The sequence below is a fragment of the Macaca nemestrina genome, chromosome 9, assembly GCF_043159975.1.
Source record: "Macaca nemestrina isolate mMacNem1 chromosome 9, mMacNem.hap1, whole genome shotgun sequence".
Taxonomy (NCBI): Eukaryota; Metazoa; Chordata; class Mammalia; order Primates; family Cercopithecidae; genus Macaca; species Macaca nemestrina.
Window position 1 is genome coordinate 75,955,693 of NC_092133.1, and position 70,501 is coordinate 76,026,193.

Genomic DNA, 70,501 nt, shown 5'->3' on the forward strand with positions numbered 1-70,501 from the left:
AACTTGAAGCATGTTTACCTGTCATTCTGCCCATGTGCCCACCAATTCAGCTACAAGCTCCAGGGACATGGGCTAGGGGAGCTTGGGGCTCAGGGCTGAGCCAAGTCACAGGGCAGACAGGTTGGCCTGAATCAACCTGACCACGCACAGCTGGAACAGTGACTTCTTCATTGTCTGAATCTAAACCAGGAACCCAGTGGGGCTTCCTTAGTGCCTGTGTAAGGGCTCTCAGCTTTCACTGCTAAGGAGCTTGCTAGGGACAGGGTGGGTGACCTCAGCCACGGGAGGATTTCTCTTCTTACAGACCTGGAGTTCCTCTTTGGCAGGTTCTGTGCTCCCCTCAAGGGTCCTTGGAGATCCTCCAGCCTGAGTGCTCTTGGGGAAATGTGCTGTGTAAACACCATGCCCATTTCCTGCCTGGAGCACAGGTTTTGTGGTAGGGCTCTCAGGGATGGGAGGAAGCCTGGCAGCCCCCACACCTATAAACGCTGCTGTCTACCTTGCCTTCTGACTTGGAGGCAGAGACCCAAGGAGCTGGAGGCTCTGTGTGTGGGTGAGTTTAGCCCCATCCCCTGGGTGTTCTCCAGCTTGAGGATCACAGGCAGAGAGGACCAGCCAGCAGCCACAGGCCTGACCAAGGCCCAGGCTGGGAAGAAGAGTGACTCCCCATCCCCTACTGGGAGGTGTTTCACAGCACAGTCAGCATAAGTGACCTGCAAAGATCCTCATGTTTGTTATCTTCTTTGGCCAGATTCATCCCTACAGGGTTCAGCAGGGTCTACAAGAGGGGCAGTGAGAGAACAGACCCCAAAAAGAAAGGGGACTCCATCATGACCACCTTGAAGGGGGCCAGGCTGCAGGCCCCATTCATCTCTTTTCATTCTCAGGTTGCTGATTTCTTAGAGCCTGAAAAGAAGGTAACTGAGCATATGAGGGACAGATGGAGTGAGTCAGTGAGTGAGTGACCTCATCCTTGCTCCTAATAGACTGGGAGGCACAGGGCAGCTTTTCTGCAGAGCATGGAAGATTCGGCTGAAGTCAGAGAGGTGAAGCCAGTTTCCCAGGGTAACAGTGAGGCACTGACAGAAAGGAGACTACAGTGGAGCCTAGGTCCCTGGGCTCCCCAGAGCTCCTTACTCTTCCTCCTCCTCAGCAGCCTGGAGACCCCACAACCTCCAGCCAGAGGCCTGAAGCGGGAGACCGCGCCAGGTGCCAGATGATGCTGGGAATTTTCCTGGGTGCTTCGGGTCTTCCCAGCACTCTGGTCTCGCCTGCCCTGCCTCTCGGGCTCTGCCCAGCTTCCTGAGTCCTGACAGAGCACAGTGGGGGAGATGTTGGCAGAGGCAGCAGATGGGCTCACGGCCATCCCTCCTGCAGGAGCAGCAGCTGGAGCCGGAGCCATGTGGCTGTGCCCTCTGGCCCTCACTCTCACCTTGATGGCAGCCTCTGGCGCTGCATGCGAAGTGAAGGACATTTGTGTTGGAAGCCCTGGTATCCCCGGCACTCCTGGATCCCATGGCCTGCCAGGCAGGGATGGGAGAGATGGTGTCAAAGGAGACCCTGGCCCTCCAGGTACTGTGCTGGAGACCCCACCCTCTGCGGAGGGACACAGACCCCTTTTCAGAAGGCCCGTCTGTCTAGGCCCCTAGGCTGTGGGCCATAGTGAGCTGGGTGGGACCTGATGGGCTCCTGGGGCCCTTAGGATGGCACATCCTGGAGAGTCTGTCCTCATAGTGCCTATGGAGTGATAACTGGGACAGCCCCAGTGATAATGAGGGTCGAGTCTCACTAGCTCCAATCAGTTGTGGGTGACGGATCCCACACATCCATGTCCTGTTTCTCTGCAGGCCCCATGGGTCCGCCTGGAGATATGCCATGTTTTCCTGGGAACGATGGGCTACCTGGAGCCCCTGGTATCCCTGGAGAGTGTGGAGAGAAGGGAGAGCCTGGCGAGAGGGGCCCTCCAGGTGAGCAGGGTGGGGCAGGTGGGCAGTGGGAACACAGGCACAGCAACCCTGAAGTCCGTTACGCAGGGCTGATGGGGATCAGACAAACCCTGCAGGTTCCCCAAGGGCATTTGGCTCAACCTAAGTAAGAGAATGTGAACTTGAGGGAGAAAGCCAAAGTGTCTGGGGAGTGTGGTCACAATTCAGGGAAGGGCAGGTGTGGGAGGTCCTCCATGCCTCATGACCGCCGATGGGGAGACACGGAGTCAGGTGTGGGACAAGGGACAGCGCTGGGAGGTGGGGGAGGCGCGTCCTGGGACGCAGCGCTGGGGGCGGTCTGAAGGGTGAATGTGGACCAGACATCCAGGCAGATGGTGTGATCAGGAGCCCACAGGCAGATGGGAATTTGAAGCTCAGAGCGGTAAGCAAGGCCATCAGGGCAGCGCAGAGAGCATCATGCTTGCCCTTGGTGGAGGGTGCGGGAAAGGGACTTGCCCCACAGAGGCGGGCAGACAGAGCCACTCGAGGGACAGAGCAGGAAAGAGGACAAGGGGTGGGGGTCTCAGCAGGGGCAACACTTCGCTAAAGAATAGGGGACCGGGGGTGTGGAGACACACTGGAGTCTTGTGGACCCTCTGAGCCTGGGCCCGGGCGATGCCTAGCAGCAATGAAAGGGCAGAGTTCCAGGATTGCAGATGGCAAAATGCCTGCGTGGCAGCAAGTGGGGGTCTTCACTGGCCTGCCCCTCCTTCTGTGTGGGGCGCTCTCCGCAGGGCTTCCAGCTCATCTAGATGAGGAGCTCCAAGCCACACTCCATGACTTCAGACATCAAATCCTGCAGACAAGGGGAGGTAAGGGGACCCCCTGGGCCTCACAGGGTAGGAGTTTCCCACAAATTCCCCTCATTCTCGGCAGCAGCTTCTAGAACATAGAGATGACAAACAGGCTCGCACATGTCAGGTCTTGGGGAAAGGAATGATGCTCGCTTTTCTGATGTCTTTGAATGGCCCAGAGGAGACAGAACCCGACACACTTCACTCCCCATTTCATAGGAAAGCAAGTTCTCCACCCGTCTTGCTTTCCACTGAATCCCAGGAAATGGCACCATTTCTGGCAATAAGTAATTGTTAAATAGATGAGTGAATAAATGGATGAAAGCCTAGAAGAGAATTTAGAAAACTGCAATTGGAAGAGGAAGAGAAGACACAGAGAGAGGCAGAGATGGAGAGACTGGGGAGAGTCCAGTAGCAGAAAGCCCAGGTAAGGGAGGTGGCTTAGAGACAAAGCAGTCAATGGCCTGACCCAGTCTCCTCTGCTCCCAGCCCTCAGTCTACAGGAGTCCATACTGGCAGTAGGAGGGAAGGTCTTCTCCACCAATGGGCAGTCTGCCACTTTTGATGCCATTCAGGAGGCATGCGCCAGAGCAGGCGGCCACATTGCTGTCCCAAGGAGTCCAGAGGAAAACGAAGCCATTGCGAGCTTCGTGAAGAAGTACAACACGTATGCCTATGTGGGCCTGACTGAAGGACCAAGCCCTGGAGACTTCCGCTACTCAGATGGGACCCCTGTAAACTACACCAACTGGTACCCAGGGGAGCCCACGGGTCGGGGAACCGAGCAGTGTGTGGAGATGTACACAGACGGGCGGTGGAATGACAGGAACTGCCTGTACAACCGACTGACCATCTGTGAGTTCTGAGAGGCATTTATGCCACGGGACAGGGAGGATCCTGTCTGGCCTTCAGCCTCCATCCCGAGGCTCCACTTGGTCTGTGAGATGCTGGAACTCGCTTTCAATAGAATTCACTTGTGGCTATTAGAGCTGAAGGCATCCTTAACCATTTCATTCCCCTGATGGGCCCTGACTCATCCCTGGCCAGCCTTGACACTTCCCTTGCAAACCCTCCCAGCACTGCACCCCAGGCAGCCACTCCTAGCCCTGGCCTTCGGCATGAGATGGAGCCCTCCTTATTCCCCATCTGGTCCGGTTCCTTCACTTACAGATGGCAGCAGTGAGGTCTTGGGCTAGAAGGACCCTCCGATGTCACACAGAGTGCTTGCCTCCTGGTCCCCTCTGCTCTCCCTCTGCAGCCCACTTCCTGCCCAGTGCCATCAGGATGAGCAGTCCTGGCCAAGCATAATGACAGAGAGAGCAGACTTCAGGGAAGCCCTGACTGTGCAGAGCCAAGGCCGCAGTGGAGATTCTCTGGCACTCTGAGGTCTCCAGGGCGGGCCTGGTCAGGCTCTCCATGAGGTCAGAAGGCCAGGTGGTGTTCCAGAAGGGTGGTGGCCAGGCCAACCCCATGACTGATGTGTACGATTCACTCCTTTGAGTCTTTGGATGGCAACTCAGCCCCCTGACCTGAAGACAGCCTGTCTAGACCTCTAGGGTGACCTAGAGCCACCTCCAGATGTGACCAGATTAGCTTTCAACTGATGAACAAATCTGCACCCAACTTCAGACTTCAGTGGGCATTCACACCACCCCCACACCCCAGGCTCTGCTTTCTCCTTTCATTAATCCATTCACCCAGATATTTCATTAAAATTATCGTGTGCCAGGTCTTAGGATGTGTCGTGGAGTGGGCTAGTTACCCAGTGACAGTTGAAGATTTTTTTTTCCCTGAGCCTGTGTCTTCTCTGTGAAATGGGAATAAGAATCTTGTTGCCATCACAGTTATTACCATCCCCCCGGCTACCAAAGTTACTACCAGAACTGTTACTACACACAGAGGCTATTGACCGAGCAGCTATCATTTTCCAATCACCTTGACAAGCACTTCTAATACAGCTTATTATGTCCTATTCAATCTTCACACAATGTCACGGGACCAGTATTGTTTACCCATTTTCTATAAGGACACTGAAGCTTGGAGGAGTTAAATGTTTTGAGTATTATTCCAAAGAGCAAGTGGCAGAGGCTGGATCCAAACCCATCTTCCTGTACCTGAAGCTTATGCTCCCAGCCACCCCACTCCTGAGCTGAATAAAGATGATTTAAGCATAATAAATCATGAATGTGTTCACATGAGTTTCCATAGCTTTGGTTCCAAGAAACATCACATTTCTGTGTTTTTGTGAGTCAAATGAACTCTGGCTCTGAGCTCCCACTTTCCTCAAGATTGGAAAATTCAATCTCAGGATGTGCTTTGTTTGGTGGGAGGGGCGACCTTCTCTCCTCCCTGTGATGCTGCAGGGGGATGGGGAGCTACAGACACCATTCAGAAGAACACATGGGCATCATGAATCCACATGGTCCATTTGTGGGTGGGGACTCCATGTCTTCTGTCCCCTACTCAGTCACCTGAATGATTTCTGCAGCCCAGCAGTGATGGTGGCACTCAGGGCTCAGTCCCAGGCCTCACTGAGCCACCCTAGTCTCAGGTCTGCATGGAATGGGACCACTGTCCCATGACCCAGGGCTACACAGGAATGCGACAATGTCTCCAATTGCTTGAGGAGGCAGCTACATATATGTCCCACCTCTCTCTTCTCCCCCGGTAACACCTGTGAACACTCTTCCTCAGTGCATGTATTACTGTTCTTTGGTGGAAGGAAGCTCTGGATCAACTCTCAGAAAACCAATGAAAATGAGGGGAACAATTTGTCAGTCTTTCATGAGTGATAATTTTTATTCTGGTCACCATTCCACATGTGCCTAAGACCCAGCACACAAATTGTTGAGGCTTCTTCAAAATTAAGAAAAAAAAACAAGTAGAAGCATGTACAGATGTATCTCGACTTACGATGGGGTGACATCCCAATAAACACTTTGCAGGATGAAAATATATTAAGTGGAAAATGCATTTAATGCACCTTACCTACCAAACATCATAGCTGAGCCTGGAGTAACTAAAACATGCCCAGAAAACTTATGTTAGCATGCTATGGGGCAAAATCATCTAACACAATGCCTATTTTATAATGAGGTGTTGACTGTCTCATGAAATTTATGGAATGCTGGACTGAAACTGAATGAATAATTCAGTTATATGTGTACTTTATGTATGGCTTCTACTGGATTTGCATTGCTTTGAAGTCATTGTAAAGTGGAAAAATTTTAAGTCGAGCAATTGCAAATTCAGGACAGTCTGTATTCCCAATTTTATAGATAAATACTTTAGGCCTCTGAAAATTGGTATCTTCTCATTTCTTTTTTTTAAATTTCCAACTTTTATTTTAAGTTCAGGGGTACATACGCAGGATGTGCAGATTTGTTACACAGTTAAATGTGTGCCATCGTGATTACCTGCACAGATCATCTCATCACCTAGCCCAGCATCCGCTGGCTGTTCTTCCTGAGACTTTCCCTCCTCCCACTCCCCACCTCCAACAGGCCCCAGTGTGTGTTGTTCTCCCCCATGTGTCCATGTGTTCTCATCATTCAGCTCCCACTTTTAAGTGAGAACACGAAGTATTTAGTTTTCTGTTCCTGTGTTAGTTTGCTGAGGATAATGGCTTCCAACTCCATCTATGTCCCTGCAAAAGGACATCATCTTGTTCCTTTTTATGGCTGCATGGTATTCCAGAATGCATATGTACCACATCTATCATTGATGGGCATTTAGGTTGATTCCATGGCTTTGCTATTGTGAGCAGTGCTGCAATGAACATTTGCATGCATGTGTCTTTATGGTAGAATGATTTATATTCCTTTGGGTATATACCCAGTTATGAGATTGCAGGGTCAGATGGTAGTTCTATTTTTAGCTCTTTAAGGAATTGCCACACTATTTTTCACAATGGGTCAACTAATTTACACTTTACCCAACAGTGTATAGGCATTCCCTTTTCTCTTCAATCTCACCAACACCTGTTATTTTTTTACTTTTTAATAATAGCTATTCTGACTAGTGTGAGATGGTAGCTCATTGTGGTTTTGATTTGCATTTCTTCAATGATCAGTGATGTTGAGCTTTTTTTATATGATTGTTGGACACATGTATGTCTTCTTTTGAGGAGTGTCTGTTCATGTCATTTGCCCACTTTCTAATGTGTTTCTTTCCTTGTAAATTTGTTTTAGTTCCTCGTAGATGCTGGATACTAGACCTTTGCCAGATGTATAGCTTGCAAAAATTTTCTCTCATTCTGTAGTTGCCTGTTTACTCTGTCGATAGTTTCTTTTGCTGTGCTCTTTAGCTGAATTAGATCCTATTTGTCAGTTTTTGCTTTTACCACAATTGCTTTTGGCGGGTTCATCATGAAATATTTCCCCGTGCCTATGTCTTGAATGGTTTTACCTAGGTTTTCTTCTAGAGTTTTTATAGTTTTGGGTTTTACATTTAAGTCTTTAACCCATCTTGAGTTGATTTTTGTATGTGGCATAAGGAAGGGGTCCAGTTTCAATTTTCTGCATATGGCTGGCCAGTTATCCCAGCACCATTTATTAATAGGAAATCCTTTCCCCATTGCTTGTTTTTATCAGGTTTGTCAAAGATCAGATAGTTGTAGGTGTGTGGTCTTACTTCTGGGTTCTCTATTTTGTTCCATTGGTCTATGTGTCTGGTCTTGTACTGATACCACGCTGTTTTGGTTACTATAGCCTTGTAGTATAGTTTGAAGTCAGGTAGCATGATGCCTCCAGCTTTGTTCTTTTTGTTTAGGATTGTCTTAGCTATTCATGCTCTTTCTTGGTTCCATATGAGTTTTAAAATAGTTTTCTCTAATTTTGTGAAGCTTGTCAATGGTAGTTTAATGGGAATAGCATTGAACCTATAAATTGCTTTGGGCAGTATGACCATTTTCATGATATTGATTCTTTCTATCCATCAGCATGGAATGTTTTTCCATTTGTTTGTGTCATCTCTTATTTCTTTGAGCAGTGGTTTGTTGTTCTCCTTGAAGAGATTCTTCACTTCCCTTGTCAGCTGTATTCTAAGTATTTTATTCTTTTTGTGGCAATTGTGAATGGCAGTTCATTCATGATTTGGCTCTTAGCTTGCCTGTCATTGGTGTATAGGAATGCTAGTGATTTTTGCACATTGATTTTGTGTCCTGAGTCTTTGCTGAAGTTGCTTATCAGCTCAAGAAGTTTTTGGGCTGAGACCATGGGGTTTTCTAGATACAGGATCATGTCATCTGCAAACAAAGATAGTTTGACTTCCTTTCTTCCTATTTGAATATTCTTTATTTATTTATCTTTCCTGATTGCCCTGCCAAAACTTCCAATACACAAATAGGGGTGGTGAGAAAGGGCATCTTCGTCTTTGCTGGTTTTCAAGGGGAGTGCTTCCAGCTTTTGCCCATCCAGTATAATATTGGCTGTGGGCTTGTCATATATGGCTCTTATTATATTGAGGTATGTTCCTTCAATACCTAGTTTCCTGAGAGTTTTTAACATAAAGGGATGTTTAATTTTATCAAAGGCTTTTTTTGCATCTATTGAGATAATCATGTGGTTTTTGTCTTCAGTTTTGTTTATGTGATGAATCACTTTTATTGATTTGCGTATGTGGAACCAACCTTGCATCCTAGGGATGAAGTTTACTTGATTGTGGTGGATAAGCTTTTTGATGTGTTGCTTGATTCAGTTTGCCAGCATTTTGTAAAGGACTTTTGCATCAGTGTTCATCAAGAATATTGGTCTGAAGTTTTCTTTTTTGTTGTATCTCTGCCAGGTTTTGGTATCAAAATGATGTTGGCCTCACAGAATGAGTTAGAGAAGAGTTCCTTCTTTCAATTTTTTGGAAGAGTTTCAGTAGGAATGGTACCAGCTCTTCTTTGTACTTCTGGTAGAATTAAGCTGTGACTCCATCTGGTCCTGGGATTTTTTTGGTTGGCAGGCTATTTATTACTGCCTCAACTTCAGAACTCATTATTGGTCTATTCAGGGATTCCCTTTCTTCCTAGTTCACTCTTGGGAGGGCATATATGTTCAGGACGTATTTATCCATTTCTTCTAGATTTTCTAGTTTATATGCATAGAGGTGCATAGATCTCTGATGGTTGGTTGTATTTCTGTGGGGTCAGTGGTGATATCCCCCTTATCATTTCTGATTTTGTCTATTTGAATCTTCTCTTTTCTTCTTTATCAGTCTAGCTAGTGATCTATCTATTTTATAAATTTTTTCAAAAATCCACCTCCTGGATTTGTTTATATTTTTAAGGTTTTTCGTGTCTCTATGTCCTTCGGTTCTGCTCTGATCTTGGTCATTTCTTGTCTTCTGCTAGCTTTGGGGTTTATTTGCTCTTAGTTCTCTAGTTCTTTTAGTTGTGATGTTAGGTTGTTAACTTTCTAGTTTTTTAATGTGGGCATTTAATGCTATAAATTTCCCTCTTATCACTGCTTTAGCTGTGTCCCAGGGATTCTGGTACATTGTATCTTTGTTTTCATTAGTTTCAAAGAAGTTCTTGATGTCTGCCTTAATTTCATTATTTATCCAAGAGTCATACAAGAGCAAGTTTTTCAATTTCTATGTAGTTGTGTGGTGTTGAGTGAATTTCTTCATCTCGAGTTCTAATTTGATTGTATTATTGTCTGAGAGATTGTTTGTTATTATGTCAGTTCTTTTTCATTTGTTGAGGAGTGTTTTACATCCAATTATGTGATCAATTTTAGAGTGAGTATGATGTGTCAATGAGAAGAATGTATATTCTGTTGGTTGGGGGTGGAGAGTTCTGTAGACATCTTACAGGTCCACTTCATCCAGAGCTGAGTTCAGATCCTGAATATCTTTGTTAATTTTTTGTCTCAATGATCTATCTAATATTGTCAATGGGGTGTTAAAGTCTCCCACTATTATGTGTGGGAGTCTAAGTTTCTTTGAATGTCTCCAAGAGCTTGCTTTATGAATCTGAGTGCTCCTGTATTGGGCACATATATATTTAGAATAGTTATCTCTTCTTGTTGAATTGAACTCTTTACCACTATGTAAGGCCCTTCTTTGTCTTTTTTTATCTTTGCAGGTTTAAAGTCTGTTTTGTCAGAAACTACGATTGCAGCCCCTGCTTTTTTCTGTTTTTCATTTGCTTGGTTAATTTTCCTCCATCCCTTTATCTTGAGCCTATGTGTGTCTTTGCATGTGAGATGGGTCTCTTGAAGACAACATAGTGACTGCTCTTAATTCTTTATCCAGCTTGCCATTCTGTGTCTTTTAATTGGGGTCATTTACTCCATTTACATTTAAGAATAGTATTGATATGTGTGGATCTGATTCTGTCATGATGATGCTAGCTGCTTATTTTGCAGACTTGTTTATGTGGTTGCTTCATAGTGTCTCTGCTCTGTGTACTTCAGTGTGTTTTTGCAGTGGCTGATAACAGTTTTCTTTTCCATATTTGGTGCTTCCTTCAGGAGCTCTTGCAAAGCAGGTCTGGTCATGATGAATTCCCTCAGCATTTTCTTGTCTGAAAAGAATTTTATTTCTCCTTTGTTTATGAAGCTTAGTTTGGCCAGATATGAAATTCTGGGTTGGAAATTCTTTTTTTTAAGAAAGTTGACTGTTGGCCCCCAATCTTTTCTGACCTGTAGTGTTTCCACTAAGAGAGTCACAGTTAGTCTGATGGACTTCCCTTTGCAGGTGACCTGTCCTTTCTCTCAGGCTGCTCTTAACATTTTTTCTTTCTTTTTTTTTTTTTTTTTTTTTTTTTTTTGAGAGGGAGTCTCGCTCTGTCTCCCAGGCTGGAGTGCAGTGGCCGGATCTCAGCTCACTGCAAGCTCCGCCTCCCGGGTTCCCGCCATTCTCCTGCCTCAGCCTCCCGAGTAGCTGGGACTACAGGCGCCCGCCACCTCGCCCGGCTAGTTTTTTGTATTTTTTTAGTAGAGACGGGGTTTCACCGTGTTAGCCAGGATGGTCTCGATCGCCCGACCTCATGATCCGCCCGTCTCGGCCTCCCAAAGTGCTGGGATTACAGGCTTGAGCCACCGCCACCGGCCAACATTTTTTCTTTCATTATGACCTTGGAGAATCTGATTATTATATCTTGGAAATGATCTTCTCATGGAGTATCTTACTGGGGTTCTCTGTATTTCCTTAATTTGAATATTAGCCTGTCTTGCTAGGTTGGGGAATTTCTCCTGGATGATATCCTGAAGCACATTTTCCAACTTGGTTCCATTTTCCCCATCACTTTCAGGTACCCCAATCAGTGATAGATTCAGTCTCTTTACATAATTCCATATTTCTTGTAGGCTTTGTTCATTTCTTTTCATTCTTTTGTCTCTATTTTTGTCTGCCTGTCTTAATTCAGAAAGCAAGTTTTCCAGTTCTGAGATTCTTTCCTCTGTTTGGTCTATTCTGCTATTAATACTTGTAATTGCACTGTGAAGTTCTTGCAGTGTATTTTTCAACTCTAACAGGTTGGTTATGTTCCTCTCAAAATTGACTGTTTTGGCTGTCAGTTCCCTATGGTTTTATCAAGATTCTTAGCTTCTTTGCATTGGATTGCAACATGCTCCTTTAGCTCTGCAAAGTTTGCTATTACTCACCTTTTGAGGCCTACTTCTATCATTTCAGACATCTCAGCCTCAGCCCAGTTCTGAGCCCTTGCTGGGAGGTGTTGCAGTCATTTGGAGAAAAAGGGGCACTCTGGCTTTTTGAGTTTTCAGCATTTCTGCATTGATTCTTTCTAAACTTTGTTGGCTTATCTACGTTTGATCTTTGAGGTTGCTGACCTTTGGATGGGGTTTTTGTTGTTTTTCGTTGTTGTTGTTGTTGTTGTTGTTTTCTGTCTGTTTGTATTTCTTTTAACAGTCTGCCTAACTTCCACAGGGTTGCTGTGGTTTGCTAGGAGGCTGCTGCAGACCCTAGTTGCCTCAGTTCTTCCCATACCTGGAGGTATCACCAGTGAAGGTGGTCCCAGGGAGAGATCAGATCTCTGTCCATAATATGTGCCAGCGGGAGTGGCTGGAGGGCCTGGCTGGGAGGTCCCGCCAAGTGAGGAGAAATGGATCGGGTCCCCAATAAAATAAGCACTCTGGCCACCATCTGTCAAAGCTACTACATTGTGCTACTGGGGGGATTCTTTCTTGTCTGGACTGTTTGGACTCTCCAAAGCCCATAGACTGAAAGGTCTGAGTCAACCCTCTTCCCCGGGGCTCCATTCTGTCTCAGGCAGGCTCCACCCTGTTACTGGTGGTTGTCTGGAATTCCAAGCCAGTGGGCATTGTCTTGCAGGTACCATGGAAGTGGAGCCCATGGAATGAGGCTGCTCAGGCTCCCTGGATTTTGCCCCCTTTCTAGGGGTATATGCGGACCTCCCACCTTTGTACCTCTGAGTTGCAGACACATTTGTTGGAGATCCTGGGGCTATGGCATATGAAACTCCTGGGTCTCTGTGTGTGCAAGAGTAGCTGCTCTACCAAGACTGCACACAGCTCTGTGTGTCAGACCTGGCATGGGCTCATGAAGGGATCTCCTGATCAGTGGGTTACAAAGATCTGTGGGAGAACAGTGCTTTCCTGGGGTCATACAATCACATACCACTTCCCTTGGCTGGGGGTGGGGGTTCCCTTGGCTCTGTGTCACTCCTGGGTGGGCCATTGTCCCACACTGCTTTCCTTCCTTGTCTGTGGGTCAAGTTATTTCCCTGAACAGTCCCAATGTGACTATCTGGATATTTCAATTTCAGGTGCTGTATTCACTCGCCCTTTTCATTCCTCTCTGTGAGTGCTGAGAACCATAGCTCCTTCTAATCAGCGATCTTTTCGTTTCTTTTTAGATTTATTTTTACTTACTTTATGGTTTAATTTTCTATTGTTACTATACCATTTTATTATATTCTAAATTAATTATTGCTGGTTTGTAAGAAAAACTCTTGATATATTATTTGTTGATCTTATACCCTACCATCTTTTTGGAACCTCATTTCCCCCCAGTACTTCTAATATAACTGATTCTGTTACATTTTATAAGTATATGTTTCTATTTACAAACAGTAGAAATTTTGTATATCTCTTTATGCCATTTATATGTTTATATTCCCTTTTTATAGGGGCCAGGAGAACCTATAAATTTTTGAAGAGACTCATTGAAATTTTTCATTGAGTCTTTGTAATATAATTTTACGTCTAGAAAACCCTATAATCCTGGCCCAAAACCTTCTTCAGCTGAAAACAACTTCAGCAAAATTTCAAGATACAAAATCAACATAAAAAATCCCTAGCATTCCTATATACACCAACAAAAGACAAGCCAAAAGTCAAATCAGGAATGTGATCCTGTTCACAATTGCCACAAAAAGAATAAAATACCTAGCAATACAGCTAACCAAGGAAGTGAAAGATCTCTACAATAAGAATTACAAAACACTGCTCAAATAAATCACAAATGACACCAACAAATGAAAAAACATCCCTGCTCTGAGTAGAAAGAATCAATACCATTAAAATAGCCATACTGCCCAAAGCGTTTTACAAATTCAATGCTATTCATATCAAACTACCAATGACATTCTTCACACAACTGTAAAACACTATTTTAAAATTCATATGGAACCAAAAAAGAGAACAAAGCTGGAGGCATCACATTACCCAAACCTCAATCTATACCACAGGGCTGCAGTAACCAAAACAGCATGGTACTAGTACAAAAACAGACCCATAGACCAAGGGAATGGAATAGAGAGCCCAGAAATAAGGCTGCACTACTACAACCATCTGATTCTCAACAAAACTAAAACAAAAACAAACCAGCAATGAAGAAAAGACTTCCTATTCAATAAATGGTGCTGGCATATGCAGAAGATTGAAACTGGACCCCTTTTTTATACCACATACAAAAATCAGCTCAAGATGGATTAAAGACTCAAATGTAAAACCCAAAACTATGAAAACCCTGGAAGACAACCTAGGCAATACCATTCTGGACATAGGAACAGGCAAAGATTTCATGGCAAACACAACAAAAGCAATGCAATGAAAGCAAAAATTGACAAATGGGATCAAATTAAACTTAACAGCTTCTGCACAGCAAAAGAAACTATCAACAGAGTAAACAAACAACATATAGAATGGGAGAAAATATTTCTCCCATTTTCAGCATCTATAAAAACTTAAGCAAATTTACAAGAAAAAAGCATTAAAAACTGAACAAAGAACATGAACAGACACTTTTCAAAATAAGACATACACGCAGCCAATAAGCATATGAAAAAAATCTCGATATCACTAATTATTAAAAATACAAATCAAAACCACAATGAGATGACATCTCACACCAGTCAGAATAGCTATTATTAAAAGGTCAAAAAATAACAATTGCTGATGAGGTTGCAGAGAAAAGAAAATGTTTATACACTGTTGGTTAGAGTGTAAATTAGTTCAACTATTGTGAAAAACAGTGTGGCAGTTCTTGCAGCCAAAAAACATATGAAAAAAAGCTCATCATCACTGGTCATTGGAGAAATGCATATCAAAACCACGATGATATACCATCTTACACCAGTTAGAATGGTGATCATTAAGTCAGAAAACAAGAGATGCTGGAGAGGATGTGGAGAAATAGGAAAACTTTTACACTGTTGGTGGGAGTGTAAATCAGTTCAACCATTGTGGAAGACAGTGTGGTGATTCCTCAAGGATCCAGAACCAGAAATACCATTTGACCCAGCAATCCTGTTACTGGGTACATACTCAAATGTACATAAATCATTCTGCTATAAAGACACGTGCACACGTATGTTTATTGCAGCACTGTTCACAATAGCAAAGACTTGGAACCAACCCAAATGACCATGAATAATAGACTGGATTTAGAAATGTGGCACATATGCACCATGTAATACTATGCAGCCATAAAAAAGGATAAGTTCCTGTCCCTCACAGGGACATGGATGAAGCTGGAAACCATCATTCTCAGCAAACTAACACAAGAACAGAAAACCAAACAATGCATGTTCTCACTCATAAGTTAGAGCTGAACAATGAGAACACATGGACAAAGGGAGGGGAACATCACACACTGGTACCTGTCAGGGGTTGGGGGCTATGGGAGGGATAGCATCAGGAAAAATACCTAGTGTAGATGATGAGTTGATGGGTGCAGCAAACCACAATGGCCCGTGTATACCTATGTAACAAATCTGACGATCTGCACATGTATCCCAGAACTTAAAGTATAATTTAGAAATATATGCAAAAAAACAAATAATTTGCTCAGGAAATTTTTATCTATGTGCATCATAGGATTTTTGCATTATGAGTGAGATTGACCTGTGATATTCCTTTTTTGTATTTTCCTTGTCACATTTTTGTATTGAGATCATTTTGGTCTCAAAAAATAAAAATTTTAAAATTTTTTTCTATTTTCTGGAGGATTTTTTGTGAGATTAGAACAATTTCTTAAATTATTTGTAAAATTCACTGATGAAGACATAATTATAGATTGAATTTATAAATCTATGCAGAAAACTACTTAGATTTTTGTACGTCTTCTTGTGTACGTTTTGGAATTGATATTTTTCTAGTTTATCCAGTTCCTATACATTTTCAAATTGACTGGCATAAAGTTATTTGTATTATCATTTTATGATCTTTATGTCTATAGGATATGTAGTGTTAGACTCCTCATCGTTCCTGATATTGGTTATTTGTGACTTCTCTTTTTTCCTCTTTATCAAGCTCATCAAAATGTATCCATTCTTTTGGTCTTTTCTAAGAACAAACTTGTCGGTTTATCCCTTCTGTTGCATTTTATTTTATTTCATTAATTTCTGCTCATTATTATTAGTTCAGATTCAGGAAGTACATGTGCAGGTTTGTTACACAGGTATATTGTATGATGCTGAGGTTGGGGCTCCTAGTGATCCCATCACCCAGGAAATAAACATAATACTCAATAGGTGGTTCTTCAACCCTTGCATTCCTCCCTCCTTCCCCTCTTTTGGAATCCACAGTGTTTATTGCTCCTATCTTCTTGTCCATGTGAATCCAGTGTTTAGTTCCCATTTCTGGGTGAGAACATGCAGTATTTGGTTTTCTATCTCTGTCTTAATTTGCTTAGGATAATGGCCTCCAGCTACATCCATGTTGCTGCTAAGGATGTGATTTGGTTATTTTTTATGGCTGCATGCTCTTCATTATTTTCTTCTGTTTTCTTTGGGCTTAACTTGCCTTATTTTTCTAACATTTTGAAATGGGTATTAGATTAATGATTTTCAGTATTCTTCTTTTCTAAAATGTAGAAAGGTTGTAAATTTTCCTCCAAGTGCAGCTCTAGTTGATCTTATATGTTTTGATACTTAATTATTCATGATTATTCAGTTACAGTATTTTCTAATTTCTATTAGAATGGCTTTTTTTGGCCTACAGGTTATTTAGAAGCATACTTCTTAATTTTCCTCTTAAATATATAGAGATTTTCAAAGTATCCTTTTATCATTGATATACAGAATAATTGTTCTGTGGTAAGGGAACGTTTTTTGAAATTTGTTGAAACTTGCTTTAATATCCCAGCATATGCTCAATTTTTATTAATGTTTCATAAAAATAGTATCTACCCTTGAATTTTGGGGTGCAGTGTTCTATGTATGTCAAGTAATTCAGGTTTTTAAGTGTATCTTCCCAATATTTTATCATCTACTGATTTTTGTGTCAGCTTGGTCTATCAGTTAATAAGAAAGTTGTATGAAAATCTTCCACATGATTGTGGATTTGTCTGCTTTTTCTTATAATTCTGTCAATTGTTTCTTTATATGTTTTGAGGCCATATTTGTAAGTACATACATATTTAGAATTATTGTATCTTTCTGGGGGATCAAACCAGAAATTATGAAGTATTTATTTATGAATTATACTTATGAAATGTAAAAAAAAAAAAAGAATGAAAAATACTATTTGACTCAGCAATCTCATTACTGGGTATATACCCAGAGGAATACAAATCATTCTACCATAAAGACACATGCATGTGAATGTTCATTGCAGCACTATTCACAATAGCAAGGAGATGGAATCAACCTAAATGCCTGTCAATGACAAGAGTTTTGAGACTACATATTAGTTTTGAGAACAAAAGAACTCCAAGTTCCAAGATCTGAGAGATATAAATTTAGGCTCTTAATGAAACCTGCTCTTTATTAAATTAGTGATTTACATTATTTTTTGATGTTGAACTATCCTTGCATTCCTCTGATATACCCTATTTGGTCTGATGCTTGATACACTCATTACACAGACTATGGACCGGGCACTAGTATTAACTCATGTAATCCTCATTAACCCTATTTTATAGCTGCTATCATTCTTTCAAATTTACAAATAAGAATATTGAGGCATATAGAGGTCAAAGTGATTTACCAAATATTATGCAGTTAATTCATGGGCTAATGAATGTAGGAAATCATATTCCAGAGACTTCTATTAACCATAAATACATTGCTGGTCTTAATAGCTATTTTTTACATTGTATTTTTGCATCTGTACTTAACAGATTAGGTTGGCTGAGAGTTCCTTTCTATTTTTCTGTCCTTATGCATTCTGTGTTACATATTCGGCTAATCATGTTAGCTAAGTAGCTGTAGACACAAACCATTTCTACAACAGAGAAATTATCTTTTCTCTGAAGATTTGCTACAACTCACCTTAAAACCATTTTGTTGATGGAGAAGTGGTTGATAATTTTTGACTTCCATTTTAATATTTTATGTGATACAATAATATATTCATTATTCTAACACTTCTAGGGCCAAAGTAAGCAATTATAAACTTTCTTATAATATTATGTATTTTAACTAGTTTTCTAATATATTGCTATAAAATCTACTGTAGATGGTATAATTTTATAATGTTAGTACTATCTATATTAGTATAATAATCCCTTTTCCTTCCTGATTTGTTAATTTCTTATACCTTTTCTATTAATCATTGATATTGTATCAGTCAGCTAACACAATAGTAAATCTCCCTCTCAGGGCTTGCAACAATAAACGTTTTTATTTCCTGCTCTGTATCTTCCAGTTTGTTGAGTTTTGGCTGGTTTCAGCTGAGCAAGCCTGGACTCAGCAGCAGTCAGCTGGACTCCAGACTTTCAGATGAGTTCATGTCTGTTCCATGTAACTTTCCAGGATATACACTACCCATGATTGGGAAAGAAACACAAAAGCCATATCAAACCTGTAAGCACACATAAAGCTTCGTTGTAGCTCATGGTCACATGGCCACACCAAACAGCAAAGGGACTGGAGTATTTACTTCTCACACTCTAGTGGGAGCCTTTACGAAGTCCTATGGCAAAGGGCCTGAGATGCAATTTTACAACAAGGCGGAAACAACCCAAATGACCACAACCATATTTGCTAAGTTTATGTCTCTGACAAAGAACCAGTATTCAATTTTATTAGCTCTATAGTATTTTTAATTCTAGTCTATTAATTGAATTACATAATTCTCATTTATTCCTTCATTATACCCTCTTTTGAAGTGCATATTAATTTATCTGTCATGTAGGGTCCACACTCCTTGGAGGGCTATTTCTGAGGCTTGTCATTTCTATCAGCTCTCACTCTGCTTATCCCCTACTGTATTTGATAATTGTCCCATCATGAACTCAAATCTGCCTGGCCTCCATCTGAGACACCACTGAGGTGCCTGGGCTGTGGGTGTGGTTCTCCACTGAGTTTATGTCTCCACAATGCAGGAGATCATGCTGCGCTGAGACACTGGAAACATAATTTTTCATCTTGACATAAATAACAAAATTCAGTCATAGTCATAAGAGCAGCATAAATTCACCTCTGAGTCTATGACAGGACAGACCTATGGGTACACATCCTTGGGGGAGAAACTCGTCCCCTCCAGAATCCAGGTTTTCTCAGGTTTCTTTGCTCCTAGGTGTATTTACCTCCTGCCTACCCTCTGCCCACTCAGAACCACCCTTTCTCTAAGTCTGCACACAGTTAGGATCCCGGCTCAATGCAAATCTGTCAGTTCCACTTTCCCACCTTCCTGGGAGATCTGCCTATTTGCTGTGTGAATTGAAAGTCCTTTGTCTTCTGGGCCTATGGGCCCCTCAGCATTGTGTCAATGGCATCAGGAGACACAGCCTTGAGAGGGATCTTGTTTACCACTGAAGCACCTCTTGATGCCTGGAAGGCCCCCTGAATGGGAACCAGAGGGCCACTGGATGGGGCCTGATGACATGAGTACACAGGGTGAGGACCCTTGAGAAACCAAAATCCCCATCACCAGGCAGAGTCATAGGGAAGTGACCCACCTCACTCCCCACCTGGGAAAAACAAACCTCTGAAGTTATTTGGTGACATGAAGCGTTTCAAAGACTGGGTGTGAGTTTGGAGGAAGGCAAGCATTAAAGCTCACATCCGGGACCTGAACGGCTTGACCAGCCTCTGGTGACAAGAACTGGACACTTCTGGAAATTCAGGCCTGGATGAGCACAGATGGTCTAAGTCTCTGCCTCTCTCTTCATCCTTGTACCAAATCCTCCTCTGTGCTCAGCCCTGGATTGCACCCTGGGGACAGAGATGTGAACTGAGTACAGCTCCTGCCCTAGAAAAGTGAGGTCACGGGTAAAGGGGGCACAGATGGTAGCTCCAGTCAGAGAGAAGAGGGCTGATTTGAGGACATGCTGCTGGAGGATTCATTTGTTCCACAAATGTTTACTGAGCATTGATTCTGTTTCCAGGCACTCTTCTCGGTGGAGAAACAACAGCTAGGGAACAAGACCCCTGTTCTCATGAGCTTCTCATTCTACAAGGATGGGGAGTGGTTGGTGGTCAATCAATATGCCACTAGTAAGCAAAGATACAAGGAGATATCTGGACAGAGGGAGCAGCGAGCGCCAACACCCACATTCGGCTTTGGATTGAAGTCAGCTGCAAATACCACTTCCCCTTGTGCCTGGCCCTGTGTGCCTAGATGCCCAAAGAAGACATTTGACAAACATTCTAAATGAGAAGAGAGGAAGGAAGTGACTCAGTGCTAGGGGTGTTTAGTCTCTCCACCCTAGCCCTATAATAAACAAAACACAAATGGAAGTAGTTCAATCAACTGATACAAAGATGTGTACACATGTGGGTGTTTGTGTGCATGTGTGTGTATGTGTGTGTGCATGCATTTGTCTGGTGGAAAATCTATGCATTCTTCTTCTGAAAATAAATATCTGAAGAAAACTACCCTGGGAACCTGTGACTCTGGAAGCTCAGAGGCGCTGAGTCATAGAGATGGATGCCTGAGAGGAAGTAGTAGGGGGGTGGTTAGGGCACTAATGTAGAGAGCTGCCCAGTGTTGTGCTAGAGACCCTGCCAGCAGCCCTGGAGAGCTGCCCAGGACACAGTAGCTCTAGGGATGGTTGATTATTAATCTGGGGTTGAAGGCCAATCCAGCCCTGTACCTGGTCACCACACTTATTGGATTGGACATCGCTGAGGCACCTGTCAGAGGCCTGGGCTGGAGGACCAGCTTCCCTGCCACTAACTCCAGGCTCCAAGGAAGCCCTAGTAAGTCATTTCTGGAGGAAAGAAGTAGGGGCCTGGGCCAAGAGACTGGCTTCTTGACTGAATCCTGGTGAGGTAGGGGTTTGGGGGTGGTCATCAGGTCCACCTGGGGCCTCTCTTTCCCTCTGGCCCAAGCAAGTGGGAGCTTCCTGTATCCACTTGGCCATCAGCAAACTAAAGGGTGGTCTTTGCCAAAGTGAAGAATAGAAGTGGTATGTGCATGCCAGTGACAGGTACAAGCCTTGACTGTGGCATCCAGTGCCAATTCGGCACCAACAGGAGAGATTTTTAAAAAAAGACAAAGATGATATAAAGAGGAAAGTTGGAGAAGGACATGACCACAAAAGTTCCCTTCCAACTGGGCATCTCTCACTGTGTCCTGGAGGAAGGGAAGGGTTAAGGGACTGTGGCTGGGATAGCAAAGGCAGATGCAGTGTTGGGCAGCAAGAGTCAGGACATTGGGATTTGAGGCTGGAGCAGAGCAGAGGGAGAGTCCCATGGGGTCCCAGCTGCCAAGTGTCCTGGAGGACAGGCCAACCTGGACAAAGGCTCAAAGAGACTCTGATGGCTGGGTAGGGGCACAGAGCTGGGGGGGCATCTGGGCAACCTCCAGGATGGGGAGCAGGAGCTGAATCCCTCCAGACTCAGGCTGAGCAGAAATTTCAGAGCCTGGTGGTGAAATGGCCTCTCAGTGGAAGATCTCAAACCAAGAGAAGTCTCATCTGGACAGGATCAATCACCAAAAAAGTTCCCATTTTGAAGGTTAGAATCCTGCCTCAGGGCACTCTAGGTCCCAATCCCACAGGAAGTGCCTGTCACAAAATAGACATTATGCAAGACTGTCAAGAAGCAGCTGGGGAAACAGGGGCTGCTCTGAGGACAGCTGGAGCCCCACCATGTCAATCAGAAGTTTTATAGGAAATGAGAGAGTGGATATCATCAACCAAGTCCAGCCAAGAGATGGACCTTGTGGGACCTCAAGTCTCCTGCCCCAGTCTGAGTACAGTTCTTTCCTTCCATAGGAAAGGAAGAAGGAAACCATGGCTCCTTTAGCACTTTAGAAAGAAATCCGAGCAATCCAGGGGCCAAAGCTCACACAGGCAATGAGGTCTCTTCACCTTTGTCTGGACCACTGGACACAGGGCTCATGGATAATCCTCGAGCCCTGTGGGCTGTCGAATAGGAGGTGCCTACCTGTTAAGATTTGTGCTGGCAGGAGCTCTGGGATCCCAGGGAGAATAGGCTCGTGTTCATCTTGCACCTGCCTTTGTTTTAGCACTGATCTAACTCTCACATTTTTTACCCACCCGTCTCCCTAGTAGCCTGAAAGTCATTCACAGCCAGGGGTTGTGATGGTTCCCTCTGTGTCCACTGTCCCCAGCACAGGGTCCAGCACACCACAGTGGGTAGCAAATGCTATTTAAATCAGATGGGATGAAATTCCCTTCCTTCACTTTCTTCACTTCAAGGTAAGGACCATGTTCCTGTTTCCGTCATTCCCTGTCCTTCTCCTGTCTGTGGTGACAGCTTCCTGCTCCGAAACAAAAGCCTGTGAGGATGCCCAGAAGACCTGCTCCGTGATTACCTGTGGCATCCCCGTCACCAATGGCACCCCAGGCAGAGATGGGCGAGATGGACCCAAGGGGGAAAAGGGAGAGCCAGGTCTGGGACAGGTTTCTGTGGCTTCCTAAATCTCCACCTCCAGCAGGTGTTCAAGCAAATCTGTGCTTGAGCCTGCCACACAAGGGTTAAAGCACAGACTTGGGGAGGCTCCCCTTTTTTTTTTTTTTGAGATGGAGTCTCGCTCTGTCACCCAGGCTGGAGTGCAGTGGCGCAATCTCCGCTCACTGCAACCTCCACCTCCCGGGTTCACACCATTCTCCTGCCTCAGCCTCCCGAGTAGCTGGGACTACAGGCACCCGCCACCACGCTTGGCTAATTTTTTTTATATGTTTAGTAGAGACGGTGTTTCACCGTGTTAACCAGGATGATCTTGATCTCCTGACCTCGTGATCCACCCACCTCGGCCTCCCAAAGTGCTGGGATTACAGGCGTGAGCCACCGCACCCGGCTTAAGGTTCCCCTTTCATCAGGACCCAAGCTACACTCAGAACAATCCCTGTAAAATACCATTGTCTCCAAAACAAAGCTGCTCGCTGACTCTCCAGGATCCCATATTTCCACACAGGAACTGGGGGTGTGTGGTTGTCCCTACAGAGGGGTGTCCCACCTGCTTAGGGAGCTGGCCTTGGTGCAGGCCTTCTACTGGGATGCAGGAGGGTCTTCCTTTTTTGGGTTACATCACTAGCTCACTGGCTGTTCCGGGGGTAAACATGAATGGAGTATTGAGCTTTTTGGGGGAAAAAAAAAAGAATGACAGTCACTGGGTCATCTTCCCTTTGTCTTGCAACAGGTCAAGGGCTCAGAGGTTTGCAGGGCCCTCCTGGGAAGTCGGGGCCCCCAGGAAACACAGGGGCTCCTGGAATTCCAGGACCAAGGGGACAAAAAGGAGATCATGGGGACAATTCAGGTAAGGGGCATACCTTAGCATGGTGGCCTGGGGGTCCCGGGCCTGAGGAGCTGGAGGGCCAGCTGGGAGGTCCCCTTCTCCTGCTGCCTCATGGGAAGATGCACAACTTTGCATCCTGGCCCAGCGCCCCCAGTCCTCTCAGCTTTACTTGGGGCCTGAGGGGACTCCCATAGGTGCCCAGATGCAGACGTTCAAGCCATGTAGGGCCATTCCCTCGTCAGGCCCCTTAGCAGATGGGCCCTGGCTTTTCTTCAGTGGAAACAGTCCAGTGTGCACCTCCAGGGTGCCAGGGAGGAAATAGGCCCTTTAGGGGATTGGGTTTATGTCCATTGTCACAAGAGTGGCATGAAAACGTTCTGCCTTTTTCGAACCCTGGGTGAAGGGGAACATCACAGCAACTTAGTTCAGAGAAAAATGGAGCAAATTCAGTAAGAACAAAAGAACAATGACAACCTACTTATTCATATTTGTCTACCAGTCTGTCAAAATAATAAAGGTATTAAAAAGTGTATCTGGAATGAGAAATGAAAATGAATGACAAAGAAAAGTTTTCAGAAGGAAGAGTAATGAGTTGAGTATTTGCTTATGAATTCTTACAATATGACAATATGCAAGCTGTATGTGGAGACAGGGGTCCAGGCCTGAAGTTCCAGGTTGTGAAGGGATGCAGAGGTATAGCTGGGAAGCAGGAATGTAGTCATTTTCCCCCTTTTATTTCTTTTGCTTTCTTATTTTCCTCAAATAAGCGTTCTTCTTAGTAAGCCACTTTGTTTTTTTCAAAATGCTCCACTCTCCAACTTAAGGTCTTCTCCATAAATACCTTCTCCCTGTTGCTTTGCAGTTGCTGAGGCTAAGCTGGCCAACTTAGAGAGACAGCTACAGAGCCTGAGATCAGAACTGGACCACATGAAGAAGCGTGAGCTTTCTCTCCACCCATAATGTGTTCTTGGCTCTCACTCTTTTCTTCAGTGCACTCTAGGTTTGGAGGAGGTGGGAGGGGAACTAATTCATGAACACTTGTTCTACACCAGGACTTGTGCTGGGTGGCATTTTCCCATAAGATGGTTCCATTCAATCCTCTCAGCAACCTCAGCTGTGGTTGTTGAACTTGCTTTATTGACAGGTGAGGAAACCGAGGTGCAGGAAGTGTTGGTGACTCATTTCAGGTCACACAGCTGGGAAGTGGCAGGGGAGGGTTTGGATGGAGGTCTGTCCTCTCCAAAGTCTGTGCTCCTTCCTTGTTATCTACTGTGCTCTGATGTCTGTCCCTGCCTCTTCCTTATCCTGGTGCCCAAGCCTGCAGTGGGGCCCAAGACTGTCTCCCTATGTGCACCTGTGCTGGGGCAGGTTTTAGCAGATGCTTTTTCAAGGTGGGATATCCCAGGGGAGTCTGGGCTGTCTGCAGGGGTCTGGACGCCCCTTCCCAGGCTCTGCGGCTGAGGTCTGCTTCCTGACCAGGCTCTGGACTGAGCTGCTGGGCACAGGGCAATTTTTCAGAGATCTGACTTCCCAGAGAACTCAGACTACTTGCCTACTGTCCTGGGCTGGGCTCCAAACCCAGTCAGCCTCACTCACCGTTTGTGGTTTCAGTGCAAGCCTTCTCCTTGGGGAAAATGTCTGGGAAGAAGCTCTTCGTGACCAACGGTGAGCGGATGCCTTTCTCCGAAGTGAAGGCTCTGTGTGCTGGGCTCCAGGCCACGGTGGCTGCCCCCAAGAATGCCGAGGAGAATAAGGCCATCCAGGATGTGGCCAAAGACACTGCCTTCCTGGGCATCACAGATGAGGCAACCGAAGGCCAGTTCATGTACGTGACGGGCGGGAGGCTGACCTACAGCAACTGGAAGAAGGATGAGCCAAATGACCACGGTTCAGGGGAGGACTGTGTGATTCTCCTGAGCAATGGGCTCTGGAATGACATCTCCTGCACGGCCTCCTACATCGCCGTCTGTGAGTTTCCTGCCTGAAGAGGCACGTTCCTCAACCCCCTTCTTGGCTCCCTATTGCTCTCTCTGCTGCTTTGGAAGAGAATTCAATACTGGTTTTCTTCTGCCCTGTGTTGAGTCCTTCCTTCATGTAGATGGGAGGAAAATGAAGGGGATATATTTGATTGTGGGGTGAGAACAGAAGAAGAGGCTGGCTGTGGGGCACAAGGGTTCTGGTTCAGCACATGGCAAAGGACACCCCCATCCCACTAGGAGCACAGCGCTGGGTCGAGTCCACCCTGGAAAGGGCCACATCTGACCCTCTCATTTCATGGTGAAGACACTGAAGCCCGCTAGAAAGACCCCGTGGGGCCACACCTGGGTCAGAGCAGGCTGTAGATTCCAGCCACTGAGAGATCTTATTCCTTTTCCCCAAGAGTCACCACTACTGGATGCCTAAACTCCTTCCATGGCAAGCCCAGACCTCTCTAGGACACAGGTATTGTTTCTAGTTGTTCATGAGCTGCACCAGACAACCTCTCACTGCCTGACTGTAACACCTGGCAATCTCCTGTGTGGGCAACAATTGTTAGTCCTAGGAATCCTCTCATCATGCCCACGTAGCCGTGGCCACCCTTTAGTCACTAGGGTGACCTTAAAGCCAAAGAACAGCTTTTCCTCCTGCATCATTTTAGGAGACTGACTCGACGTTGAGGTGTGTCAGCTGCATGTGAGGAGGCAAATTGTCACGCAGGGTGTGCCCTTCTCCGCAGACCTCCTGAGTCTCATGAGTCTTAGCCCCAACTCCTACTCCAGTCCCCCACCTGCCCAGCAGTCCCTCCTTTCCCGGTAACATCCTCTTCCCATTATAGGTCAATGGGCCCATTATCACACAATGAGATGGGAAAATATTTCATAAATAAGCTAAGGGCCACTTTAACTCTGTGAACAGTTTTAGTTAATCTTAGTTTTCTATTTTACTTCTCTTTGTATCTGAACTACCAGGAAAATCACCTCATGGTTGGTAAGTGCTTGATGAATATTTGTCAAATGGGTGCATCAAAAAATTATACAGGGACGCATGGGTAGGAACCCAGGGACTGAATGTCAAGCACACTTTCTCCTTCTGCGGGACTATCAGGGCAGGGCTGGTATGTGCCAAGGGCATTGGGACCATCAGTGTGAGGGTGGCAGGACCTGTGTCCTTGGCCTCTGGCCTACATAGACAGCCATATCACTGAATTTTCAATTCCAAAAAAATCCTTCTATAGGAGCCAAAATTGGGGTCAATGAGAGGAGTATTTTTGTGATGTCGAGCAAAATAATTACTTGCTTCCAGTGCAATCCAGACTGCTTACCGAGGGAACAGGAAATTGGTTAAGCTTTAGAAGCACATATGAAGCCACAGTTTATGGCAAATAGAGAAAGGAAGGACCAGAAACTTTTTAGAGGGAGAAAAGACACACATATACGTGACCCAGAACAAAAGAATGACCAGAACCAAGCATGAATGTTACACCTGAATGTTCTCACAGCCAAGATGAAAATGAGAAAACTGGCCGGTGATGGTTATATCGTTCTTCCTATGTTATGCTAAGGAGGGTTGTCATGGTCAGTGCTGAGATGAATGCCTCCTTTTCCACACTGGGCATAAAGGACAATATCTTCAGCCATGAAACTGTAAAACATGCAGTTATGTACTCCACAGGGGTGGTTTTCCAGCATGCAATGATTGCCCCTCAGTCAGGGAAATGCAAAAAATCTTGCAGGGCAAGCTCCAATTCTTCCATCTTCCTTTCAGACTGCTTTTCTTAGTTCCTTCTACGGGGCTCTTTTCCTCCTCTCTCTCTTTCAATCACTATGGCCTTACGTTCCTGCTCTAAGAGCTTTTTATGCCACCAATGCCCTGTCCTCCTCCCCAGCTCATAAGCCTCCTCTCCTGCCCCCTGGCACTTTGAGGTTCCTTGCTGATTCTCTCTTCTCTCGGCTTACCTGGCAGGGCATGAAGGCTCCTATTTCTATTTGATAGTAAGGAAGATTGCCATGGTCAGTGCTTCCGGATGGGTCAGGCTTTGTTCTCTCCCTGATCCAGCACCTGACCATCTCTTTCGAGCTCCTTTCTCTAAATGTATCTGCAGCCACGTTATTCTTCCTTCAGTCTGGAATTGAGACAGACTGCCTGTCTGTATTCATTTCTCAGTTTTTATCTGCAAGCAATGGAAGCCTGATGTGTGTTAGCTGGGGAGAAGGCGGAGTTAATCTGAAGATACAGGTTTCTTTTTCTGTAAGAAAGATGCCAAGAAAAACAATTTTTAAAAAGATACAGGATTCTCATGAAAGTCCAAAGATAGAAACTTCAGTTCATCCAGGCCTTCCAGGACCTGGGACAAGAGGAACATTTTGGATTTAAGATGACCCTCCAAACAGTCTCCCTCCCTCCTACCCATCCTTCCTTCCCCCTTCCCTTTCTTCCTTCCTCCCTCCCTCCTTCTCTTCCTTCCTTTCTTCCTATCTCTCTCCCTCCTTCCCGTCCTTCCTTTCTTCCTCCCTTCCTCCTTTCCCTATTTCTCTCCTTCCCTTCTCTCTCCCTCTTTCTCTGTCTGAAGGACTGAGGACAGGCAGCTTCCTTTACTAAGAAATAGACAATGGTTGGCATCTCTTGCACAGGGAACCCAATGAAGCCACGCACTCCACGGACAGGCCTGAGGGGCCCCAGGCAGCTCATTCCCCTGAGATTGCAGGAGTGGGGATGGCTGTGAGCAACCTCTTGAGCCCTGCCGTTTGTTCTAATGGAGTAGATGTCTCTGCCATTCATTTCTCACGTTGGTTTTTGGACCACAGAGCTGAAAGACATCTCCTAGCTGCAGTCTTCCTTTGCTGCCTCTTGCGTGGAGTAAAAACCTGAAGGCCATGCTCAGAGCACTCCTGGAAGGGAAGCTGGTGTTCAGAACTCTGTGCAGCCTGGGCTCGGGCTCTGGGCCATGCCCAGGGGAGAATAAGGCCCGGGTCTCTGTGCACTATGTTAGGACTGAAGGACAGACGGCTTGGTGGGTGGGAAGTTCAGATTTTGGGAGCAGGAGACAGGGGTTTCAGGTTAGCTCTGTGACTAATGTACTGAGCAGCATGTCAGTTTCCTCGGCCTCAATTTTCCTGTCTATAAATAGGTACTAAAGATTTCTTTATTCTAAAACTTAATGAATCAATTGTCACACACAAACCCAGACTGTAGGAGCCAATTCAGGAGCAAAGCAGCAGGATCTGAGAACTATTTTCAGTTGTATTTTGTGTGTGTGTGTGTGTGTGTGTTGTTTTTTGTTTTGTTTTGTTTCGAGACAGGATCTTACTCCGGCACCCAGGTTGAAGTGCTGTCGCATGATCACGGCTCACCGCAACCTTGACTTCCTGGGCTCAAACGATCCTCCCACCTCAGCCTCCTGAGGAGCTGGGATTACAGGCATGCACCATCATGCCCAGTTAGTTTTTAGTATTTTGTAGAAATGAGGTTTCACCATGTTGTCCAGGCTGGTATCGAACTCCTGAGCCCAGGAGATCCCCCCACCTTGGCCTCCCAAAGTGTTGGGGTTACAGGTATGAGCCACTGTGCCCGGCCCTGTTTTCAGTTTTTGTTGCCTGGCAATTCTGTCCAAAGTATTGTGGGCTAAATATTTATCAGCTATTTCTGAATTCTACAGAAGACAGTCTGGGTAAATTAGAATGACAAATATACCTTGGCCTTAAGATGGGAACTTCGGATTTAAATTATGTCTACAGAAGTAGATGCACAGCAAGTATAATCACAATCTCCCTCCTGTGTTTGAATGAAGGAGACTACCAAAGCCTGTGACACTCGAGGCCCAGGCTCCTGCCTGGGTCTGAATCCTGGAATTGTAGGGCCTTGTGCCTGCAGGACACTGTTTCCTCAGAGTCCTACAGCTCTGCTGCTTCACTTTAGCCATGTCCAAGCTAGAAGATAGGGGCTTGGGGTACCAGCTGAGGGCCCAGTGTTCACATCTGTCAAATCTTCTTCCTGCTGGTGCCAGCCAGCCTCCCTTCTCTGTGGCTGTCAGAGGGGGACCAGTGCCAGGGGTCACAGTCAGTCCCTGGACTTGCCCTCTGTGTCACAGCAGAGCCTCTGACCTAGAAGGCTGTTTGCTTGTCATTATGTAACTGATCTGTGCTTTTGAGCCTGCCAAAGCTCAGGGTTTTTCCATTAACTGAAAAGGGATTGGATGTTATCAGAGGGCCTGGGCTGGAGGTGCCAGGAAGTGGATTTTGTAAAGCGATGTTGTCCTGGTAACCATGAGTGGCTGATGTGCTGCTGGGAAGAGGGGAGGAGATCAGGGCAGTGGGCCATCTGGGAAAGGGTGCTCACAACCCTGGTGGCCACTGTGTGGGGAGTAGACAGTGTCCCCAACTATGAACCTGTGGTTTGTCCAGGAAACACAAGTGCATGTTTCAAAGAAGTGGGGTGCAAGCAGCCATTCATTAACCAAGCAAATGCCTTGGGCAAGGCTAGCCATTGCCAACCCACAGCCCAGCCTGCCCTACCCTGACTTGTGCTTGTGCCACCTTGCACATCTCTTCTAAGTAGTAGTGACCAGCAGAATTGACTGGCATGCTTGACAAAATCATAGGCTCTTGGCATCATTCTGGACCCTGTGAGTGAAAACCTTAGAAATCTGTCATCTTCATGGGTTTCTCAGGTGTTCCGGATGTCTGGCCAGTTTTGAAACCACTGCCCCAAGAAATACAGATATCACAGTGGCTTTCTGCCTGCCTCTCACCATACAGGGTGACCCTGGAGCCTGGAAGCCAGCATTTTCCCATTTCCCATTCCTTATAGCACCCCCTATAAGGGGGTGCTGTTTAACTCTATAGTGTCAGACTCCAAACGATCTCCCTCAACGGACCAACGCCCCAGTAGTGAAAACCAACTGCAGACCCAAACCTTCCTATTTCCAGGGTCTCACTGCTTCCTGTGACTTTAGGGAGGGGGTCTGGGGTTTGGACAGCTCTGAGGAGCTTCAGAGCACATGAGGCACTGGATGCGTGAGACCTTGAGGGGGGAATTGTGTACACATGGGCTTGGGGCTGTTTGTGGGTATTGTTGTGCATGTGTGAGTGTGTGTTGAGTGCCTGTATGGAAACCAGCAGGCCCAGTGCTTGAGGTTCTCAGCATTCTGCCACTGGGGGGCTCAGCCCCTACCTCCCCGAGCCTGTCTCCAGGTCCATATCTGCATACTCCCCACTGAAGAACATTGGCTCGGGCTGACTCCAGAGACTCTGGGTGAGTTGGGGTGCTTGATCATAGACAAAAGGTCCTCCGTAAGAGGTCATAAGCTGTGTTCTAGCACACCGGGGGGGTCCACAGAGATTGAGCACTAATATGATCCTCTTCCCCTGCCAGGTCTTAGATTGTATGTCACCATTCCCCCCGCCACCCAAGTCCCTGCCTGACCACTGAAGCTAAGGTTGCTCCAACCCCGGTCACCATTACAGCACTCCTTTTTATTTTCTTCTAAGAATTATGGTTATCTGACATCATCTTGGCCATCTGCTCAAGTTATGTCAGTGTTGCAAAGTCGTTAAGAATAAGGAATCTAGCCAGGGTCAGTGGCTCACGCCTGTAACCCCAGCACTTTGGGAGGCCGAGGTGGGCAGATCATCTGAGCTCAGGATTTCGAGACCAGCCTGGGCAACATGGCCAAACCCCACCTCTACTAAAAATACAAAAAATTAGGCGGGCATGGTGGCACATGCCTGTAACCCCACCTACTCAGGAGGCTGAAGCAAGAGGATTACTTGAGCCCAGGAGGCACAGGTTTCAGTGAGCAGAGATCGTGCCACTGTGCCCCAGTCGGGGCAATGGAGTGAGACTCTGTCTCAAAAAAAAAAAAAAAAAAGTGAGGATTCTGAGGTCAGACTGCCTGGATTCAAATCCTGGTTCTACCAGTTTGCACCTGTGTGACCGTGGGCAAGTCACATAATACACTCTCTGTGTGTTAGTTCCCTTCTTGGTAAAATTGGGATCATGACAGTGTCCACCTCAGAGGGTTGTTGAAGGAATTGATGAACTGATATAAGCAAGGCGATTAGGACAGCACTGGCCTGCAATAAAGGCCATGCCAACATTAGTCCCTGCTGTTGTGATTAGTACAAGACCATATCACTCACCTCTGCAGTCCCAGTGCCTTGAAAAGGGCTGGGAACCACATACACACTCAATCAATAACTGTTGAGTGAATAAGTGAATGAATAATAAATGAATGAATCTGAGTCCTCCACCAAGATGTGTGACCCAATTCCCTTCTCTGGAGCTTAACTCAGCTCTAAGCTGGATCCAAGAGAGAAACAGCAAAACTCATTTTGGAATATGGTTACGGGCACAGCCTCCTTTCTCTGATAATTGAGTATCCCTGGCCCCAGCAGCAGTGGCCATGCGCAGCCCATGCTGTGGCCTCGTGCTGTCCCCTGCTGGTTGCCTCCAAGACAAGGCCAGCAAATCCAGAGAGACTCAAGCCCAGCCAGGTGAGTGGTGGGATCACATAAGCACCTTGTCTGCAACTTCGGATGCTCCTGCTTTCCTCCTCTCCACGATTGTCCTGGTTGCTTTGCTCACTTGGGCTGTGTTCCCACCCTGCAGGGTCGGGCCAGACGCACGCTCCTACTGCGTGACCGCAGGTCTTCAGCATGCTGGATCCCGACAGCCCTCAGTGCACAGCAAGCCCCGGAGACTGGCGGGATGCTCTGCTCCTTGTCTATGCATCTGTCTCCTTTCCAAGCCTAGAATGTGATCTCTTTAGGGCAGGACCCACAGGCCACCCCCACACTCTCCTTGCCTGCCCCTCCACAGGTCTGTGTCCAAAGCAATTTCAGAATCCCCTCAAGACAGGACTTTGCTGCTGCTCTTGCCCGAGCCCTGTCAGGGCTGGATTTGTGGGTTCCTCTCTGGGTTCCCTTTGTGGACTTTTTGGGTATCTCTCTCAAATGCAGTCACTTTTTTTCGTCAGCATCAGCAGGGAAAGAATCTGGACTTTTCTCTGAATCAGGTTCTTTTGGAGAACACTACTAAGTATTTGCTTGTGATTTTCCTGTGATGACCCCACATCATTTCAAAAGGACAAAGGGGTTCAGGCTGGGAACCTGTAACTCAGGACACTTTAGGGACTCTGCCTGGGACCCATTAGGCCACCAGCAGAGGGTCCAGTGCACAGAGGGATGGTGGGGATCTCCTAGGGGGTCTCAAATGGAAATGACATTGTTGTTCCACCAGCTTCAACACTGTCCTTGTTTCTTGTTCTTGGGCTTCCTGGGAAGCCAACTGGTGGAAGCACAGTATTCTTGCAGAAGTCCCAGAAGGTGCCTTCACTGGGCGCATGATGAAGCTCAGGGCAACCCCCTTGTTGGGTTCCCTCTGGACCTGCAGGGCAGTGCCCTCTTAAGCCAAGGATGACAAACATTAGCACACATACTGACCCTCTCCTCCCCCTTATCTGTGCCAGACAGCTAATCGACTATCTCCTACACAGCCTGGAAAAGACCCTGAAAGCCATTTAACCCCACAGTCATTACCAAGGGATGTCAGATGGTGTGGGGAAAAGGACTCATTGTCCAGCCCTCCAGCCCTGCCCAGAGCTCCTGATGTGTCCAGCTTCCTATCCCTATGAGAGTTTATGGCCGTGACAATCACAGAAGTACTACCAGAAGCCATATGCCGAGTTGCATGTGAGGCCCTTTTCCCCAGTGAGAGCATCCTCTGGAGATCTCACCTTGCCCAACAGTGCTGACCTTTTCCTGTGCTGTCTGCAAGCAGTTCTTGGGTGGTCATCTCTCCTACACTGATGGAGTCTGGTTCCCAAGCACCCCAAGGGCAGGAATCAGAAAAGGTCATGAACATTTTGGATTCCCTATGTGAAAAGGGTCTGGGGAGTCCAGAGGTAGAAGCTCCCAACCATGCCTGAGAAGGAGGGGAAGGTGATGAGAGATGGTTTAACATCACACTCACTGTTATATGGTCATGCTTGCCTAATGCACCAAGGTTGTGAGCTAAATTCCACGTCAGATAAAAAGCAGTGTCACTTTCCTCCTCCTTAGCCAGGAGCTATAAACCACCTGGAGCTTCAGGGCAAGGAGTGTAGAATCTGACCCCAGGCCACAGAGCAAAAGCAAGGGAAGGATGGGGAGGGATGCCAAATTCCCTGAGTTCTTGCTGCTTTCAATTCTGATCAATGCCTAAAAGGAAGTGAATACGTTATCTCAAAATTCTTTTTATCTTTTTCATATCTCTACTCCTTTCTTATCGCTACTACTCTATATGTTGGCTTTTTTCTTCTTATACAGATTTATCAACATGTATTTGTCTAATTCAACTCTTAAAAAGTCTAGTTGCTGAGATAATTTGTCCTATCTATTATTGTTTTGTTGTTGTTGTTGTTTTGACACAGGGTCTTGCTCTGTCTTCCAGGCTGAAGTGCAGTGGCGCAATCATGGCTCACTGCAGCCTCGATTTCCTGGGCTCAAGTGATCCTCCTGCCTCAGCCTCACAAGTATCTGGGACTATAGGTGCACACCACCACACCGTGCTAATTTTTAATTTTTTTTTTTTTTTTTTTTTTTTTTTGGTAGAAACGGGATCTCCCTGTGTTGCCCAGGCTGGTCTTGAACTCCTGACCTCAAGTGATCCTCCCCCGTCAGCCTCCCAAAGTGCTGGGATTACGGGTCTGAGCCACCATGCCCAACTTATTTCTATTATTGTTGTTTGTTTTATATTTCATTAATTTCACTTTTATATTTATTTGTTTTGTCCTTCCTTTATTTTTTTGTTGTTTTAAAATTTTGTTTTAAAAAATGAACACTTAGTTCAACTATTTTCAGTCCGTTTTCTTTATTTTTTAATCTTTAATAATGAAAGCAAAGCTACTTATTTCCTCTGAGTATAGCTATAACTCTATCTCATAGATTTTGGGATACATATTACTGTTTCATTAAGGTTTAAAAATTACTACTAAGATTATGCATTTCTCACATATCAGTACTATTGGCCATTAGTATTTCTTCCTTAGGTTTCCTTTTCTCATTCTTATGCCATTTTCCTATTTGGATATTCATAATTTTCTTATTGATGTATCTGTTATGTACATTGCAAATACATAACCATTTTTCTTTTATGTTGTGTTTTACTTTTCAGTAGAAAAGTTTTATGTATTTCTCATGTAGTCAGATATATCAATATTATCACTTTGGGTTCCCCTGTCCGATAGCATTCTTAGACAGTTCTTTTTCCTTCCAAGACTACATAAATCGTTACTTATATTTTCTTCTAATTTTAATTTGTATATGTAATAAAATAATCTGATTTTACACTTTCTCTAAATGTTTAACTATTTAACATGGAATGATTCATTGGTAAGTCATTGTATTTCTATAATTTTGGCATTCTCTCTTTATCATGCATATAGGATACATACGTGTATATATACATACTGGACCCATTTTTAGCCTTTCTGTTCTTTTTCATTATTCTGTCTATTTCTGTGTTATTAATATACAACTTCAATTATGCTAGTTTTATAAAACCCTCTAACATAGATGGGTCAAGTCCATTCTAATTATCCTATTTTAAGCAATTTTCCTAACCCTTGAGAGTCATTCTTTCATGAGAGCTTTAGAATCACTTCATGAAGTCCTCACACCTTCCTCCACTCCCTCTTTTCTTTCCTGTGAACATTTATAGGGATGCACTAAGTGTCTAGGTTCTCTGCAGGATCCCCATCCCTCTCATCCTCTCTCTGTTCTCTCGGGCTGTCTCTCTAGCTGGGGGCCAAGCATCCCCTTCCTGTCCTGATCCTTCCCTCTGGTCACAGAAGTTGTCATCTGACCTTTCGGCCCTGGCCTGGCCCCAGGCACTTACCCCTCAAATGAAGTATTAAGGGAATTTTAAAATAAATATGTAGAAGGGCTGGCAATGAGGCCACTCTGCAATTTCCTCAGATCAAAAGGCCTAGAGACATCTTGAAAACACTTTATTCAGCCCTACAAACAGGACTTACGTAAGGACCATTCTGCTCAGGCAGGGTGCTCGTAAGTCCCTCTCTGTGGCTCGAAGGTGTTTCAGCCAAGTAGTCTGAGATTGCCTACAGACTTTTAAGTAAACAGAGGGCAAACGTGTTAATATTCAAATGTATCCAGGAAGGATGGGCACTGCAGTAACAACCCCCAAATATCACTCAGAGTACAAGTCCATTGCCTAGATCCAGGCAACCCCCAAGGGCAGTTGCTTTCCATGCATTCGCTCAGGTTCCAGAATGTTTGATTGTACAATTTTATTATTATTATTATTATTATTGAGACAGGGTCTCACTCTGTCGCCCAGGCTGGAGTGCAGTGGTGCAATCTCTGCCCACTGCAATCTCCACCTCCCAGGTTCAAGTGATTCTCCTGTCTCAGCTTCCCAAGTAGCTGGGATTACAGGCACATGCCAGCACTCCCAACTAATTTTTGTATTTTCAGTAGAGACAGGGTTTTGCCCATGTTAGTCAGGCTGGTCTTGAACTCCTGACCTCAAAGTGATTCACCTACCTCGGCCTCCCAAAGTGCTGGGATTATAGATGTGAGCCACCACGCCTGGCCTTGTATAAGAACTTTATACTACCAATCTGTCTGTAATCACAGAAGACATGGCAGCAGATGAGAGGGCATTTCAGAAGCGTATACCCACTCTTTTCTGCTTCTCCCCAGGAGTGACCCACATCACAGGTTCATGCCTGCCTTCAAAAGTCTTCTCAGTGAAAGATTGGCGAGAAGCGGTAAAACCTACCATAAGATGCCAGGCCTGCTGTTAGCCATAGAGAGGCCTAATAGTCACAGAGTGGACAGTAATGAAGACTGCCTTGGTCTCTGAGTGGCTTGGTAATTGCACAAAGAGAGGTATCTTCTCTATTCTCACTGTTAAAACTCTTATCATCCATCCATTCATTCTAAATCCACTTGTCGAGCGCCGCTGTTGTCCATTGCCAGAACAATCCCGCAGCTTACTCATCTTGTTATGTTAGGGAAGTGCAGGATCATGAGGGCATGACTAACCATGTCTATCTTCGTATCCAATGCCTGGATAAATATTTGACATACAAATTAAGACCGTATTTCTCTAATAGATAACTAGTTTCTTTGCTCTAGGTAGGTAACTTGAAAAGGTCAAGCACATCATTAAACTTGAATGTTAAGGTGAATATCTGGAAAGAAAGAGTGGTTGAGAATGCCCAGAACTTACGCAACTCAAGTTTCAGTGATGTGTATCAAGGGCATTCAGAACATTGACAGGATCCTAGAAAAGCCAACATCAAAGCGCTCCACATCAGCTGCTCATTATCAAATGTGGGCTGGGTTGGTGACAGAAGGTTGAAAACCAGGATGAGACTTGAGAATATACTTTTCAACTGAACAGGGGTTTCTCTATGAAACTGCTGTGAAAGTCCCCGCTTCAGACATGGATGGGTCCCAGCCTGCTCTCAGGGTGTCCATGATGAGAGTCACAACATCACCTGAGAGCGTAAATCACTTGACACACAGGCTACTAAACAAGGGACCCTGACTGCTACAGTTGAGGCAGGGCAGACACTGAGGTCTGTGTTGACCTTGGCCCATGTGTGTTAGTGCAGGGGAGACCTCTGTGCTCAGGAATGGGTTACGACCTGAATTTCTGAAATAACTGCTTCAGTCCTCTACTCTCATCAGCCTGTGCCTACAGATCTCAAGCGGCCCTCCCTGCTTGTTCTCTGTGCTGGAGAGCAAACCAGACCCCTGTGGCCCATGGCACTGAAGGATCTGAAGATTCTTCTTGGGGTTTGAAGTATCCACATTTCAGGCCTTCAATATCATAGGAGAATTTTTTCTCTCCACACACTTCAACTACGCTGACTTTTCCCTTAGCAAGAAGTAGGTTTGGCTTAAGCATTGGGGTGGGTATTGGTAACTTTCAGGGGATCTTCCCAGACCATCATGATCTTGCATCTATCCCAGTGGCCATATCGTACCATGTGGTCCCACTCCCCAAGTTTAGTTGATTGGACTAGAGGTGGGCATCTGAGACAAAGACTCATTTCCACAGGAGTTTCCGATTGATCCCATTGGAGAGTTTCTGATTTCTGTGCAGCAGTCTTTAGGACACATGATTCTTAATGCTTGGGTAGTCAAGAGACCAGTAAGCAGAGGAAGCTGGTGTACAAAAGAGGGAAAGATGCAAAGATGCACAGACAGAAGCAAAAGCCAGGGAGACAACATGCCATTACCTGAGTCCCCCTAGTCCTTTTTGAGATCATATGGTTCAAAAAAAACACTTCTCTTGGCTTATGCTAGATCCAAGTGTTTTCTCTTACTTGTAATGAAAAAGCCATTCTGAGCTCCCTCGATGAATGTGTTTAGGTGTTGTCTCTGAGCAGTTTGGTCATTATTGTGTAATTGACCTATATTTCAGAAGCTGCCAGAAATTTGGGGATTTTTTTTTTTCAGTAACTGGAGAAAGATCTTAGCAGAGAACCTGGGCTGCATGCTGTCTTGAAGTGTGGCTTTTGTTTTATAGACATGCTGTCCTATATATGAGATGTACTTGTAGGAGTGCTGGGAAGAGGGATGGGACTAGCGGGGGTCCCATCCAGAAAGAGAAGTCCCCCTGGTTTGTGTGAACTAAGGAGAGAGTGGCTGGTTTTCTATCGGGAGAGAGGTTATTTGTTTGCCCCTTTTATGGGGCCATGGTTCATCCAGGTGTCATTGCCATCTTTTGAACACAGGTGTCATTTAAATCATTAGGTGCGACAATATGTCAAATCAACTAAATATGCATGATCTTTGGCCTATATATTTATGGCCTAAATGTATAGGCTTTAGGGTCAAAATGACCTTGCTAATGAACCAGCTGTAACACTGTAACACTGACACCCCCTTTTGTCCCTGCAGTTTCATCCCTCTCTGTGCCTTGGTTTTCATATTTGGAAAACGAGGAGGAGGATTTAACTAGATTATCTCTAAGGTTGAGTGGGAAAAGAACATTCCTGGAATCACCAGGCAAGAAGAGGATTGGAGGTAAAACCGAGCTTGGCCAGAGACCCTTTGTTCCAAAGTTCCCTAAGATTTCAGACAGCTTTAGGATTATGCAGCTGGTACTCCTCCCATTAGTCAAGAGGCAGTCATGTTGGCAGGGATGGAGAGAGATCCTGGGCAGTGCAGGGGTGAGGAAGGGCCTACTGAGTGCAGGGCCATGTGGCCTTGCTGGGGAGGCAGACATTCTCTGCCAGGTCACCCTGCTATGCTGTGCATCTTCCTGGGCTCAGACCTTGAAATAAGAGGCAGCCATGGAGGCTGGGAGCCTTCTTTTATCCCTGGGTTCCAGCCTGAGCTGGCTAGAGGAATCTGGGATTCAGGAAGAGGTGCTGAATAGGGATATACCTGGGGGAGCTACCAGCCTGTAGAAGGAATTTGAAGCAGGGGACAGGATGATCTCATCTCTGGAGTGAGTGTAAGAAGAGAAGACAGCTGAGAGCTGAGACTTCGGCACTACACCATTAAGTGGTCAAGGAGAGAAAGAAGGACAAGCTAAAAAGACTAATAAGGGACCAGGGGCGGTGGCCTATGCCTGTAGTCCCAGCACTTTGGGAGCCTAAGGCAGGCAGATTACTTGAGCCTAGGCGTTCAAGACCAGCCTGAGCAACGTGGCGAAACATCATCTCTACCAAAAATACAAAAACTTAGCTGGACTTGGTGGCTCATGCCTGTGATCTCAACTACTTGGGAGGCAGAGCTTGCAGTGAGCCCAGATCACACCACTGCACTCCAATCTTGGCGACAGAGTAAGACCCAGTCTCAAAAAAAAAAAAAAAAAAAAAAAAAAGTCAGAGCAGGCAAGAGGGGTATCCATGAAGCTGGGAGGAGGAAGTGCTTGAAAGAGGAGGGAGTGCTTGAAAGAGGAGGGAGAGATCCGCAGGGTCAAATGCAGCTGATGGTTTGAGAAAAGGGGCTGAAAGGGAGTCATCGGGTTTGGGGACAGTAAGGTCATTGGAGACCCACTTTTATCACTTATAGGGAAAGCAGGCTGGCCCCTTCTTCCCCTGAATGGAGTTTTAGTGTGAAGGCAGCCTCGCATTTCACTCTGCGGTGTCCTGCAGCAGCCCTGCCTTTTGGCCATGTTCTGTAGAGAAGTCCTTCCCGGCACAGATGGTCAGCTTTTTATTAGGATATTGGCAGCATGAGGGTCTAAGCTTTGACTTCCTGGCCAAACTCCTGGGCCAAGCACTGCCCTACCCACCCCAGTTGACTCAGAACTCGCAGACCACGAGACGCTTTTCTCCGCAAGCCCTGTCATTCCACTTGCCATTGGTGAAGATCTCCACACAGTCCTCTGACCCACCGTCATCGTTGGGCTCCCCTGGGGCCCAGTTGGAATAGACCAGGGACTCTCCTGTGGGGTAGGTGAACTTGCCTTCCATCTTGGAGTCAGTCATGCTCAGGAAAGCAGCCTCGTTCTGAGCTATGACCAGCTGTTGCAAGGCGGCATTCTCAGCGGCAGAGCGTGGAGAGGCCAACTGCCCACCAGCCTGTGTGCACACCAGCTGTGCCTCCGTAAACGGTTTGACAAACCCTGCTGTCTTGAAAATCTTCTCCCCGACACTTTGGCCATTTGGGAAGAGCTCAACTAGGAGAAGAAGAGAGTCAGGTTGGGGTTGTGATATCACCTGGCCAAAGTTCAAGGGCTCTGAGACCTCTGTGCTCCAACCTGAGCCTCTCAGACCTCCCAAACAGGCACCACATCAGGATGCCAGAGAGAATGCAAGAGAGACGTTCCAGAACAGCCCCCGCCCCATGACCTACCCTGTGAGGTGACACCATGCTTCGCCACTTACAGATGAGAGCACTGGAGTTGAGAGAAGCTAAGAGGCCCAAAGTCACACAAGCAGCAAACGTGCAGTTAGGGATTCAACCTCACTCAGTCTGACACCAAAGCTCAGACATGCTCTTTCTATTTCGGCACATGCTATATACGAGAATCAATTTCTCAATTACTGTGTAGAATTGAACAGCTTTTCCCAAGTTGATCACGGTGTAGACCAGGCCAGTTTCTGAGAGTACAGAAAACACCTGCGACGAGCCCACTGTCACCCTGTACAACAGTAGGGGATGTGGGGTTGTCGGAGAGAGTCTCTGCTGTGTGACGGGGTGAGGAAAGGGGAGAGACAGGAAGAGGGGAGGACACCTGAGAGCTGCCAGATGCTAATCTCTGCTCTGGGTCTGGCCTCATGTCGGCCTCTTAGTATGCACGTGGGTGATGCCCCAGCCAGTCAGCCTGCCTGGGAGGTGCTGAGGGAGTGGAGGAGGGCATCTGAAGGGCATGTGTGAGTGAGGCACAGGGGAATGGTGTTAGTGCTGGAGTCAGCCCTGGGTGGTAACTGGAAGACCAGGCATTCAGATCCACCCTGGCAACGGCTGTTGTGTGGGCAAGAGAAAGTCACTTTCCTTTTCAGGGTTTCCATTTCCTCGTCTCTAAAATGAGGGCTCACTTCACAAAAGCATTGCCTGCGTGACATGTCAAGTATCTCTTTTTGGTCTGTCCTTGTGGCTCCTGGGCCCATGCATGGAAATATTCTGCAAAGGACTGGAAGCTCCAGGGAAGGCTATGCCCCTGGCTTTGTTGGGCTGCTCAGAATGCAGGCTGCACCCTGACTCATTGTCCTTAAGATTCTCCATGGGCTCACGGTGGCACCCAGAGCAGCCCTGAACAAAGTCAGCCTAAGAGTTCATGTACCATTACTAGGTTTATGTGCCATGCACATATGTGGGCATGCCTTTGAATACATGTGCATATATCCAAAGGTACATGGGAGTATGTAAGGTTCATCTGGATGTGTGTGCATATTTGTATGTGCTTTATAGACAACATATGAGCTCACGTATGTAGATGAAGGTGGAGTGAGTGATGGTGTTTAAGTGCACACACATGCAGTGGATACATATGGACGTGTTCCTCTGTGTGTTTCTGTCACTGTGCCTCTGAGTGAATTAGAGCATATGTAGAAAGAGAGATATACCAAATGCTTGAAACTCTCATCTCAGAGCTTGGGTACTTCGAAGCCAAACCTATGTTGCACCCAGTCAGCCCTTTATGCTCTACTACTTCAGAAAACTTTTATCTTTTATTTTTTGGCTCAATGAGATCTGCCTGAATTCAAAGCTGATGTCAGGAAGGGCAGAGGAGAGGAGGGACTGTTGGGCACTGATGTGGAGATTCAAAAAGGCACCAGGCCCTCAGGTGTGTGCCCCTGGAGGCCTCTGAATCTTCAGGATTCCAGGGTCAGGGGACACACTCTGCTATAAAACACCTCCAGAGCTGCAGGCAGAGCCCAGCAGTGGCTGGAGCCCAGAAGCAGCCTACCCCCTGTTTGAACCAGGAGCATGTCTAAGGTGAGATACCTGATGGCCACATACCAAGGTCAGGTCCTCACCTGCCTTGTACCCCCAGAAAAGAATCCCAGTCCTAGCTCCCAGAACAGTATCTGGTTTCTGTGCTGCCTTGGGATGTGCAGCAGCATCACTGGGCACTCCCATACCTGGCCCCTCTGAGGTAAGAAATGCAGCCCGTGTTGGGTAGCCCCTTGTCTATCAGAGGGACCAGCACAGGGTAGGCAGGAGAGAGGCTCTAGTGAATTGCACTGGACTCAGGACAACAGTTTGTCTCAGGGCACAGGTGGCATTGAGGTTGGTGGGTGGTTCAGGAGCCTGATGGCCTTGACTATGCTACTGCCGGCCTGGTGAGCTGGTGAGAGGGGCCACACCCTCCTCCTTTGCCCCCTTGGGTCTACTTCCAGCTCCAGGAGCAGGTGGCTGCCTTGTTCTAGCCCCATCCCAGCCTGAGCCCTACTCACTGCCACTGTCCCAGGTCCAGCCCTACACAGGTCCCAGCTCATTCCCATCCTAGACCCAGGGCAGGCACTGCCTCAGGCCCAGCTAAAGGTCTAGCCCCAGCCCAAGGCCAAACCAAGGTCGAGATCTAATGTGGGTCCCAATGCCAGTGCTGGGCTCAAGTTCAGATCCAGGAACTCACCTTTCTTATACTGAGAGAAAGCAGCCTGGAGGTGCTGTACTTGTTTCTGTAAGGCCTCAACCTGCTGCCTCAGAGAAGCGACATCTGGAGGGGAGAAAATGGCCAAGTAGACTTGTCCAGAGAGCGAAGGAAGAGCTCAGAGTCTGGGCTCCAAGGGAAGGGTGTCTAGTTGTGGGCACATATTGTGGGACTGACCCACAGCAAGCCCACATCTGCTGACACAGCTGGCCCCTGCTGTGCAAGGATGTCTTATGGTTCGGCTATGGACAAATTGCTCCCTGTACTTCACTAACACTGAACCAGATGGCACTGTGACTTTAAAGTCTTGGAATATAATGGCATCTCCATTGGGTGGGGCCGGGGGTGGGTGCTGGGCAGGAATACACACTCATGTGTTTCCTATTCACCGGATTTTTAATGCCCAAATCTGTCCTATGAATTGGGAAGGCAGTTGTAGTTTTCCCGATAGTCGGATGGAGAAGCTGTCCAGGTTGCTTTCCCATGAGTACTAAGCGGCTAAGACCAGAGCCCAGTGCTCCTGCCTTCCAGCCTGTCCACCTTTCCTAAGTTCCACCCACCAGCTGCCATTGATGGGGCACACCTCCCAGAACCCCTCCTCTGGGATGGGGAGGGCTTCCTCTCTGCACACCCATGCCCCGCGGGGCTTCCCTGAGCCAGGAGCTGCTACCTTACCTGGAAGCCCACTTTCTCCCTTTGCTCCTTTGTCTCCAGGAACGCCTTTGTCCCCTTTCAATCCTGGGGGTCCCCTGGCACCTGGACTTCCCTGAGGACCCATGACTCCAGCAGACCCTGGGGTGAAAGAAGAACTGGGTGAGCTATGTACCCATTTTTTTTTTTTTAGCATTTTTACCTTCCCACACATGGATTAACTATCTTTATTGCCCAGAAATAGATAGGTGGTCCCCAATACCCAGCCATGCAGCTCTCTGTACACTGACTGTCCCTGTAACAGCAATCAACCCCTCTGTGTAAAACTGCCCCGCCACCCAACAACTAACCTTCCCTGAACACACTTCTCCGTTGCTGAGGACTCCAATCTCCCTAGATAGGAACCGTCCCCAGAGCCCCCTCATGCACCCTTCTTGGATACAGATTCTCCCCGTAGTCCAGCAATGCCACCTTTGCCTTTACGGGTGGTTGGGGGGTGGGGGGTAGGCATTGACAGCTCCAAGCAGGCACAGGAGAACTGGACCCAGCTCAGCCCAGCTCTTTCCACTGCTCACCTGCTGTCCCTGCATTTCCAGGGGCTCCACGCTCACCAGGGACGCCACGATCTCCCTTAGGGCCTGCGGGGCCTCTTGCCCCTGCCGAGCCCTGCATGCCAGGGGCACCGACTTCTCCTGAGGAAGGAACACACAGGAACAAACACAGCTAAGAGTACGTTCAGCAGGTGTGGTTTTCTTAGCAATGGAGCTTTTTGCCCACAACTTTAGGGTCAGACAGAGACGTGGGGAGACTCTCCTTGCTTTCTGGGGCTATTCTGTGGAGGGTGAGAGGAAAATATTGCAATTGTGGGGATTGGGAGGGTACATGGCAAGGCCTTTGCAGCATCGAGGTCTGGGCTTTCCCTGGCACTCTGAGCACACCTCAGGTCACATCATGGACCCTTGTCCTTCCTCCTTTCCCGTCTTAGATCGGCCACAGACCAGCCACCTACCTTTGGGCCCAGCTTCTCCTTTTGGGCCTGGCTTGCCCTGAGGTCCTATGTTCCCCTGCTTCCCCAGGGGACCTTCTCTTCCAGCTGGACCAGGCACACCAGGAGGTCCTGGAGGTCCTGAGGAAAAGCACCAGCCTGGTCAGTAATAATGAAGCCTCTTGGCAGGAGGAGTGTAGTAAGGTGAGGGTAATAACAGAGGTGAGGGAGGCAGCATTGTTGTCCTCCCAACAGCAGGTCCTATCTGTCCTGAAATGACCCAGTGCCTTCTTCCTGGGATGGGCTCTGTGTGTGCCCACTGGCATATCCTCGCAGCTGCACCACCACCGGGAAACACCAGAAGTCGACACCCAGTTGCTCACCACTTGGCCCGGTGTCTCCCTTTGGTCCAGGTTCTCCAATGGAGCCATTGTCCCCTTTGGGCCCAACTGGGCCAGCTTCTCCAGGCATCCCTGCTTTCCCTGCAGCTCCTGGCAAACCTGTAGCAGCAGAAGAAATGGACAAAGACCTGGCCCTAGACCCAGAAAGGGCCAGCTGCCTGCGGGATCAGCCCCCAGCATTCCTTCAGGATTCTGCAGAGCATGAGACTTCCACTGTCACACACCCGGGTCCAGTGGTGACCCAGGAAATGGGTATCAACATCCCCATTTTATAGATGAGGAAGAAGCCTTCCAGAGTTGGAGGTGAATTAAAGCCAAGACCTGTCTGACCTTCTATGCTGTGCTCCTTCCCCTGCCCCAAGGCCATTGCATTGATGGCAGGCAATCTGTCAGCTCTTACCTGTGATCATGGACTTCTGCATTCCCCTTAAATATATATATATACACCAGGGAAACCTATCAAAAATGGCACCAGACAGGTGGTGCTAACTTGTTCATTCAGTTATTAGTCCATTTGCTCATTTATTTGTACACTAAGAGCCATCTATGCAGCACCTACTTTATACCTAGCACTAAGTCAGATGTAAATCTGAGCTTAGCCTCAGGTCCTGCTCAGCAGGGGGTTCATAATACACTGTGAGACAAGGAAGAGGAAAGACAATGCATGAAGTGTCCCTTATCTCATCCAAGCATCCCCACCCCAGCACTCACACACTCAGAGCTGTCTTCCTCAAAGAGAAAGTGGGATTTTAAGGGCAAGGAGAATTGAGGGAGATTTGCAGAGAGGAAGTGACATTTCAGAGTTGGAAGCCATGCTCCCATGGCAGAGGAGGCCGGGGCTCCATGGCAAGCAAGCATATGTTTGTGGGTGAATTTGCTGGATGGGTGGAAGAGTATGTGCTGGCGTATCCCAGCAGTATCACCACCTGGAAACATCTGAATTCCACGCCCAGTGGAATTTCATGCCCTGGGTCTGTCCGTTGGTTACAATCCTTATTAGGGATGAAATGGAAGCACAGAGGGTTATAGGATGGGCCCCAACCCCGACACCCAACAGCACATTGTGCTCAAGGCAGGATGTCCTGACCCCAGGTGGAGCCTCGCTTGGGCCTCATCCTGGCCAAGCTGGCAGCAGGAAGATGGACCAAGAGAAAAACACCACTCTCCAGAAGGGAGCGTTACAGCCCACTTTTTCTTGGTACACAAACTATGGAGGCCATGAGAGCACTGGGATGGAGGAGGGGCACCTCCCCAAATGCTTTCCCGTGCCTTTCAAAACACTCACTGTGTATCTTAGTGTCCCCAGAGACCTAGCCCTGCGCCCGAGTGCCACCTGAAGTGGAGCTTTATGGCCCAGCCTTTTGGCTGTTTTGACTCCTAAAATTCCTCCTCCCCTTCCATCTTCCATTCACTCATTCCACAAATATCTCTGGAGCCTCTAATACATGCCAGGCACTGTCCTAAATACTGGGGATAAACAGCCCTTATCTGGAGAGCTTCAACTCTATCTCAAAGAAACAGATAATAAAACATTCAAAATGTACAACATATGGTATGTTAGATATAATGCCACAGGGAAAAGTAAAGCATAGGGTGTGTTGGGGGTAGGGTCTGTTTTTGGTAGGGTGGTCGGGGAGCACCTCACTGCGAGGGTGATGGGGGAGTAAAGCCCTGAAGGAGGTGAAGTGTGAGCTGCAGGGACAGCTATAAGAAGAGCAAATGGCAAGCCCCCAAGGAGGGAGGAGGCTGAGCATGGCCGAGGGCCAGAAAGGAGCTGAGTAGTTGGAGCTGAGTAAGGGTGGGGGCACCAAAGTCAGAGGAGCAGCAGGGGTACAGGGTGGTCCTGCTGGGACTCATGGGCTGCTGTAAGGTGTGTGATTTGTCCAGGGGAGATAAGCATCCCTGGAGGGACTCCCCCATGGAATATTGCTGAGCAGGAATGCTGGAGGTGCTGAGGAATAAGGAATTGCTCCCCCCGAAGGCAGGATCTGGGTCATATTTACATTCCATGATATGTCGGGGGTGTTACCAGAGTGACTGAAGCTCCACCCTCCACCCCTGCTCAAAGATCTCTTCTTTCAAGGCCCAATTTTCCTCGTAGTAGGTTCTGGGGACCACATGCTTCCAACTCTGCAGGGGTGTTGGTCATGAGCACAGACTTTGGCCCCACACAGACTTATTCTGGGTGGATTCTGGGAATCCTGAGGGTTCTGAGGGAACCCAGCCCTCAGACCTATAACAGCGGGGTGACTGGAGAGACCGCAATTGAGGAACCAGAGTGGAGCCTCATCCTGCAGCCCCACTGTGCACTGTCCTCTGTCCAAGTACTGACCCAAAGCCAGGCCCTGGAATGTGCATGGGTTGAGGCACATGTGTGGGGAAGGGAGACCATGACCATGCTTCAGGCGGCAAGCTCCCAGAGCCATTGTGGGAAAGATCCCTGAGATTCAAATCCGGGGTCCGACTGGAAGCCACACTGAATTGAGAGTCTCTGAGAAAGAGCTGCCAAGGCAAAACCCACCCCCATTCTGAGATTCCTCCCTGGGCAGCCCTCCCCAAGCCCCATCCCATTCACATTGGAAGCCACTTTCTGTCTGTAAGGGACAGGCAGATGCTCACTTGCCCCTTACCCCTCAAAGCCTGGGGATGTTGCTTCGTCTTTCCGGAAAGTTAAAGACTGTATGTGATCCCTTTGAAGCCCTGCCCAGTGTCACAGAGGTCCCTTGCTTCATGCTGCCGGCTCATGGAATTCTCCTTTCTTGCCAGTAAGACCCAGATCCTTCCCTACAAGCGGGGAGCAGTATTTCCAGGGACAATTCCCTTACTTATCAGTACCTCTGCTAAGCTCAAGATAATTCACCTATTTGATACAGCAGGAAATGCAACTTTATCCCAAAGACTCAATAAAAAATAAAGCCTTTGACTCAATTATTCATCACTGGGTGCTAGATATCATTCCCATTACCAGATAAAAAAACAGACTCAGTGACACTGAGGGGCTCGCCCAGGTGTAGAGATGGAGCCAGCAGTAAAGCCCAGGCCAGCCTGATGCAGAGCCTTCGTCCTTTCCACCTCCAGAATGGTTGTTACTTAGCCTCTCCGCATCATCATTTTCTTACCTGTCAAAGGAGATTAATATGTCCCCTGTAAGACTCTTGGGAGGATTAAATGAACTACTCAAGTGAATGCCCAGGCACAGGGGTGGACAAAGAAATGTGAGTTCCTTTTCTCTCCCTGTAATGTATTAGAGCAAATCCTCTTGATTAGGCTTGAGAATGGAGCCATGGAGCCCCATTTTTTCCCACCCTTCATGCAGTGGTGTCTAACTAAATATTTAAAATATTTAATGTCCTGCACAGGCATCATTTAATTGGAATGAACAACTGCTAACTGCTGGTACAGGGCTCTAGAAGGCCCCAAATATCAGTAATTTACCACTGTTTGTTTGCTCTTGGGATGGGAAGGATCCGGGGATCCTAGAGGAGGAGCTAGGGCAGTTGGGTACTGGAAGAGGCACATGGGGGCTCAGCACAGCCACTTGTTTGCCAGCTGGTGGAGCAGTGTGGAACTCGTCTTCTTGGGAGGAAGAAACACATCTCCAAACTTGCATAAGAAAGTACCCAGAGTTGCTGGGCTGGTTACAATTCCAATGACCATTCCTCCCCAGCAGGACAAGCCCAGGGCCCCACACTACCTGGGTCCCCCTTCTCGCCCCGAGGGCCCTCTCTCCCATCCCGTCCATCACGACCAGGCAGGCCACTCTCCACTGAGCTACACATGACCAGGGTGCAAGCACTGGGCGCTGTTCTTTGGGAGTAGGTCTTCATGTCTGCTTCCAGGTAGCCCAGGGACTGTGTGAGCAGGACCAGTGCAGAGAGGAGGAAGAGCAGCATGGCCTGGAGAGGTGAACAGAAAGAGAACAAAGGAACAAAGCCAGAGGGACTTGTGCAAAGAAAGGGGTCACCAGGCCAACTGGGGTGGTAGCAAGTGGGGGGCTTCCTGCCCAGAGGAGTGCTTTCTTCTCTGACTGCTGGTGATTCTGGGTTGTGGATGACCCCTATTTCTCACTAGCCTCTTTCAATTTTGAATTCACCTGTTCCTCAGGTATCCTGGTCGTCTCTAGAAACACCTGGGTGAGTTCACTGCCAGCAGCAGCTACCTGGCTGCACCTGTTCTGGCAGAGGCTCAATCATGAGCACCAAGGGCCAGACCCAGGCCAGGGCAAGGGCAGTGTTCTGTGCCCTGCAGCTGCCTCAACCCTGGGGCCTTATGTCTGATTCTGGGGAAGAATGAAAAGCAATAGGCATTCTGTCTACAGGCTCAAGATAGCACAGAAGGCACCAGCAGCCACTGTGGCTTGAAGAACCCTTAGAGAGGGCAGACCCGGGTTTTCAGACCCAAGATTCAGATGAGGCATCTCAGATGAGGCATCTTAGCTGGGGCAGCAGAAGGAGTAGGCAGAGTCGTAGTCCCCCTCAACCCCTGCAGTGCCCAGTTTATCCTAAGCTTTCAGAGCACTATTTCATTGAAAAGGGTGTCTCCTCTGAACATGGATTGGAAAATCAGAGACCTACTCCAGTAAGTATATTTTTTAAAGTAAAGACCCGAAGCTATGAGAAAAACACGTTTGCCCTGCTTTTCCACAGGCAGTTGGCACCAAGATGGGTTTAGAACCCAGGCCTGTAGGCCCCTGGGTTTGTCTCTCTTCCACTGTCCTTTCTGAAGAAATCAGGACAGAAAAGAGCCTAGAGAGAAATTAGAATTGCATATTTCCACCCGAAGCTTCCGCACTGTGGCATCCCAGGTCTATATGGTATCATACCCACTCTTCCACCCTGTGCACTCCCAGCTCAGAAAGCAAATCCTCCCCTGGGCTGAGGCCACTGAATAAGGGACAGAAGAGCACCGTAGACCTCCTGTGCTCCCCACCTCCCACATCCATGCATCCTAGACCAAAACAGCTACACAGACCCTCCACACCAATAGGTCGAACTGCCCAGATTGGCAGGGGGATATTTGCAGGATGTGGAGAAAATAAAAAGAAGGCAAGAACAGAGACACTTACAGGTTTCTTCTTCTTAGGCCCCAGGAGCTCCAAACAAACTAGACTTTGCTTGGCAGGCACTCACTATTTATGCCTGCCCTGTACCCTGAGCTGCCCAGCCCCAAAAACTCCCTTCAAGAAGTGGGGCAATTTTCTTCTTTTATTGACTCACTCACTCTTATCCCCACCTGCGTTCTGGAAACCTGCCACTGATATTCACAACACTATGCACATCCATCACTATAGTTTGCAGAGCACTATCAGGCCTTGATCTCATCTGCACCCTTCTTACTGTAGCTCTGTGAGTTAAGTGGCATCATTAGTGTCTGTATTTTATAGATGTCTAGAAATCAGGAGTCCGGAAACCAGCAAGTTGCACAATGACCTACAGTGATTGCAAAAGGAACTCACAACTGCAGATCTTAAGAGTCAAGACCCGCTGTGTCTACCTCTCCTCTTCCTTTATCTCAACAGCACTGCCCAGATATTGGGAAAGAGCTGAGAGCTGCTTGAAATACCTGGGCAGGGGTGGGGCAGGTAGAGTGGCTGCAGAGGCAGCAGCATGTAGTGGCAGCAGTTAGGGAGCTGCCACCTGGAAAGACTTGCTCTTTTGCATGCTGCTTTAGACCTCAGAGAGTCCCTGCCTCACTTGTCTTTTATGGGATGGATTTCCCTTAGCAGACCTCTGCCTTGCCTTGTTCAGGCTTGTTCTCCCTGTTCTCTTAGCTACTGTTTGTCTTGTGCATTGCTCTCATGACTAGTTAGGACCCCTGAGCTGATGCTACTCTTATCCAATCTTCTAGTCTATATCTACTTTTTTTTTTTTGAGATAGTCTCACTCTGTTACCCAGACTACAGTGCCATAATGCATTTATAGCTCACTGCAGCCTCAAACTCCTGGGCTCAAGTAATTGTCCTGCCTCAGCCTCCTAAGTAGCTAGGACTACAGGTGAGCATGATCACACTTGGCTAATTTTTCTTTTTAATTTTTTACAGAGATGGGGTCTCGCTATGTTGCCCACGCTGGTCTCAAACTCCTGGTCTCAAGCAATTCTCCTGCCTCAGCCTACTGAAGTTCTGAGATTACAAGTGTAAGCCATCACACCCATCTCCAATCTGTGTCTTTTAAGTGGAACATTTACTCCATTTATGATCAAGGTTAATATTGATATGTGATGTTTTGTTCCTGTCATGATAATTGTTACCCAGTTGCTTTTTAGTCTCAATTGTGTAATTGCTTTATATAATCTGTGAGTTTTTCACTTTAATGTGCTTTTTTGATGGGGAGTACTATCCATTCATTTCCATGTTTAGAACTTTAAGCATTTCTTGTAGTGCTGGTCTAGTGATGACAAATTCCCTTTGCATTTGTTTGTATGGGAAAAACTTTATTTCTCCTTCATTTATGCAGCTTAGTTTAGCAGGATACAAAATTCTTGACTGGAAGGATTTTTGTTTAAGAAGATTAAACATAAGACCTCAATCTCTTCTGGCTTGCAAGGTTTCTGCTAAGAAGTCCATTGTTAGTCTGTTGGGTTTTCCTTTATAGATTAGACATTTCTCTGGTGCTGCTTTTAGGATGTTTTCCTTCGCATTGACTTTAGAAAGTCTGATGACAATATGCCTTTATCAGGTTTCTCTTGTAGAGCATCTTCCAGATGTTCTCTGAGTATCTTCTATCTGGATGTCTAATTCTCTAGCAAGACCAGGGAAGTTTTCCTGAATTATTTCCTTAAATAGATTTGCTAAGCTTTTAATTTTTTTCTTCTCCCTCAGGAATGTCTATATATTGTATGTTCGGTAACTTTATATAATTCTGTATTTTTCAAAGTCTTTGTTCTTTTTAAAAAATTTATTTTTTCTTTATTTCTGTCTGACTAGGTTAATTCAAATGACTGTCCTTCAGCTTCTGAAATTATTTCTTCTGCTTGGTCTAGTCTTTTGTTAAAGGTTTCAACTATATTTTATAGTTCCTTCAATAAATTTTTATTTCTAGAAATTCTATTTTGTTTTTGTTTTTTAATATCTGTCTCTTTAGTAAATTTTTCATTCATATCCTGAATTATTTTTCTGATTTCCTTATGTTAGTTTTCAACTTTCTCTTGTATCTCCTTGAGCTTCCTTACAATTCATATTTTAATTTTTTTATTTGTTATTTCTAAATTTTTATGCTGGTTAGAATCCATTGCTAGGGAGCTGGTGTGATCCTTTAGGAATGTCAAAATACTGGTTTTTCATACTTCCAGAGTGCTTATGCTGATTTCTTCTCATCTAGAGAAGTTGTTACTTCTTACTTTTGAACTTACTCTCATTTGAATGGGATTTTCCCCTCTTTGAAGGTGTGACTGTATGTTGTGTATGATCATTTGGCTTCAATTTTGGGTGCCTTCTGTGGGTCACAGCTCTGTGTGAGTTCCTTGGATATAGATAGCTTTTGTGTGGCGGCTTTATTATGCTGATTGTAGTAGCAATGTATTGGGCATATGAGCAGGAATACTACCTTCTGAGGGTCTGGGAATATGGAAGTCTCTGGAAGTTTATCTCATTCCCTAGCACTATGCCCTCTGTCAGCCTGTTTTTTATTTGGTTGTGCAATTTAATCTGCATCCCAGTAAAAGCTGGCTGTCGCAGAAGCTGAGGGGTACTTGGTCTTTGTTTTCTGGGAGGGGATCTCCCAGAAATCCCTGTTGTCACAGGCAGTTGGCTGGACTGTGGATGGCCTGATTCGCTGAAGGGAACACAAAACTTTGGAGGGGGACACAAAACTGAGTGGAACTAAACGACCAAGCTCCCCCTGGGAAACCCCAATTATGAGCAGAAACACCTGCCCTGATGGGGGTGGAAAGGGGAGCTCATGGTGAAATGCACTGATGTCTCCACCAGAGTGGTAAGGAGTGTACCAGCTCCACACCCTGGGCAGGCAGGAAGGCAATCCACTTTCTTATCACACCCTTGTCCCAGAGCTTGTGACCTTCAGTTCAGATAGACATTGTCCTTCATCTCCAGTCTGCAATGCAATGGAGGTCTGCAGAAAACACCCATCCTGGGGCTACCATCAAAATGGCCTTGGGATAGAACCTCCTCCCTCAGCAGCTCTGATACTCATCTGCATTCTGCTATGGGAATGCTACTGCTCCATATGGGGAGGAGGATAAACTCTACCCGTTGTGCAAGACTTAGCCAGCAGGCACCCCATCAATGGGAGTGCAGCTGTCCCCAGTAGCCCTGAAAAGCCATCCCCAGGTGCACTTGTGCCAACTCCCAGTAGGGACAGCCAAGGGTCTATCTGGAGCAGTGAGTGAGGGGGTAGGAGAAGACTCCCTTTCCATGTTTATTCCCAGGCACCAGTGTCACCTGCCTACTGGTGAAGAACCATACTCCCCCCCTTCCGACCCCAGCACCATGCCTGTGTCTCTGCTGGGAGGGGCACGGCCAGCCTCTTATCACAAGTGGGGAGCTCTCAGACAGAGGAGAGAAAATTAACTGAGTTCTTTTATCTGAAGGGGTACATTGACACACACATTCTCCCTTCTCCTGAGGGCTAGACTTCTAGCAATCCCATAGCTCCCCCAGGGTCCTACCTATCCCCTGTGGTTGCTGCAGTCTAAGTGCATTCTGGGGAATGTTTTGGAGGATCTAGTGATGCAGAAACACAAGGGCTGAGATTCCCTGGGAAGAATAGAGACCCATAACGGGTGCATAACCAGTATGGCACCTGCCACTTCAACTCAAGTTTTGTGGGAGAGCGAGTGAGCCTGCATGAGCTGGCCACCCAATGCTCTGCCCTCAAGAAGTTCCCAAATTACCACTGACAGCAATGCCTCGGCTCACAGGTAGAGAGACATTCTCCAACAAGTTCAGCCGTCCATAGTCTGCCACAGGAGTGAGGGGGGCAACTCCCCCACCTACCCTCTCCATGGGACTCTATGTTGCTTGGCAGTCAATCTCTGCAAAACTCTTGCTGTCTTCTTTTTCTACATCACAGCTTTTTCCTGTGGGTTCTCCAGTAGGTCAAGTCACTCCTTCCTCAGTATTCTACTCAGACCATGATTATTCAACTGCAATTTTGGTTCTTTGTTCTGAGGGGAACTGGTGTCCAATGTCTCTAGACAGCCATCTTGGGGAAAGGAAAACTGTACTTGTCTTTATAATTACTTTTACCAGTGAAACTTATACTTTTGTATACATTTGTGTTTCTGTTTAACCTCTTTTTATTTCAACTTCAAGAATTTCCCTTAGCACTTCTTGCAAGGTGGACCTAGTGGTGACAAACTCCCTAGTATGTGTTTGTCTGGGATAGTTTTTATCTCTCCTTCACTAATAAAAGACACTTTGCTAGGTATAGAATTATTGATTGACAGGTGGGGTTTTATTTTCTTTCAGTACTTTGAATATATCATTTCATTCTCTCCTGGTCTATAAAATCTTGAGCTTGATAGTCTAAACCTGTAATCCTCCACCCTCTCTCTCCACCACAACCTCACAGAAAAGGTAGGATTGCTTACACTCAGGTGCTAGCCTATTGATGCGATCTAATCTGTTCACTAGATTCTGCAACAATTGTCAATGGGCTGAATCCAACTCACATGCATATGCATGTTCTATGAATGCTTAACCTAATAAAAATGACAAAATGAGAGTGCTTGAAACTACCTTTTTGGATAAGAATTCTAGACACCTTACCCTTTGTTTCTTTAATTATTAACACATTCAATAAAGGAAAAACACTTCACTGTGTAGCTCTATCATGCACTAGAAAAAGGAGTGGTTAAAGGGAAATATCTCTGCTGCATCCTGACTGGTATTACTTCTGTCTCCTGCATCATTTGAAACTACTGAAAAAGAGTGTGTCTTAATCCTACTATTGATAACCGAGTCAAAGACAAAGAGGCAGAAAAAGAAATATGAGGCAAATGTTGGCGGGAAGTAAAGAGACACAACCATATTCATTTCAGAAAAAATCAGAATTTTCATCTAAAAGCATGACTTAAAAATGTTATAGAATCTATCTGATTTTATATGAAAATGATTTATATATTTATTGTGAAAATTTAACATTGTGAGAAAAAAGTTTAAAATCACCAAAACTCCACCTTCCTTAGACAACCAATTTTAACATTTTGGTGATCATGTCTGTATTATTTTCTCTATGTATATGTGAATCTGTGCTCTGTGTATGTAAATACACACACAAATGAATATTTTTATATATACTTACATCCAAAAATATACATTATATGATGAAAATCATGTAATGCATGCTATTTTTTACCTTATTAATAGCTTTATAATTTTCTAAAGTTATTTTTTAGTTCTCCTGTCTTCCTCTCCTCCATTCACCTGTCTTATGTTTTTTTGTTTTGTTTTGTTTTTGTTTGTTTGTTTATTTGTTTTGAGACGGAGTCTCACTCTGTTGCCCAGGCTGGAGTGCAGTGGCATGATCTTGGCTCACTGCAAGCTCTACCTGCTGGGTTCAAGCCATTCTCCTGCCTCAGCCTCCCGAGTAGCTGGGACTACAGGCGCCCGCCACCACGCCTGGCTAATTTTTTTTGCATTTTTAGTAGGGACGGGGTTTCACTGTGTTAGCCAGGATGGTCTCGATCTCCTGACCTTGTGATCCACCCGTCTCGGCCTCCCAAAGTGCTGGGATTACAGGCGTGGGCCACCGCGCCTGGCCTGTCTTATGAGTTTTAACTCCACTGTCCCCCACGACCAAGTAAGAAACATTTTCCATGTGGACCTTTTCACATTCACTTGTCTATGCTTCTAAGGTCATTTATCAGCATATATGCATATATTTATGCTTGTAAGTGTGTTGGGAGAGTTTCCTTTTTTTTTTTTTTTTTTTTTTTTGAGACGGAGTCTCGCTCTGTCGCCCAGGCTGGAGTGCAGTGGCGCGATCTTGGCTCACTGCAAGCTCCGCCTCCCGGGTTCACGCCATTCTCCTGCCTCAGCCTCCCGAGTAGCTGGGACTACAGGCGCCCACAACCGCGCCCGGCTAATTTTTTTTGTATTTTTAGTAGAGACGGGGTTTCACCGTGGTCTCGATCTCCTGACCTTGTGATCCGCCCGCCTCGGCCTCCCAAAGTGCTGGGATTACAGGCGTGAGCCACCGCGCCTGGCCGAGAGTTTCCATTTTTTAAGGATCATATTAAACTTGGTTCTATTTGTTAAATTTTTCTTTTTAACAATACATTGTTAAAATTTATTCAACTCCATTCATATAAATTTAACCCACCCTTTTTTAGGGCAGGATAATTTTGTATGGTGTAAATTTATCAAAACTTTTAAAATGATATTTCTATTAAAGTTAACTTTTTCAGGTTTTAGAACCATGAAAATTATTACAGTAAACTTCTTTGTCTCTATTCTATCTGTGTATGTATCTATCTATCATTTATCAATCAATCTGCCATCTATCTACCTACCTTTCCTTATTACTGGTGTCTTTGTTTCTATTAAAAAGATTTCCAGTTGGGCACAGTGGTTCACATCTATAATCCTAGCATTTTGGGAGGCGGAAGTGAGAGGATCATTTGAGGCCGGGAGTTTGACATAAGCCTTGGCAACACAGAGAGACCTTGTCTCTGCAAAAAATTAAAAAATTAACTGAACATGGTGGTACATTTCTGCAGTCCTAGCTACTTGGGAGGCTGAACCTGGGAGGCTGGAGGATCAGTTGAACCCAGGAGTTCAAGGCTGCAATGAGCTATGACCATCACAGCACTCTAGCCTGAGTGACAGAGTGAGACCGTGTCTCCTTAAAAAAAAAAAAAATTCTAGGAGTGAGACTGCTGGATTGGAAGGTATATGCAGTTTCATTTTAATAAATATTACCAGAAGCTTTCAAAAACCTAGTATGGTATCTATTTCAACCAAGAACGTCAGAGTACTTATCCCTAGCATCAGTGCTAATTCTAAAGTATTATTGCTTTCTCATTTTTGTGAATATGATGAATGACGATTGAAATCTTATTGCTATTTTAGTTTGCATTTCTATGATTATTAGTGAGATTGAATATTCTGTCATGTATTTATGACCATTTGGATTTTCACTTCTCTAAAACAACATTTACATAGTCTCCTTTGTCCCTGTTTTTATTTGATTATTTGCACATTTTAGGAGCTTGTTATATAGAGTGAGCTTGTGTTTAACTCCCACTTATAAATGAGAACATGTGGCGTCTGTTTTTCTATTCTCATGTTAGTTCACTCTAGGATAATGGCCTCCAGTCGCACCCATGTTGCTACAAAGGACATTTCATTCTTTTTTGTTGCTGTGTAGTATTCCATAGTGCATATGTATCCCGTTTTCTTTTTTATGTTTTATTTCTTTAAAATGTTATTGATACATAATAGTTGTACATATTTATGGAGTATATGTGCTGTCTTGACTCATGCATACAATGTATAATGGTCAAGTCAGGATAATTGGGATATCCATAACCTCAAATAGTAATGATTTCTTTTTGTTGGGAATTTTTTAAAATAATTTCAACTTTTATTTTAGATTTAGGGGGTACCTGTGCAGGTTTGTTACATGGGTATATGTATGAGGCTGAGGTTTATGGTACTATTGAGCCCACTACCCAAGTAGTTGGCATGGTACCCAATAGTTTTTCAGCACTTTCCCCATCCCCAGTGTCTATTGCTGCCATCTTTATGTTCATGAGGATCCAATGTTTAGCTCCTATTTACCAGTGAGAACATGGTATTTGGTTTTCTATTGCTACATTAATTATCTTAGGATAATGGCCTCCAGTTCTATTCATGCTGCTGCAAAGGACATTTTATTCTTTTTTATAGCTGTGTGGTATTCCATGATGTATATACCACATTTTTTTTTTTCTATCCAATCCACTATTGATGGACACCTAGGCTGATTTCATGTCTTTGCTATTGTGAATAGTGTTACGATGAATATAAGAGTGCGTGTGTCTTTTCAGTGGAATTATTTATTTTCTTTTCGATATATACCCAGTAACGAAATTACTGGGTCAAAAGGTAGTTCTGTTTTAAGTTCTTTGAAAAACATCCAGACTGCTTTTCACAGTGGCTGAACTAATTTACATTGCCACCAACAGTGTGTAGGCATTCCCTTTTCTCTGCAGCCTTGCCAACATAGGTTTTTTGTTTGTTTGTTTTTTGTTTTTTGTTTTTACTTTTTCATGATAGTCTTTCTGCCTGGTGTAAGATGGTATCTCATGGTTCTTATTTGCATTTCTCTGATGATTAGTGATATTGAGCATTTTTTCATGTGTTTTTTGGCCACACTTATTTTGAAAAGTGTTTGCTCATGTCCTTTGCCCACTTTTTAATGGGATTGTTTTTTGCCTGTTAATTTAATTTCCTTATAACTTCTGGATATTAGGCCGGCCGCGGTGGCTCATGCCTGTAATTCCAGCACTTTAGGAGGCAGGGGTGGGCAGATCACCTGAAGTCAGGAGTTCGAGACCAGCGTGGCCAACATAGTGAAATGCCATCTCTAATAAAAAATAAAAAATAAAGGCCAGGTACGGTGGCTCAAGCCTGTAATCCCAGCACTTTGGGAGGCCAAGGCAGGTGGATCACGAGGTCAGGAGTTAGAGACCAGCCTGACCAACATGGTGAAACGCCATCTCTACTAAAAATACAAAAATTAGCGGGGCATGGTGGTGGGTGCCTATAATCCCAGCTATCTGAGAGGCTGAGGCAGGGGAATCACTTGAAACTAGAAGTGGGAGGTTGCAGTGAGCTGAGATCGCGCCACTGCACTCCAGTCAGGTGAAAGAGCGAAACTTCGTCTTAAAAAAAAAAAAAAAAGGCTGGGCGCGGTGGCTCAAGCCTGTAATCCCAGCACTTTGGGAGGCCGAGACGGGCGGATCACGAGGTCAGGAGATCGAGACCATCCTGGCTAACACGGTGAAACCCCGTCTCTACTAAAAAATACAAAAAACTAGCTGGGTGCGGTGGCGGGCGCCTGTAGTCCCAACTACTCGGGAGGCTGAGGCAGGAGAATGGTGTGAACCCGGGAGGCGGAGCTTGCAGTGAGCTGAGATCCGGCCACTGCACTCCAGCCTGGGCCGCAGAGCGAGACTCCGTCTCAAAAAAAAAAAAAAAAAAAAATCTGGCTATTAGACCTTTGTCAGATGCATAGTTTGTGATTATTTTCATTTTCTCCACATCCTCAACAACATGTATTATCTTTGTCTTTTTTTATAATTGCCATTTTAAAAGGAGTGAGGTTATATCTCATAGCAGTTTTAATTTGCATTTCCTCAATGATTACTGATATTGAGTATTTTTTCATATACCTCTTGGCCTCTGTATGTCTTCTTTTGAGAAATGTCTGCTCAGATCACTCGCACATTTTAAGTCAGGCTATTTGTTTTCTGGTTATGGAGTGTTTGAATTCCTTATATAGTAACCCTTTATCAGATGTAGAGCTTGCAAATATTTTCTCCCATTCTGTAGGTTCTTTTAACTCTGATGTTTGTTTTTCTTTGCTATACAGAAGGCTTTTAATTTGAGGTAATCATATTTGTCTATTTTTGCTTTGATTGCCCTTGCTTTTGGGGTCACATCCAAAAAATAATTGCCCAGACCAATGTCATGGAGTGTCCCCCATGTTTTCTTCTAGTAGTTTTTTCAGGTCTTACATTTACTTTTTTTTTTTTTTTTTTTTTTTTTTTTGAGACGGAGTCTCGCTCTGTCACCCAGGCTGGAGTGCAGTGGCCGGATCTCAGCTCACTGCAAGCTTCGCCTCCCGGGTTCACGCCATTCTCCTGCCTCAGCCTCCCGAGTAGCTGGGACTACAGGCGCCTGCCACCTTGCCCGGCTAAGTTTTTGTATTTTTAGTAGAGACGGGGTTTCACTGTGTTAGCCAGGATGGTCTCGATCTCCTGACCTCGTGATCCGCCCGTCTCGGCCTCCCAAAGTGCTGGGATTACAGGCTTGAGCCACCGCGCCCGGCCTTACATTTACTTTTTAACTCATTTTCAATTGATTTTAGTATATGGTATGAAATAAGTGTCTAATTTCAATCTTCTGCATGTGGACATCCAGTTTTCTCAACATCATTTATTGAAGAGACTGTTGTTTCCCCATTGAGTGTTCTTGGCATCTTTGTCAAAAATCAGTTGGCTGAGAATGCATGAATTTATTTTTGGGTTCTCTATTCTGTTCTGTTTATGTGTCTGGTTTTATGCCAGTACAATGCTCTTTTGGTTACTACAGCTTTGTAGTATGTTTTGAAATCAGGTAGTACGATGCTTCCAGCTGCATTCTTTTAGCTCCAGATATCATGGTTTATTTGAGGTCTCCTGTGGTTCCATATGAATTTTAGGATTTTTTTTCTACTTCTGTGAAGAATAGCTCATATTTTTGTAGGAACTATATTGAATCCATAGATCATTTTTGGTACTATAGTCATTTTAACAATTATTAATTTTTTCAAACTGTGAACATGGGATATCTTTCCATTTTTGTGATCTCTTCCATTTCTTTCCTTAGTGTTTTACAGTTTGCCTTATAGAGATCTGTTATCTCCTTGTTTAAATTTATTACTATGTATTTTATTTATTTTGTAGCTATTGTAAACAGGATTGCTTTTTTATTTCTTTTTCAAGTAGTTCATTGTTGGCATATGGAAATGCTGCTGATTTTTGTTTGCTAATTTTGCATCCTACAACTTTACTGAATTTATCGGTTCTAAGAGTTTTTTGTAAATTCTTTAGGTTTTTCTATTTATAAGATCATGTCATCTGCAAACACATAAAATTTGACTTCCTCCTTTCCAATTTGGATGTCCTTTAATTATTTCTCTTACCTAATTGCTCTGGCTAGAACATCATCAATACTGGGTTGAATTAAAGTGGTGAGAGTGGGCATCCTTGTCTTGTTCCAGTTTCTAGAGGAAAATACTTCAGCTTTTCCCTGTTCAGCATAATGCTACCTGTGGGTTTGTTATATGTGGTCTTTATTGCGTTCATGTATGCTTCTTTCGTATCTAGTTTGTTGAAGATTTTTATCATAAAAGGGTATTAAATTTTATCAAATGCTTTTTCTGTGTCTATTGAGACTGTCATTTTGTTTATGTCCATCATTTTGTAAATGTTATGTATCATGTTGATTGGTTTGCATATGTCGAGCCATCCCTGTGATAAATCCCAATTGATTATGGTGAATGATATTTTTAATGTATTGTTGAATTCTGTTTGCTAGTATTTATTTTGAGGAATTTTGCATCTCTGCTCATCAGAAATATTAGCCTATGGTTTTCTTTTTTTGTTGTGCCCTTTTCATGTTTTGGTATCAAGGTAATGGTGTCATCATAGAATGAGTATAAAAGAATTTCCTCCACTTCAAATTTCTGGAAAATTTTGAGAAGAACTGGTATTAGTTCTTTCTTAAATATCTGGCATAATTCAACAATAAAGCCATCAGGTCCTTGGCTTTTCTTTCATGGGATACTTTTTATTACTGATTCAATCTTGTAGCTTGTAATTAGTCTGTTCAGATTTTCTATTACTTCTTGGTTCAATCTTGGTGGTTGTATGTGTCCAGGAATTTTTCCATTTCCATTAGGCTTTCCAATTTATTGGCATATAGTTGCTCATAATAGTCTTTAATGATCTCTCCTATTTCTATGGTATCAATTATAATGTCCCTGTTCATTTGCGAGAATGCTCTTATAAGTGACTTAATGCTTTTCTCTTGCTGTTTTTAGATTCCCTCCTTGTCTTTGACTTTTGATAGTTTGAATATAAGGTGCCTTGGAATTGATCATTTTAGGTTGAATCTATTTGGAAATCTTTGACCTTCATGTACCTGGATGTCTATATCTCTTGCAAGACTTAAGAAGTTTTTAGCTATTATTTGGTTAAATAGGTTTTCTATGCCTTTGTTCATATTTTTTTCCTTCTGGAATCCATAGGAAGATGATTCTCCACTACCCAAACCCCCTTCTCAATGAGGAATAATTTTAGACTCTGTTTGACATGCTGCAAAGCTCACCAGGGCATCATCTTTAGGAGAAAGGTATCAGTCTTATTACATCAATTCAGGCCTCCTCTCCTTGGATTCAAATTTAGTATAATGCAAAGGATGGGGGAACAAGAAACACAATAAATTGGGGAGCAAAACTAAGGCAAGAAGAAGCCTCAGCTACTTTAAAACACAAAGGGAGCTGGGCACTGTGGTTCACGCCTGTAACCCCAGCCCTTTGGGAGGCCAAGGTGGGCGGATCACAAGGTCAGGAGTTCAAGACCAGCCTGACCAACATAGTGAAACCCCATCTCTACTAAAAATACAAAAAATTAGCCAGGCATGGTGGCGGGCACCTGTAATCCCAGCTACTCAGGAGGCTGAAGCAGGAGAATCGCTTGAACCCAGGAGGCGGAGGTTGCAGTGAGTGGAGATCGCACCACTGTACTCCAGCCTGGGCGACAGTGCAAGACTCTGTCCCAAACACACACACACACACACACACACACACACACACACACACACACACACACAAAGGGAGCATTTTGACTCAGTCCTATGGATAGCACCTAACTTCCATCCTCACTTCATGACCTAGATAATTGTTTCCAAGCTCCATATTGCCCCTAGAGAAAGCATGGGAACCAGGCTGTGAATGACTTCCCTGAATCCTGAATAACCAAAGCATTTTCATGGCAAATATGATCTCCTCTCCATGACCATCACTTCCTGGGAAGTCTGTACCATGTACAAACTGAAACCAAACCAAGGTGATGAGAATAGGTGAAAAGGGAACTTGTCCAGACTTTTCTCCCTTTTGGCAAGTTCAAAAGTCAAACCTGAAGGCAGATAAATGGGTAGAACATGGAAGGATGCTAGATTTTCTCATCCTGTGAGTTCATGACAAGGAGTTTTTATCCTAGTTCTGAGAGTTCCAAATGGGAACTGGAAGTTACTTCACTCTCCATCTCTCAAGGATTGATTCAATGAGCTTATATCCATCCATAATACTGAGCTGTTTTCATGTGTGATTTTCCCTTTGAACATTGAAACACAAAGAAAATGACAGGAAAAGTTACAATAACCCCTCTATGAAATCATTAAACAAAGTCTAAGAACATTAATCTTCCCAACTTGTTAGCATTTTTGTAAGTATTAACATGCGTATCATGAAGCTTCCCTTCTTATTATAAATAAATTGTACATCAAGTTCAAGCCTCTTGGTTGTCTTCCTTAATTTGTGTCTTCTCTTTTCTGTTTTTGTACCTTCCAAGGATACATCATGGATCTTCAAGCTGTAGGGGAGTTTCCCCTGGTACATTAAAAATATCTTTAAAGGCAGGCGCAGTGGCTCACACCTGTAATCTCAGCACTTTGGGAGGCCGAGGCAGGTGAATCACAAGGTCAGGAGTTCAAGACCAGCCTGGCCAAGATGGTGAAACCTCATTTCTACTGAAAATACAAAAATTAGCCAGGCACGGTGATGGGTGCCTATAATCCCAGCTACTCAGGAGGCTTAGGCAGGAGAATTGCTTGAACCCGGGAGGGAGAAGTTGCAGTGAGCCGGGATACCGCCACTGCACTCCAGCCTGGGTGACAGAGCAAGACTCTGTCTCAAAAAAAAAAAAAAGTCTTTGAAAACGAAATGTTAATTTCCTTGTATTATTTTATCAATATACCTTCTGTCCCACCTTGTTTACAATTCCATTAGTCCTTTGCATTGTCTCTTTCATATACACACGTGACAGCAAGGACAGGGTGCCCAGCTCTAGTTCATAGCTTGCATCTACAAAGGTGCTGGTCTGGAATAACACCACAGTGTCATGCAGTGAACATCTTGGGATGACTCTGGATGCATTATGCCAAATGGTTTCTTTGGTTTGTGTATGCGGAACACAAGTGTCAGAAAATCCCAAACTCATTCTTTACTGGTGGATTACTCCAAATAGAGGATATTTTCCTCATAATGCTGATTATGTTAACTGTGAAATTAGGATCTCTGTTTGTTTCACAGACAGACAGACACACACACACACAAATAGTAGCATCACAGATTCTCCTTAAATAAACGGAAAAATTTATTTGACAGCATTAAGACTATGCCATTAGTTGTTTTATTCTCAATTGTGCCCCCAGATATTTCTTATATGCCATCAGAGATGAGACAGTCTAGTATTTCTAGTCATGCCTATATTTTCAAGAGTGATGTGATCATAGTTCTCTGGTTCATTAAAAAAAATCTGATATTGGCCAATTGTAAGATATATATAAAATATATCTATATGTATTATACCTCTCCATCTACCTCTAAATGTATATAAAATGTATCTCTCTGTGTCTATATCTACTTCAAAAATCCCTTCACCTCTCTCCTCATCTCACCCTTCTATTCTTATTTGTATATATACAGATGTGCCTACAGCTAACGTTGAGAGAGGAGAAGAGTCTTTTCTTTGGCAGAAGTGGTGGGCTATACCTTGTGAAACAAGAGTTCTAGGAAGTGGCCTTAAGAAAAATAAGAGTTTCTCTTTTGGCAAAAGAATCAAAGTGATGGCCATTGGTTCTGAAAGGAAAGAGTGACTCCAGTAACATGGGGACTTTAAGATTTGGGGGAACTTGAATTGCCAAAGGCAATAAATGGTGCTGAAAGCTGGAGTTCAGCTGGTTTTGTGGTCCTGGTCAGCCAGCTCAAAGAAGCCTGAGATCCAGGCTTGCACAGTGGATCTTATCCCATCACCTGACAGCCTGTGCAAAAACACATCTGTATGTGTTTTTGCCACATACAGCCAGAAGGCCCGGCTACTGAGTCAATCATATCTACTGCTCTGGGAAACCACAGAGTTTGGGAGGGTAAGTGATAAAATGGCTGCTGAAGGAAGTCTGGTGCCAGAAGAGCGATGGCACCACCACTGCCACTGCTGCCAGAGTCCAAGTCCAGGCTGCAAAAGAAGGGCTTTTCTCAGTAAAGCCATCTGCACCTAAAGGGAAAAACCCTGAGGATTCAACAAGAGCATAATGAAGCTTTCCCACCTCCCCCTTCTGAGAACTGGGGACAAGAAGTCTTCAAGACCAAGTTATGGTACTAGCAGGCCACTTCTAGTTCAAGTGGCATGGGTCATTGGGTGCTGCCTGGCAACCACCCTCTCAGAGTGGGTGGTATGGTTTGGCTGTGTCCCCCCCGCCAAATCTCAAATCGAATTGTATCTCCCAGAATTCCCACATGTTGTGGGAGGGACCCATGGGGAGGTAACTGAATCATGAGGGCTGGTCTTTCCCATGATATTCTCATGATAGTGTATAAGTCTCATGAGATCTGGTGGGTTTATCAGGGGGTTCTGCTTTTGCTTCTTCCTCATTTTCTCTTGATAGCAGCCATGTAAGAAGTGCCTTTCTCCTCCCATCATGATTCTGAGGCCTCCCCAGCCATGTGGAACTGTAAGTCCAACTAAACCTCTTTTTCTTTCCAGTCTTGCATATGTCTTTATCAGCAGCATGAAAGCAGCCTGTACAGTGGGGAAGAAACTATAGGAGTGAGATGTGGCCATTTCACTTCTGGAGTCAAACTCAGCATAGTTCCTGGCTGGGTGCCAGGGATTTATTATTTAGCAAAAGTCTCTGCAATTACTGACCCTCAGTCAAGATGTTTCTACCTTGTGGAATCCCTCCCAACCACAAGACTCACTGTATTGGTGCTCTGCTCACAAACAAGTCCCAGCTGAAACTTGAGGTCAGAGAGCAACCTACTAGCTGTGAAGAATCCTAGAGTTCCACAGGACATTACTTTTATTAATACTCATAGTGTTTCATTTAGTTCAAGCAAGCAGCTTTTCTGGTACTCAATCATAAACAATAACACACACACACACACATACATACACACAGTGCTCACACATGCACAAAGCGACATTGTAATCTATTTAATGTATCTAGTTTCACAGGTAATCAGTCTCATTTACAAATCAATCTGGCTAGTTTTTCTTGTCCTCATGGTAATATAGGGAACTTGAGTTTTTCAGGTATCTGTGGTGAAAGTATACATCCCATTATTTTTAATTATCTAGAGCCCTCTTGCCAGTTGGAATTATTTAAATGTAGCTGTTTGCATCCAGTCATTGCTTTAAAACACAGATGTGATATCCACAACCCACTAAGGAGTTGTTATAGGTTTTTTTCTATTTATACTTGAAGTAGGTCTTCAGATTTACTTCTTTTTTTCTTCTTTCTTTTCCACCTTTCTTTCCTCCTCCCTTTCATTATCTTCAATTTTGAGGAAAGTTTTATTTTTCACTAAAGAGATCTTGCATGATACTTCAAATCTTTCATTTAACCTGTTCTCCAGCACCACCCTTCTGCCAGCTTGTTCAGCAGTGCAATCCTTTTCTGAGCTCAAGAATTTCTTGACTTACCCTGACAGTAGCACTCAAGAACAGGTGAACCTAACCACTTGCAGTCTGTTTACCTTTCCTTTAAAGTGAAAAGGAGGATGTCCCATTTTTTGCCTTTTGGTTTTTATCAGATGATATCGCTTCGCCATAATTTGTAGTTACAGTAGATTAGTTACCATCTGTCCAAGATGCAATGCTGTTTGGTATAATCTATGGGACCTATCATAGGGGTGCAAGGATGGTTCAACATATGCAAATCAATAAATGTAATACATCATAACAACAGAGTGAAGGAAAAATCCATATGATCATCTCGATAGATGCAGAAAAAGTATTTGATACAATTAAACATTCTTTCATCATAAGAGATGAATTTGTTATTTTCATCATAACAAATTAGGTATATGCTGGGTGTAGTGGCTCATGCCTGTAATCCTAGCACTTTGGGAGGCCAAGGCGGGTGGATCACGAGGTCAGGAGATTGAGATTATCCTGGCTAACACAGTGAAACCTCGTCTCTACTAAAAATACAAAAAATTAGCCGGGTGTGGTGGCGGGCGCTTGTAGTCCCAACTACTCGGGAGGCTGAGGTAGGAGAATGGCGTGAACCCAGGAGGCGGAGCTTGCAGTGAGCCAAGATCGCGCCACTGCACTCCTGGGTGACAGAGTAAGACTCCATCTCAAAAAAAAAAAAAAAAGTTATAGAATGAATGTACCTCAACAAAATAAAGGCCTTATATGACAAATCCACAGGTATCTACAGGTAACATCATTTTCAATGCTGAAATTCTAAAGTGTTTTCCTTGAAGATTAGAAACAAGACAAGGAGGTACACGCTTGTTACTTCTATTTATGAAAATACTGGAAATCCTAGCCAGCTCAATTAGGCAATAAAAACAAATAAAAGGTACCCAAATCAGAAAGAAAGGAAGAAAGAACTAAAATTATCTGTCTGCAGATTACGTTATCTTATATTTAGAAAACCCTGAAGACTCCACCAAAAAACTGTTAGAATAAATAAATTCAGTAAAGTTGCAGGATACAAAACCAACATGCAAAAATAGGTTGCATTTTAAATACTATCAACAAACTCTCAGAAACAAGAATTAAGAAAACAATCTTATTTAAATAACATCAAATTATTAAAATATCTAAAAACATCATGAGAAAACATAAACCAGAAAATAAAAAATATATAAATAAAATAGGAATAAACTTAACCAAGTAGGTGAATGATCTGTACACTGAAAAACAATAAAACATTGATAAAAAATTGAATCAGGAAGCAGAGCAAGATGACCAAACAGAGCCCTCCAGTGATCATTCCCCATGCCCTGCTGGAACACCAAACTGGACAACTATCCACACAAAAAAACTCCTTCGTAAGAACCAAAAATCGGGTGAGCAATCACAGTACATGGTTTTAGCATTACATTAAGGACAGAGGCAGTGAAGAGGGTAGGAAAGACAGTCTTGAATTGCCTACACTATCCCCATTCACTGGCAGCATCAACTGATATGGGGAGAGAGAACCTGTGTACTTGGGAGAGAGAGAGCAAAGTGATTATGCAACTTTACACTGGAATGCCATCACAGCAGAAAGCAACACAGGACAGAGTTCGGCCAGCACTCACAGAGGGAGCATTTAGACCAGCCCTAGCCAAAGGGGAATTGTCCATTCCAGGGGTCAGAACCTGGATAGACTCACCACCATGGGATAAAGTACTCTGGGGTCCTAAATAAACTTGAACGGCAGTCTAGACCACAAGGACTGAAATTCCTGGGCAAGTCCCTATGCTATGCTGGGCTCAGAGCCAGTAGACTTGCTTGAGGTGTATGTGACCCAGTGAGATATCAGCTGGAGTGGCCAAGAAAGTGCTTGCATCACTCCTCCCCCAACTCCAGGCAGTGCAGCTCACAGCTCTGGGAGAAAAAAGAGTAAAGAGGACTTTGTCTTGCAACTTGCATACCAGCTCAGCCACAGTAAAATAAAGCACCAAGCAGAGTCCTGAAGCCCTAATTCTAAGCCACAGCTTCCAGATGACATTTTTAGACTCATCCTGGGCCAGAAGGAAACCCACTGCCCTCAAGGAAAGAACCCAGTCCTTGCAGAATTCACCCCCTGCTAACTAAAGAGCCCTTGGGCCCTAATAAACATCAGTGGTAACCAGGCAGTAAGTACCATGGGTTTTGGATGAGACCCAGGACATTTGTGGCTTCATGTGCCACCCAGCACATTCCCAGCTGTGGTGGCCACAGGGAGGCACTCCTTCTGCTTGAGGAAAGAAAAGGGAAAAGTAAAAAGGACTTTGGCTTGTAACTTGGGTACCAACTCAGCAAAATAAAGCACCAAGCAGATTCCTAAAATCCCCAATCCCAGGCCCTAGCTCTGAGATGGCATTTGTAGACTCACCTTGAGGCAGAAGGGGAACTGCTGCACTGAAGAGAAAAATTCAGTCCTTGCCAGGATTCATCACCTGCTGACTACAAAGCCCTTGAACATTGAATAAACATCAGTGGTAGCCAGGAAATTGTCACCAGAGGCCTTAGGTGGGACCCAGTACTGGCTTCAGGTGTGACCCAGCAGAATCCCAGCAGTGATGGCCATGGGAGTGCTTGTGTCACCTCTTCCTCAACTCCAGGCACCTCAGCATGGAGAGAGAGACTTTGTCTGTTTGGGAGAAAGTATGGGAAGAGAACAAGAGACTCTGTCTGGTAATCCAGGGAATTATCTCAGATTTAACCCAAGACCACTAAGGTGATACGTTTATGGGTCTGCAAGAGTCACAGCACTACTGAACTTGGGGTTCCCCCTATTGTGTATTTGGCTGCAGTGACCAAATGATTTGATTACAACATTCAATTCCCTTTGAATACTTGAAAAGCCTTCTCAAGAAAGACAGGTACAAACCAGCCCAGACTGAAAAGATTAGAATACATATCTAACTCTGTAATGCCCAGACACTGGCAAATATCCATAAGCATCAAGACCACCAAAGAGAACATGACCGCACCAAACAAACTAAATAAGGCATCAGTGACCAACTCCAGAGTTACAGAGATATGTGACCTGTTATACAGAGAATTCAAAATAGCTGTTTTAAGAAATCTCAATGAAATCCAAGATAATACAGAGAAGGAATTCAGAATCCTGTTAGATATATTAAACAAAAAGATTGAAGTAATTTAAAAGAATCGAGCAGAGATTCTGCAACTGAAAAATTCAATTGACACACTGAAGAATGCATTAGAGTCTCTCAACAGCAGAATTAATCAAGCAGCAGAAAGAATTAGTCAGCTTGAAGACAGGCTGTTTGAAAATACACAGTCAGGGAAGTCAAAGAAAAAAGAATAAAAATAATGAAATTTACGAAATAGCTTCAAAAAGGCAAATCTAAGTTATTGGTCTTAAAGTGGAGGTAGAGAGGGAGATCAGAGTAGAAAGTTTATTCAAGGAGATAATAACAGATAACTTCCCAAACCTAGAGAAAGATATCAATATTCAAGTATAAGAAATTTATAGAATACCAAGCAGATTTACCCAAATAAGACTACCTCAAGATATTTAATAATCAGACTTCCAAATGTCAAAGATGAAGAAAGGATCCTAAAAGCAGCAAGATATAAGAAAAAGATAACATATAAAGGCGCTCCAACACATCTCGCATTAGATTTCTCAGTCGAAACCTTACAGGCCAAGAGAGAGTGGCATTATATATGTAAAGTGCTGAAGGAAAAACTTTTATTCTAGAATATTAAATCCAGTGAAAATATCCTTCAAACATGAAGGAGAAATGAAGACTTTCCCAGACAAACAAAATCTTAGGGATTTTATCAACACTAGACTTGTCCTACAGGAAATGTTAAAGGGAGTTCTCTGATCTGAAAAAAGAAAGGATGTTAACAAGCAACAAGAAATCTGGCTGGGCATGGTGGCTTATGCCTGTAATCCCAGCCCTCTGGGTGGCCGAGGCAGGTGGATCACAAGGTCAGGAGTTCAAGAGCAGCCTGGCCAAGACGGTGAAACCCTGTTTCTACTAAAACTACAAAAATTAGCCGGGTGTGGTGGCGGGTACCTGTAATCCCAGCTACTCATGAGGTTGAGTCAAGAGAATCACTTGAATCCGTGAGGCAGAGGTAGCAGTGAGCTGAGATGGCGCCACTGCACTCCAGCCTGGGTGACAGAGCAAGACTCCATCTCAAAAAAAAGAAAAAAGAAAAGAAAAAAAGAAATCATCTGAAGATACAAAACTCACTGGTAACAATAAGTACATAGATAAATATAGAATATTATAACACTGTAATTGTGTGTAAAATACTAATGTCTTGAGTAGGAACACTAAAAAATGAACCTATCAAAAATAATAAGTATAACAACTTATAATAAGTATAACCTGCCATCAGGGTGTCTCCTAGGGCAACGAGAGGCTGCGACTACTGGCTGAGTTCAAGCAGAAGCAGGACTGCTGAAGCTGGCACCAAACCTTGTCTGGCAAGGCAGGGTGTCATCTTACTGCTCCCAGGCACCACATCTGCAGCCTCTATTGGGGCTGCGACACTGGTACAGGTTTGTTCTGGGGTCCAAAGTTTATAGAGGTTCCCATGAACTTGAGAGTTGCCTTTACAAAAACTCTAGGTGGCTAGCTCTCTGCCACAGTTTAGAATCAAGGTTGGGGAGCATATGGAAGGGGGAGGTACCAGAGGGATTCTCCCATTCCCAGGCTTGCACGGGGCCCCCTGGAAGGTGTGAATTCTCTGGGGCACTCTCACTCACTGTTTCCAGGGTTGGGGAGCTTCTCCTGGTTCGACATTGATCCCAGATGGTAGCTGCGTAGCTTCAGTCCTCTCTGCCCTCTTCGTCCCCTTGCTCCCCCAATGTGGTCTGTTCAATGATCAGCTTGCAGGGTCAGTATTCACTAGCACTTTTGTTTCCTCTGCATGGGAGAGGCACATATGAGCTGCTTCTAGTCTGCCATCTTGACCCCGCCTTTCCTTCTAGTTTTTGAGAAATCATCGATCATTTGGATTTTCCCAGAAATAGTTTTATTCATTTTATAACTTAGTAACAGAGTTACTTATATTTGTCTACATATTTTCCCTCCCAAACTTGATCTTAAATCCCCTTTCTAGACTACATTAATGATTAAATTCTTCCAGTTTTCAACCAACCAACAACTAC

The 70,501-nt window shown here is 45.0% G+C and overlaps 3 protein-coding genes across 6 annotated transcripts; 2 read left to right on the plus strand and 1 right to left on the minus strand.

Annotated features, from left to right (window-relative positions):
* Positions 1–445: 445 nt before the first annotated feature.
* On the plus strand, positions 446–4,957 carry LOC105465951 (pulmonary surfactant-associated protein A). Of its 4 annotated transcripts, none has more exons than XM_011714612.2 (6): positions 509–553; positions 888–957; positions 1,378–1,572; positions 1,848–1,967; positions 2,720–2,797; positions 3,269–4,957. In XM_011714612.2, the coding sequence occupies exons 2-6, from the start codon at positions 930–932 to the stop codon at positions 3,643–3,645; spliced, it is 798 nt and encodes a 265-aa protein (XP_011712914.2). In that variant the 5' UTR covers positions 509–553; positions 888–929; the 3' UTR covers positions 3,646–4,957. The 4 variants fall into 4 exon arrangements, with proteins under 4 accessions (XP_011712913.2, XP_011712914.2, XP_011712915.2 ...); XM_011714613.2 differs by lacking the exon at positions 888–957 and adding an exon at positions 1,154–1,209 and having other exon boundaries at positions 519–553; XM_071069800.1 differs by lacking the exon at positions 888–957 and adding an exon at positions 1,157–1,209 and having other exon boundaries at positions 535–553.
* A 15,302-nt stretch (positions 4,958–20,259) lies between these two features.
* LOC105465950 (mannose-binding protein A-like) lies at positions 20,260–24,915 on the plus strand. The gene is made up of 5 exons (XM_011714610.3): positions 20,260–20,339; positions 21,806–21,998; positions 22,750–22,866; positions 23,708–23,782; positions 24,457–24,915. The coding sequence occupies exons 2-5, from the start codon at positions 21,815–21,817 to the stop codon at positions 24,828–24,830; spliced, it is 750 nt and encodes a 249-aa protein (XP_011712912.1). The 5' UTR covers positions 20,260–20,339; positions 21,806–21,814; the 3' UTR covers positions 24,831–24,915.
* Positions 24,916–38,992: 14,077 nt separating this feature from the next.
* On the minus strand, positions 38,993–49,283 carry LOC105465949 (surfactant protein D). Its single transcript, XM_011714609.2, has 8 exons — positions 48,995–49,283; positions 47,624–47,825; positions 43,912–44,028; positions 43,553–43,669; positions 43,119–43,235; positions 42,568–42,684; positions 41,875–41,958; positions 38,993–39,471 (listed from the first exon to the last, which is right to left on the minus strand). The coding sequence occupies exons 2-8, from the start codon at positions 47,820–47,822 to the stop codon at positions 39,095–39,097; spliced, it is 1,128 nt and encodes a 375-aa protein (XP_011712911.2). The 5' UTR covers positions 47,823–47,825; positions 48,995–49,283; the 3' UTR covers positions 38,993–39,094.
* Between the last annotated feature and the right edge of the window lie 21,218 nt (positions 49,284–70,501).

Bases quoted from the DNA above. Each gene is read 5' to 3' on its own strand.
- LOC105465951 (XM_011714612.2), top strand. From the start codon at position 930: ATGAGGGACAGATGGAGTGAGTCAGTGA. The intron at 958-1,377 runs GTGAGTGACCTC...TCCCTCCTGCAG, and splicing joins CAGATGGAGTGAGTCAGTGA to GAGCAGCAGCTGGAGCCGGA. The intron at 1,573-1,847 runs GTACTGTGCTGG...GTTTCTCTGCAG, and splicing joins AGGAGACCCTGGCCCTCCAG to GCCCCATGGGTCCGCCTGGA.
- LOC105465950 (XM_011714610.3), top strand. From the start codon at position 21,815: ATGTTCCTGTTTCCGTCATTCCCTGTCCTTCTCCTGTCTGTGGTGACA. The intron at 22,867-23,707 runs GTAAGGGGCATA...GTTGCTTTGCAG, and splicing joins AGATCATGGGGACAATTCAG to TTGCTGAGGCTAAGCTGGCC. The intron at 23,783-24,456 runs GTGAGCTTTCTC...TTGTGGTTTCAG, and splicing joins ACTGGACCACATGAAGAAGC to TGCAAGCCTTCTCCTTGGGG.
- LOC105465949 (XM_011714609.2), bottom strand. From the start codon at position 47,822: ATGCTGCTCTTCCTCCTCTCTGCACTGGTCCTGCTCACACAGTCCCTG. The intron at 43,670-43,911 runs GTGAGCAACTGG...GCTTTTCCTCAG, and splicing joins GGGAGACACCGGGCCAAGTG to GACCTCCAGGACCTCCTGGT. The intron at 42,685-43,118 runs GTGAGCAGTGGA...CTTTCACCCCAG, and splicing joins TGGAAATGCAGGGACAGCAG to GGTCTGCTGGAGTCATGGGT.